The sequence below is a fragment of the Taudactylus pleione genome, unplaced genomic scaffold (assembly GCF_031769625.1).
Source record: "Taudactylus pleione unplaced genomic scaffold, aTauple2 ptg000638l, whole genome shotgun sequence".
NCBI lineage: Eukaryota > Metazoa > Chordata > Amphibia > Anura > Myobatrachidae > Taudactylus > Taudactylus pleione.
The window spans coordinates 3,502,348-3,574,436 of record NW_028285040.1 but is presented as its reverse complement, the minus strand read 5'-3'; the positions used below and the strand labels follow the sequence as shown (position 1 = coordinate 3,574,436).

At 43.2% G+C, this 72,089-nt stretch overlaps 1 protein-coding gene across 1 annotated transcript; it reads right to left on the bottom strand.

The window, feature by feature from the left end:
* Positions 1 to 14,565: 14,565 nt before the first annotated feature.
* Positions 14,566 to 63,414, bottom strand: LETM1 (leucine zipper and EF-hand containing transmembrane protein 1). The gene is made up of 14 exons (XM_088454970.1): positions 63,176 to 63,414; positions 53,337 to 53,394; positions 49,848 to 50,310; positions 43,854 to 43,997; positions 42,725 to 42,862; positions 34,615 to 34,818; positions 33,858 to 33,977; positions 33,410 to 33,541; positions 26,948 to 27,109; positions 25,890 to 26,030; positions 25,455 to 25,589; positions 19,773 to 19,963; positions 18,812 to 18,950; positions 14,566 to 17,799 (listed from the first exon to the last, which is right to left on the bottom strand). Exons 1-14 carry the CDS (start codon positions 63,249 to 63,251, stop codon positions 17,647 to 17,649), a joined length of 2,256 nt encoding a protein of 751 aa, XP_088311096.1. The 5' UTR covers positions 63,252 to 63,414; the 3' UTR covers positions 14,566 to 17,646.
* Positions 63,415 to 72,089: the final 8,675 nt, after the last annotated feature.

Here is a 72,089-nt window from a genome sequence, read left to right as displayed (position 1 = left end):
ATTTTAGTCTGGGTGTGGTATGATATGTGACAGTCATAATGTCTATATGGTCATAATGCATACTTGCCAACATTTCACTCCCTCCTTCTGGGAGGGAGCTGTCGGGCTTTCTCGGCGGTGGGCGGGTTGCTGTAAAAATAAGGGGACGTGGCCCGGTGATGACATATTTGGGGGCAGAGCATGGGTGTGACATCGCGATTGTGGCTCCGCCCCCTATTCACAATGCCGTTATTAATGGCATTGTGCAGCAGGGGGCTGGGCCACGATGACGTGACTCAGCGCGAATCGCGTCACAGGCCCCTCCACTGCCGGGATTTAAGTGTAGTGGGGGACGGACGGGTCGCTGGGGCCCGGGAGGCTTGCCTGCCTTTCCGGGGGGCCGGGAGCAGCACCCGATTTTCGGGAGGCTCCCGGTCGAATCGGGAGGGTAGGCAAGTATGTCATAATGTAGACAGTGATGAAATGCCGACATGTTAGAATGTCGGCATATCGTCTATGGTGGGCCAACGGTGTCTTCTGGGTCCCAATGGTCATGTGAGTGTCACTTCTGATGATGTCATCTGACAGTGCGCCATTATGCTGAGTATACCTGCCATATCCCTAATCCCTCCCCCTAGTGCCTAAACCTGCCCCCCGTGCAACCTAACCTTAATGTTAACCTAGTGACTAAACCCCCCAACTGGTGTAAAAACTCTAAGGGGTAAATTTACTAACAATCGAGATAGGTCGAGATGACCATCTCGGGTGATTTATTGATATTTTCCCTTCTTGCAAACTTACTAAAGGCAAAAGTCGGGGAGTTAGAGAGATTTCAATCATCTCACTCGTAAAACTAGGGTGAGATAGCAATCTCGAATCGTATCACCATCGGGGCAACTCGGAAGTACTTTTCACCTAAAACATACATCTCTCAAATTTACCAAAGATCAGGATGACAAGCTCGGGTGAGATAGGAGCAAACTCTCTGTCAAAATCACTTTTCAAACTCTCAACCCCCTGAGCTGCGAGATGATCAGAAACATACACAAATCATTGTGATTGTGTATGTTTTTTTTGGTACCTATACAAAAAATAGGGATAACCTGGCCAGGTTCTTAAAAATACACTGAAAAAAATGTGTAGGGTTTCACTGTATTTTAAGAACCAGCACCAGGCAGCAGGGACAGAGCTAGTTTCAAATATACGGAGAAAAAAAATGACGTGAGTTTCCCCGTATATTTAAAACCAGCTCTGGACCCTTTCTAACGGGGGACTGATGCCACAGCCAGGGGAGCCCTTTCACCGGGCCCCCCAGCCGCAGCATCAGCACTGGCCATTAGTCAGCCCAGGCCAGGGATCCCTGGGGAGTTGGTGACCCCCCCCAATAAGGGGTCACCCTCTCCAGGGCACCCCTGGCCTAGGCTGATCGCCCGGGGCTATCCCCGCCACCCCTGGGTGGTGGGTGGCGGGTTGATTGTGTTATGTGAAGTGTAAAATTAAGATTTATCACCATTGTCTTTTGGGGGGGACCTCACATCATTTTTTTTTAAACATTTTTAAAATTTTTACAAAAGGTTAACACACAAACAGCAAACACATATCTCACTGATATGTGCTGGCTGCTAGCTCGGGAGAGATTTGCAGAGAGAAAACACTGCAATCTCGGGTGAGTAATCTCCTGCAAAACGAGTTACTCGGGAGAGATATCTCGTTCTGCTTCACCATCGGCAAACTCGTTTAGCTTCAAATCGCCTGTTGGTAAATTTGGTAAAAGAAAAGGGATTAAATCACCCGAATTTGGGCGAATTCCAGAGAGTTAAATCACTTTGAAAATCGGGACCATCTCGAATCTTGGTAAATTTACCCATAGTTCTGTTAAGTGGCACATGAAATATTAGAGCACCCCAAAGCATGCCTCCTGTTCCTCATATACTTCTATGCCTAACACCAGCAGTGCTGTCATGGTTTCAATTGCAAGACACCCAACAGACGATACAAACCTACATGACATCCTTAGACTAAGGGCCGGATTCAATTAGACGCGACAAGCCACGTTTTCACGATTTTTAAAAGTGTTCTTTATAGACACAAAAATGTACTTGAACCCATTTTAATGCACCCCCAATTTACGTACAGCAGTTATTCTAATACAGCTTTTTATAATTGTTCAGCACTTATGCAAATAGGTTTATAACCACCAATTGACACAATTTAAGAATCCAAAATACTTCTATTACTTCTTTTAATGCACTTCTACATTGATTTCCTGATTTGATGTCAGGCTTTTTTGGGGGAACAGACTCACTTACCAAAATGTGCAGAATTTTAGCCAGTTTCGCCATGAAAAATTATCGCAGGTGTGAGTTTTCTCCTATTTTGCAATAGGATTTGTCGAAAAACGGGAGCACGCATTACTGGAATAGGCAAAAATATCGCCACAAAACCGGTGATAAGTGCACCAGCGATAATTTATCGATTTATCGCAGCTAATTGAATCCGGCCCTAAATGTTTTTTTTATTGTGTTTGTGTGGTTGGTGGTTTATTACCATTCTATATAATTGTGTGACTCCACCAGTGATGCATAATTTAAGGTCACAACTTTAAATAGCAGAAAATCTACACTTCCTACCTACCATGCTCCATAGCTGCACAAACTAGTCAGCAGTTATCTTGTAGTACTGGAGCGCCATCTAGTGGTTTCCTGCAGTCATGCAAAGATTAAACTTACCCTCATAAATAATAAATTGTCTCTCAAAATCCACCTTCAAGATGTCAACATATTATTATGGATTTTCCACATTGAACTTAAGACAGTGATGGAAAACTGAAAAACCTATAACAGCTTTCAGAAACATATTAGAAAAAATATATATTTTATTAATTATGTAATTTACAATATCACAAAAAAAAAAGAGTTAAAAGTTGTGATAACAGCTAAATTGACTTCACAACTGCTGGCATTAGACCATGCCTAAAAATTAGACACTAGCAACTTGATAATCAAAAATGTTAGACAGGTTATCCATTGTAAATAATACAATCATAATAAAATTATTATTTAACTAGTTATTCTTAATATCTCAAATGTCCTATTCTCCTTTTATGTACAATCAGTCCAGCACGCATAGATTTTGCTAGCTGTATATTTCCTAGAAGGGGGGTAAAAAAAAAAGTAAAAATCTGTCATTAAGGCAGCTCACCTTTTCATAACCTCAACCCTATGTGATCCTCAGGTCTTTGTAAAGGTGCCTACACACTTGGCGATGTGCTCACGACCCGACGTTGTGTCCGATTTCCCCTTGGACTCTCCCCGGCAGTCGTGGTGTTAAAAACTGTCCAATGTGACAAATGATCTATTGTGCCTCCTATTCCAGTTGTCGAAACCGGATAATTGGGTAAGACAGAATCTGTTTGCAATCAGGAAAACCTACACGACGCCATCTTGTGAATGGCAGCAAGACTCCATTTTAGAAAAGAAAGCTTACACAAGCGCCATTTTGTCAAAAATACATAGTACATAAACCACAGTGCAAAGTTGCTAAAAGTAGCACGAACAGCTTTTTAACAATCTTCCCCAAACACATACCGACAGTGTTCAGAATACATAAAATAACTTTCCAACACATTAAAATCACCACAGACTTATATTTGAGCAACAGCAAAGCAGTGGTGTTTTCCCCGCATACATACATTTAAAAGCAATGGTCCCGTAACGCAAAAAGGATAATTATTACTTGGTTTAAACGCAATGTCAGTATATAAAGAAATGAATGTTTTCTGTAACTATGGCTTAGTAAATGACAATTGGACTGTGTTTGGAAAAGTACTGATCTACTCTGTTTCCACAGCGTTCCGGTGACATCAATATGAAGATCAGAACATGCGGCTATGAAATATGAATGTTAGAGAGAATAACTATTTGAAATGTTGTAAGCCATAGCAGCTTAGATTTGCATGTGGGGGATGTAAAGGGAGGTTGGAGAACTTTTGTATCCATTTGAAATTGTCCAAAAAATGCCCTGTAACAGATTTCTAACCCTTACCAAAAGACAATGACATTGTGTAGGCTTGTTTACATTTTTGTCCAAAGGACTGATTATTCCAGTCTAATCAATAGAGATAGCTAACTGGGACTAGAACCTAATTAGCAGTAGTTTCTGGAAACCAAAAGAATACTCCCTTTCTGATGACCTCACAGGTGAAAGGGGGCGGGAACATAGCATGCACATTCTGAGAACACACAAGCCAGCAGACACACTTGCAGATTTTGGAAGAGAGAGGTTCCCTCCCTCACAAGACAACGGAAAATGGGTCTCAGTTCCCCTGGGTTATAGCTAAGTATAAATTGTGCAATATTTAGCCTATTTGGGTGTCTGTAGCTATTTTTGGTGTTAATCTGTTATTAGCTTAGCATGGTTTGTGGTTTGTAGTTTTTTAAGGATATTCATGAGTCTGTGTTAGCATACAGTGGATGATATGTTATCTAATCTGTACTTTTCATCTACACTGTAGGGTACAATAGTCTATCAGCATGCAGGAAAGGGATTGATTATGGAGTTTTTGTAATATTTGTGCTGGTTGATTGAGATCCTCTGGTGAGCTGTGTTAGGGCCTTCCCATGTGCTTGAACAATATCTCTGCTTGGGAGAGATAGGCTTGGTATGTGTTGTATACTCATGAATGTAATCATAGGGTGGTATCAGTGTTATATTATGGAAGTTGAATTAATAACAGCTTTGAATGGTCATAAGTAATTGCCGTGTGGGTCAGATAGGTATATTGTCTGCAGTTTATTAGAGATGGCTACTTCCATGTGGGGTGAACAAAGGAAATTATAATTCTACCCAGTTATGGTGTTGTATGGGTCAGATAGGTAATTGTCTTTATTATAATTATGATCATTAATGGATATATGATTTACAGAAGTTACAACATTATGCAAGTTTTCTTACTTTCAAAATGGAGTGTATTATGGGAGTTTTCAATGTGAGTTTTCAAATTGGAGTTTGCCTAGGGATCATGAGGCTTGCAAACAAAGGAAGAGCATGTGCTTCAGCCCTTCCCCCTCCCCACGGTCTAGTGGGTACTGGATGAGGTCTGTTGTAGGATGGTATTGTTGTATATTGGAATCAGCTTGTGTTGTACATGTTGGAATATTAAGTGGTGCAGTGTTTGCCTGATGTGTTGGCATATGATATTCAGCTTGCATATTTAATTAACTATGGCATTATGGGAGATTTCAATGAGGTAGTTTCATAATGGAGTTTGTTTGTAGACCATGCGGTTTGGACAATAGGTCAGGAAGCATTCCCAACCCCCCCCCCACACACACACACACACACAACCAGCCATCTTGAACATGTGCTCTCAGCAGACATTGATATCTCTCATTGTATTTTAATGTGTCTCTCTTTCTCTCTCTCTCTCTGTTCTCTGTCTCCCTGTCTCATATTGCTCATTGTATTTTCTTTAATAACCATTTCATGTATATTAACTGTACCTTATGACCTAATGTTTGTACAATTTATTTGCGCTCATTATTAGATCATAGCGTTGTAACATCTGTACTTTTACCTGAATAATAATCTTTAGTGCTTTGGACCGCTATTCAACTGTCTCAGTATTTCATTAATGGCATAATCAAACACAGCGCTAATTAGCGACATCTTGTGGTTTTAGAAGGTATAGGCAGGTTTTGTCTTAGAGGTTCTAGGCAGGTGAATCTTAGAGGTTTATAGGCAGGAATGTATTAAAAGGTTTATTAAAAGATTCAATATTACAATTCAACACAGTGCATCGTTACTGATATTGTTAGATCTGTCCTGCAGCACGGCAGATCTGAAGATGCGATGTGCGAACTGCGGGGATGCGCATCGGCATCGTAAGTGGACACTCACAATTTGGGCATATTTTACACGATTTGGCGTCACGATGCGTCGGAATCGGGCAAATCGGGTAAAAAATCGTTAAGTGTGTAGGCACCTTAAGGATATTCTTATGCCTATCCCAAGGATATTTAAATTTCTTTACCACGTCTAATGGGAGGCTATGCCACTTATCCACTACCCTTTCCTTGAAGCAGTTTTTCCTCAATTTTCCATTGAACCTCCCTCCAGTGTCAGTGCATGTCCTCATGTTCTAGTACTTCTCTTCTTTTGATTCAGATATTTACGTTAATGCAATCGAGGACGGCAATCTCACACGGATCGCAATTGCAAAAATATGCTAATTACTTAACACATAGATCTCTCGCTGTATGCAAATATACAATCAATGCACAATAAGAAATACATAATAAAAAATAATGAAAACACTGCAAACATTAAAGCATAGTGATAATAATCAACCAGTTTGGATGATGGCTACTCTTTGATAAAGCCCCCATTCTATAGAGGCGAAACGCGTCAGAGGACCCCCTGGTTGCCAGTACCCCCATATGTGACAAGCTTTTTTGAAGGAATACAATTTACCAAGTGGAAATTTAGATGTGAACACTCTTATCAGCCTGTTGGATCTTCACTAGGCTCCGGTATGAACAGCACGGCATGCCCAGCTGGTGAGCACGGGAGACGAAGGAGTTGCTGGTGCAGCGTCAACCCAGCTCCGGCGACTGCCTTGGAAACACGAGAAGCCAGATCCACCACTTACTATATTAGGGTTTAAGGACACTCGCTCTACAGATCAACCGCAGGTACTTTGGAGTTATTTCCTTGTGACATTTCAGCTTGTCAATTCACAAACCAGTCCAATTGGACATCATTGTGGTATTTGTAAACTGGATCAAGTATCGTAACTATAGAAATATTATACTCAATGCAATATTGCAACAAGAGTGATGTGCACACACACAAGATACTTTTTATGATTATTATCACTATGCTTTAATGTTCGCAGTATTTTCATTATTTATTTTTTATTCTGTATTTCTTATTGTGCATTGATTGTATATTTGCAAACAGCGAGAGATCTATATGTTAACTAATTGTGAGCAAAGTAAAACAATTTACCTTATGATTAGCGGAGCTGTGATTGCTATATCTAATTTTCTGCCATTTCACAAATGATTAGCGCAGTCCTTTATATATTTCTCTTTTAGTGTGTTTAATGAGTATTCACAAATCCCAAGATTTAGGACATGCAGCTGTAGTTTAATATATGAAATATACCAATTAATTATACATTGGTACTATAGTATCAGGTGTGCTAGATAAGCGCCGAGATCAATAGATTTTATTTAGATAGTGCTTGTCAAAAATATGCTAATTCCTTCCAAAGCTTACCCGACCTTAGGGACGCCCGCAGCTTCCGTCTCATATCGTCAGGTGATGTGCAACACCGTAAACATCGACACACATCATGCAACCACGCAGCTCCTGAGTGAAGTCTGTCCTGTATCGAACACGGCAGCTATGCTGACTCACGGAGAGCTCTCATGCTGTGAAGATCGCAATGACTAATTTATGCACGCACATGAAACAGTATGCCAACACTCCTGCATTTGCCTAGTCGCCCCCATTACCTCCCCCAAATGCTGACCCCCTGCCACTCACTTTGCAAGTGATTTCTCTGTATAATAGTCGCAAACCAATGACTGTGAGTGCGCAGTACGGCTTTTATGCATACGCACTGGCTACAAATCGCCCAATCTGCATAAATATCAGCATTGAGTAAATCTAGCTCCTAATGTGCACAGCCAGCAGTGGCCTGAGGGCCTGATTCAGCAAAGGATCGCTATTCTGCTTATACGCACGCAACGCAGTTGCTAATATCAGCATTGAGTAAATCTCTGAATCTAGCTCCTAATGTGCACAGCCAGCAGCGCCCTGAGGGCCTGCTTCAGCAAAGGATCGCTATTCTGCTTATACGCACGCAACGCAGTTGCGAATATCAGCGGTGATATGTAAATGTTTGCATTCGCATTGCAATCGCAGCCTGACATAAGGACGCCCACTTCCCCTTACTCACATCCGTATACTTAGGCAACACAGCGAAACAATCGGTAACATCGGAGCCATACCCACAGTTAAGGCAGGTCAGGCCTCACTCAGGAATTGCTAACTTCAGCGCACACTATGAGGCCTCAGGCTGCGTATGGTATCGCTGTGTATAATTTATGCACGCCCCTGCAACGCCGCCCCAACACACTGGCACGTCTGCGTTGACCCGACCCATTTACATTCAATCCAAAGCCGAGATTCCGTTTTTTAAATCCGTGTTCTGAACTTCCAGCAAAACCAGAGCCAGGACTCAGTTCTACTCGGATCCCCAGAAGTGATCCAAGCTGGGACTTGAGTAGACTTGGAACCCCAAAGTTTGGATGTGTTCGTTTTTCAGAAAAACCAAACTGCACATGTCTATTTTAAAGTGTGTCCTACGAAAGATTCATATTAGTCACTGTAGATGGCAATAACTGGCGTATGTATAAAACAAATTGGTCACATTAGCAGGGGACTGAATTAGACAAAGATCGTCACTAATACTGCGTAAACGGATCTGCCCATGTAAAACCAGCTTTGGGACATGTATTAACGGATGGCTGTACGTCAGCTCAAGCTACTGCATCGCCCTGGGAGAGGAACACAGATTAAAGAGAGTTTTCATCTACTAATCAGCACAAGGAACACACGGTCTATATAAAGCGCACTGACAGACCAGGGGAGAGATTTACTAAAGCTTCTGCAAAGGAACACTGGCTGTGTTGCCCATAGCAACCAGATTCTAGTATAATTTATCTATTGCATCCTACAAAATGATAGACAGAATCTGATTGGTGGTGTTGCCCATAGCAACCAATGTAAATATTTAGACACTTTAGTAAATCTACCCCCAGAGAGAAAGGCCAAATGTGTCCTGTTACAACTGTAAGAGGCTTCCATCATACAATCACGTAAGTGGCAGGTAACAGTTGAATCACTTATATATTTAACTAAATATAAACTATACATATACTGTATTTTTTATGTGGAGGGGATTTCCGTCACTTCCAAGGTATTTATATCCAGTATTGTTATTGGTTTCATCACACGGGGTAATCTCTATACTGTCTCTATCAATCTAAAACCTATCCCTGGATCCACAGTCTGATGAGATCAGGAATAAAGTTAGTCCCGAAATATTCTGAGGCCCTGAATTTGGTTAAAAGGGGAGATTTATTCCTTTTTTTTGTCCTGCGACTAAAGCTAGCTACCCACGATCCTACCGAAAATTGGGACGATCTTTCGGCAAAACCACGGTCCCAATATCTGTGCTACACGCTCTACAATTTAAATGAAATACCTGGCAAATTGCACAGAGAGTTTGCATATGTGCGCCCACAAGGATTATGGGGTAATCAGGGAAAATCATAGCAAATAGGGGCAGATAATCGAGAATGCGCCCACGCTGCACGATATCGGGAAATTGTGGCCAAGATCTTCGCTATTGACCGACAGATCGGATAATGGAAGCAATGCATTTGTAGCCGCTTTCTAACAGTTTTATAGGTGAAACGCTGAAACGATCGTTTATACACACTATACAATAAATCAGCAGCCGATAAATGGGCCCAATAATCGTGTATTGTGCAGGTAGCCTAACACACTGGGGAAGATGAGGCTCCAATAGTGAGATGGGACATCGGGGCAGTCACATGGTTATCCTCACCTGTCCAAACTACATTTGAGCACATTGGGCCTGATTCAGAGCCACTCGTAAGCGGCAGCTCGTTCGCTCCGAGCGATGTTTGCCCAACTGCGCATGCGTACGGATCGTTATACGCGTGCGCGAACCAGTCAGTGCGGCCGAAATTCATGTGCTCGCAAAATAGCGAATGCCTGCTAATTTGAGTGACAGGATGAGGCGTATGCGGGTGGTAACAGGGGAAGGTGCTTGAAAACGGGGAGTGGAGATCCGATCGCAGGCGTGCTTAAAAGTCAAAACGGGCGTTTTATGGGTGTGCATATTTAAAACCGCAGAGTCATTGACCACATCACTGGGTTTTTTTTAAGCCAGAACTGCTCGCAAAATTGTGGTAGGAAAAACCAACCCCAAGAATAGCGAGCAGCTCATACCCTGTTCGATGTACTCTAATAAATGATTAATCTAATAAATAGCGGACATGATGTAAGATACGAACGTCCAGGGGGCGTAGTTTCCCAAAAAACGACCGCAAGTTTTGTTCGCTCGTTCAGACCTAGACGCGTGAACAGACCGCAAACAGCGAACGGTTCATTTGAATAGCCACCCCTATTTTCAGGACGAGCGAGCGCTAATTGCGTCTGGCTCTGAATCAGGCCCATTATGTATCACCTACACATTTCCCGTGTTATTACATTACACACTATTATAGAGGATTTTATTTTAGGTTTCCTTATGTCGTATATACATCCATACACTGCTGACCAATTTGAAACAAGTTTGGCAGCTCCTACTGCACCCCCACAGAACCACTTTGTATTGAAGAATAAAAACATACAAGTAGGGTAAAATAGAAGGTCTCTGGTATTCTGGGGACAGAGATAAAATAGTAACTAAGGGCCATTTTGCCCCCAATGATTAACTATGCACCTTGCTGTGGGGGATACTTAACACAGGAACAATTCATCATTGCTCCAATGCGGGGACAACAGCACCGAAAAGCAGCGGTCCCCACGATTACTAGCGCAGCTACAGAAGTATCTGCATTACTTACATCTACCCCATCACTTCTTCTACGCATGTGCAAAGCCGCCAGGGAGTCAGTGAGGAGGCGGCAGAGGGATCCGCTCAGATTCCTCTTCGCATCCCTGGAACTCCTTCCCATAGGAAGGTTCGTGGCTACGAGAACAAGCGCTATGTGAAGATGGCGCTTGTTCTCACAGGCAAACCCACGAAAACTTTCAGTTTTTAAAATTTGTTGAATATCCTATTCGTACCTCTGATGATGAATGGTCTGGTGACAAATATGTGTTTCTGCATGGTTAACGGGCAATTAAACGTATGAATAGACCCCTAAATGTTTCCATCTTCTCTAAACACACAACTGCACAAACATTTATTCTGTTCTAAACACAAATATTTCTTTAAAAAGGAATACAAGAGGTTTTCTAGGCAACGCACAGCCAGAGAACACTGTTTGAGGGCTTCCTAATCAGACACCCCAGGACCATCAAACACTGAATTCTAACATTACAGATTTCAAGGTATTAAAGGTTATAAATTCTAGATGACTGGATCAGAGCATCTCCAAAACGGCAGGTCGTGTGGGGTGTTCCCAGTATACAGTAGTTAGTACCTACCAAATGTGGTCCAAGGAAGGATAACTGGTGATCCGGTGACAGGGTCAAGGGCCTCCAAGGCTCATTGATGCACATAACAAAGGCTACAAATTGGTAAAAAAAAAAGTTAATGCTGGCTCTCAGAAAGTGTGCTGGAGGGAATATTTTTTATTTTATTCTAGTCTAGAGTAAACCCCTCCCTTTATAAGCACCTGTGAAAGACTATTACGTTAATGTGAGCAACCACTATTTTGTATCACTGTTCTGAGAGGCATGGATGGGACTAGCATTGGGAGGGTGTGCTGGTTCCTGTAGTACTATTTGGAGGTCTCTGGGGTACCTCCAGGTGAGTTGGCTCTCAACTTTGATTTATCTATCTATATGCCATTAGCGTGTGCCCCAACAGTATGCAATTATATGACCCAAAGTGGGTGCAATTATCATGTAGCGTTAGGACAGCTGGGTGTGTGTGCATTATTTCCCTGGGGAAGAGATGGCAGCAGGATGCAGTATGGGAAGGAGGCAAGCCAGCGGAGGCAGTGTGATTCTCTGGGCAATGTTCTGCTGGTTAACATTGGGTCCTGCCATTAATTTGGATGTTACTGTGACACGTACTCACCAGGAGATTGTTAGAGTTGCTGTAGTGTGTGGTTGAGATTGATTTAGAGCAGGGGGATAAGGAGAGTGTGGGAATGTGGTGGGCTTCTGAGTGAGGGTGACAGCAGGTGGTGGGCAAGGTGAAGGTTTAGCGTGGTGTGGGTTGAGAGGAGGTAACTTGGTGAAAAAGGAGGGTGCAGGGGTTAGGAGTTATGGGAGATGTGGTGGAGAGTACTAGATGGGATGAAGGTAGATGAGAGGAAGGAGGGAGGAGAAAGTGGAGGAGACTATAGAGGGAGAAAAGGAATGGGAACTGGTGGCAGAGGAAAGTATTATGTAGCTTCTGAGTGAGGAGGGGGAGTAGAAGAAAAGAGATTGCATAGATGGGGGGGAAGAAAACAGTAGTAGTGATAAGAGTGAGATACAGGAATAGTACAGTTAAAATGTCTAAAAATCAGATAAAAGGAAGAACAGTATTAGTAGATGTAAAGGCACAACTACAAGAGTATATAATAAACACAATGAGTTTAGAGCGGTTAAAGTTGCAGGACTTTAAATTAAGGATGAAGCATTCTTATAGATGAGGTAGTGTTAAAAAATGGTAGATACTACAGTGGTGTGGAGATAAATTGACAGTGGTATAGGAATAATAATTGTTGCAGACCAAGTACACCCCTTCATGGCAACGGTATTCCCTGATGGCAGCGGCCTCTTTCAGCAGGATAATGAGCCCTGCCACACTGCAAAACTTGTTCAGAGAAGATTTGAGGAACATGACAGAGTTCAAGGTGTTGATGTGACCTCCAAATTCTCCAGTTCTAAATCCGATTGAGCATCTGTGGGATGTTTTGCAAACACATGTCCGAGCCATGGAGACCCCACCTCACAACTTATTAAAGGATCTGCTGCAAACGTCTTGGTGCCAGATAGGTGAAAAGACGCCTTCAAGAAGGTCTTGTGGAGTCCATGCCTCGACAGGTCAGAGCAGTCTTAGCAGCACGAGGGAGACTAACACAATATTAGGCAGGTGGTTTTAAGGTCATGTCTGATTAGTTTAATCCATGTGGACAATAATATTGGTTATTACAAAAAAAAAACAAAAAAAAACACACCTTATGTATTCTACTTGCTGTCCCGATGCATGGTGTGCAATAAAACGTAAACCATATAAAAGTATGTAACAAATACAGCAACAGAAGAAAGCAATCCACGGCACAATAAATTTTAAATACCAGTCTTTATTATTTTTTCTTTTTTAATAAACTAATTATATATATTGTTACAGATAATTGTGTAATTGCCAGCAATAGGATTGACACAACCTGTGCCACTCTCCATGTGGTGTCCAACAGGCAGGGTACAACAAAACATTATAAACAGCAGAGTCCACGTCATAATATACTGCTAAAATGAGATGCAGGAGGCTAAACTTGACCTCTAAATACTGACACTGTCATAGTGCTACAATTCCCCGCCCATCACAATCATCTGATATTTTTCTTACACTTGAGACCAAGGCAGCTATGTCCTAAGCTTTGGAGAGAGATAAAGTACCAACCAATCAGTTCCTGTCATTTTTTTTTCAAACAGTCTGTAAAGTGACAGAAGCTGATTGATTGGTACTTTCTCTCTTTCCAAGGCTTAGTACATAGACCCCCTAAGCCAGTATTTCACCTGTAAGCTGCGCATACACTGCACTTTATTAACAAAACATCTGTCTTTCGGTCTTAACAAATATTTAGGTTAACGAAGTTCACAAAGAACTTGAAATATCACATGTGCATTTTTATAGATATAAAAAATACCCTCCGGATTTACATTTTAAATAAGTAGTAAATGGACATTAAAAAGTAATGTGTAAATGCCATGTACAAATGGATCAAACCTCATTGTATTATTATGGATCAGCAGTGAAATATTATCATTTACCAATATAGTGGTGACATGTAGAATACCCACATTCAGCGGTGCACTAACATCTGTATAAATATAACATTTTCCTGTGTTATTAGATCTCTGCCAGAAGACCCTGCTCCTGTTGCCCATCCCTACAGCTTCTGTTTATATAGCCCTGCCCAACTACTGGCAGCTTGCACTGGAGAAGTCCACTGAGCATGCTCAGGATTACACAGCGACTACATACAGGAAGTAATATCAGTCACTCTTTAGAAGGAAAACGTAGAGTTACACAGGCAATAAGGTCAGTGCCAGATTGCTGGTTAATGCGATATATTCTTGTTGGGGACACTGGGAAACTAGTTTGTAACATAATTCAGGTGATTAAACTCTCTGAATGTGATGTCAGACAATACTCAGCATACATGGCATCCCCTACTCCAGTGGTTCTCAAACTCTGTCCTCAGGACCCCACACAGTTCAAGTTTTCCAGGTCACCCAGCAGGTGCACAGTTGCACTCATTGCTCAGTCACATTATAAAAGATCCACTGGTGGAACTAATTATTTCAACTTGTGATTCTGTGGGGAGACCTGGAAAACATGCACTGTTTGGGGTCCTGAGGACAGAGTTTGAGAATCTGTGCCGTACTCCATCCAGGATAAGTGGCACTTTTACAATTTCTAAAAGTTTTATGATTCTATTCATGTTCCATTAATCTATCTTAAGCCTTACACCATATAAAAACACACAAGCTTCAATTACACCAAAAATAATATTAAAGTCATATTATTAATAAAAACAAAAAAAATAAAAACATTACACAAAGAAAAGTAGAAAATAAAGCCACACAAAAAACTGGATGAAAAAAGGCAAACAAATTTATTTAAATTAAAACCACAACATTTCTGGAATTCATAATTCAAATCAGATTTATAAAAAGGGAAAAAAAAAAAAAAAAAAGTTGCGTCAAGTTATCGAGTGTGTTATTTCTGGAGTGCGGAGGTTCCATTCTGTGGTTTACGGACCATCAAAGATCAGGGGGGTGCTTCACATCCAGCCCCCAGGGACCCGCAGATCTGCTAAAACTATTGTGAGCTATGGCCACAAAAAAGTAGCGATAAAAGCAAAGACAAAACTCAGACTAGAGGAACCATCATTAGGACTGTTATTTTAGAACTGAGTTATCTTGTTTGTTGTGTTTATATTTTATTTTGTACTTGGGGGAAGTCAATAAGTAGTGACCATCTCTTATATCAGCACGTGAGGGAGGGGGGGGGGGGCGAAATGCCGTTGCGATGAATCAGCCCACTCACAGTTTGGACAGGCACATTTTTGCCCGCAGCCCTACAGAGCTGCAAACAAAAAGCTGCAAGTCCGTAGTTACCGCTAAGTGCGGCGTATAACTGCACTAACTTGCGGGTGCAAAATAATCATACCCATTTGAATTCCCCCCATTAGGTCAAGATTTATCCAGCTATGACCATCAGTCACAGTTCTAGCTTACCTAAGTAGTATATAGGATTTAGGTATATATCTTCCAGTTACGTGCTCATGGCATTAGTCTAGAATACACAAAGCAGCACAGCACAAGGCAATAATATAGATAATCCCTGCTGGATAATCTACCTCTAACATTTCCAGTCAATTGATTTAATGTGGGTTTCATTCAAATTTCATTAAGTTGAATAGAATAATATGGGGTGAAAGTCTCATATGAACATACAAAAATAGCTATGAAACTGGTCATAAAAAAAAAAAAAAAAAAATGGAAGTCAGGCTTCTACTGAAATTAGCATGTCAGTAAAATTACTTACTAACACCCAACATTGATAGCTGGGATTTAGGTGCAACGGACAAGTAAAGTTACTTAGGAGATCTGCTTTAGGTACCTGAGGACATGGCGTGAAAGGCACCGCAAGTATGAACACAATAAATAATCAGATAAACCAGAATGTAAAACCAAGTACAGACTAACATCCTCTATAGAGACACACAAACACGAGTTTATTTACTTTGATCAGAGCATTTAGCTCCATGATAAGTGCACTGGTCAACAGATCAAGAACAAAAATCATAATTAATTGCACAAAAACATGTAACAAATTAAAAAAAAAAAAAAAAAAAACCTGCTACTTTTAAAGTTGAAACAAAACAAAAAAAAAATCATAAAGTTATTTTATAGAACTTCCATTGTTAATTATGTACTTTTATTGTTTAATGCGCTATCATGTGCAGAGGTTACATTCAGGTCTGTCTTCCAATACAGGAGCTGTAGGCAAGGCCTAGGCCAAGATACATTTCAGAAGATGCCAGGTGAGGGACAATAAATAAAAAGCAAGGCAGCATCCATTTCCAATTGTGAGGTGTAACCCCCCTGCCCACAGCCAGAGGTCACTGCAGAGATTTGTTTTTCTTAGTAATAGCCCCTTCTAATGGAATTTAAGTGTAAAGTTGAGGAATATAGCCAAAGCTAAACAGGTCTCCAGCCTAAAACTGCTCTTTGGACCATATGGCGATAGATTTTGTTTGCATCATACAACAAAAGATTTTAAGAAAGGTATTTGTAATGAGACATGCTTTGAAATTAAGGCAAATTTACATTTCATCTTCTGATTCTCGCCTATGGCAATTTACATTCAAATAGCTTTAGGAAAAAAAAAAGGCCTCAAGACCTCAGCACGGCACACTTGGGACATTGTGCTACACACATTGAGGTAAACCGCTAATTCAAGTTTAAGTCTAAAAACATAAACCACAACAGTAATGTGTAAAAAAAAATAAAGTTAATATAAGTTGCGTTTTTATGAAAAAAAATTTATTTTCCGATTATTGTAACATGACCTTGTTCAAATACAGCCGAATATTGTCCATGAACAGCATTGTGTTAGGGAAGTTCTTTAAAATAAAATAAGGGTATACACTGCAATTCCCATGAAAGGAACTGTACATTCAGATGCATATGTTTACAGACATTGTTCCTATTTCTTATTAAAGCAGCAGTAATAGTAAACACTTAAAGCATGAGAGAAACTGTTCTAGTTTAATTATCTACCTACATACCAGTCCGATACAATTCTGTTACTTTGCATTTAGAGAGGTCTGAAGGTAAAGGGAACTTTAGTTGCACCAAGGCTCACACCAGATTTACTAATAGTATAAAATGACTGGTCACGATATACTAGCCAGTGAATGATTATGAAGTACTGCTGCAATAAAATGTGTAGAAATAAAAACACATTCCTGGTGTTGAACGCAAAAAGCACCGCAGGCTTGTTCCCGGAATAAATAGCAGGATATTTATATTCTATGAAGGAAGGCAATTTTTTTTTTTTTTTTTAAAAAGTAAAAGAAAAAAGAAAAAGAAAATATACAAAGAGTAATAGACTCTCTGCTGACAAGGCAGCAAATATATAGAGATATAGATTTGTATATGTAAAAAAAAAGGCCAATATACAACACAATAATAGTGTGAAAAAAAGCAATACTTGAAAGGTTTTAAATCTTAAATGCTCGCAGAACTAGCAGTGACATGATGCAAAGGCTCTGCTATACACCCAGACACTAAACCAAAATGGAGGGATACGTTAATAACTAAATTAAAAAAAAAAAAAAAGTTGTGCTTTGTGATTTTAATTTATCTTGACGTTCTATTTATGAATTCAATTTTTTTTTTTTTATAAATATATTTTTTTAGAATGGCAAAAAAAATAATTGCACTAGCCTTGTTTGGAAAAATAATAAAAAGCCTGATAATTCATGGAATGATAGTAAATGACTAGAGGAAGCCTTTATTTCACTCCATATAACAGTGCATATTAATAGATCGCTTGGCAATGAAATCACCTGAAAAGCACTGGAAAACGTGTAGCAGCGTCATGAATACTTGACAAGATGTACAAGAAAACATGAATCTGATGTTGTCATTTGGCTTTTGGGTTTAATTCTGCACTTCAGCCGCTTGCTCCTTCTCTGCTTTTTCCTTTGCTTTCTCCTTCTCTACCAGTTTGTCTTCTTTCTGCAGAAGCTCCATAATCTCCGCCACTTGGCTGGTGGAGATGTCGATGTCCTCCTTGTCGATCAGCTCAACTACCTGAGGATACAAGATGATGTGCTTAATGGAATGTTTACTGGTCCCCATTGATCACAGTGAGCCTTTAGTTACTGTGTATCCAACACATCCGCACGGTCTGTTATTTTGCCGAGTAAACGAATATTCAGCCGATGCCTTTCATAGGACCCGGTGACAGCAAAGAGGCTCAAGTGCCTCAACACCTCAGTGCGTTCTATAGTTCCTTAGTAAAATGAAAGACTGCATCACCTGTATTAGTTAACAGGTTTATTTTATTACGAGCATCTGGTAAGTATGTGAATTATTGTGCAAAGAGAGCAGAACTGCAGGCTGATTAAACATATACCTTAATATTCCTATGTATAACATATATGCACTAACAGGGAGTTGTATCAAGCCTTGGAGACAGTATCAAGTGGAGAATCCAGCAACCAATGAGCGGCTGCCTTTTTAAAGACTGTGCTAGATAAACGACAGAAGCAGATTGGTTGCATTGCGCAAATTCTCCACTTTATCTCCCTCCAAAGCTTGATACATCTCCTCCTAAGGCTTTTAAATGTGCGGATAGAATAAACCTTTTAAGAAGTAATTAATTTAATATTGCATATTAAACTTTAAATGTAGTGATAAAGTCTCTTGTTACTATTTTACAACTGTACCTACTTCATCACCCTGCATGGTATTTCATTCCCTTAGTCATGTTCTCGCTCTGAAAGGAAGCCCCAAACTCCGGCATTACAGTCCAGGTATCCATGCTTGAGTCCAGATGATGAAATCAAATTGACTTAAATTAATTAAGCCACCTGTGCTAAAGCATGGATATCCTTAAAACCTGTACTGTAATGACTGAGTTTGGGAAACACTGCTTTACAGCACTACACAGATGCAGTTCAATTAGAACTTCCTATGTGGAGTAGAAAAGCCTTACCCAGCATTAATGAGCCTCAAAAAGGGTGAACTTGTTATATATATATATATATATCTTCATGATTTTGAATTGCCCGGTGTGGTTACAGTCTGCTTGAGCACATACCTTTGCCACATCATCAAGGTCTATCTTCCCATCCCGGTTTTCATCCAAGGCCTCAGCGAGTCTTAGCAGCTTTTGCTCTGGGATGTTCTGAATGTGTCTCATGATGTTTATGAGTTCGTTAATGCTGACCAGATTTTCCCTAAAGGCGAAATACAATCTGTGTACAGCAAACAGTTATAGCCATTAAAATGAGCAGAAAGTAGCAGGAACATAAAAAGGTTGAAAGGAAGAAGGGGGGAGTGGCAATTACGCCAGGGGACCTCTGATGATTGCGGATCACAACTGACCTGAAAGTGATTGTATGATCACGACACAACAACGCGCACACAAAATCACATAAAATCACTGCAGACTGAGCACAATGCAAGAAACTAGGCAACACACTGAATTGGGAGATGCCTACTGTCTCCACCTCATGAGGCATCAGTTGCACCAATATTCAAAGCTCTTTAAATATACTGCATAGGTGGATTTCTCTTTTAACCCCACTGGAGGCCAAAAGAAATATTCCAAGTAAAGGAAGCTTTGCTCCGCTCTCTCCGAAGCCTTCAAAGATGTTCACAGTTCACATAACCACTATGTAACTGGAATGACTGTAGCTTCTAAGAGAGGACAGCTGGTATTCCTTCACAGACCGAGAGGAAATCAGCCAGGGGTCAGCAAGTATTTGTGAAAGTTAGGTGCCATTTTTTAGAAGCCATTTTGTATTTTAGACTTTAGGATGTAACAAAATGCAACATCCTTCCGTGCAGAGCCGACGCACTTATGTGTGGTCAGGAGCCAACATTTCCCATAGACAGCTATTCTATGATATGAGCACACAACACATTCATTCACATTGCCATTCAGCCTTAGCACAGGAAAGCGTGAAGAGATGAGTCATCTAAATGGAAGGATTTGGATGCCTATCAGCATTAATTCTAGATACATTCCCAAAGAGTGACCAACACCCTGTACTTACCCAACAGGTGGAGCAACGCCACCTCCCGCATGCGCATCCAACACCTGGTCTTCGTTCTCCAGCTCAGTTATGATTTTGTCGATCTGACCAATCATGCGATTCACCCGCTTGGTTAGCCTCTTGCTCGCCTTGGATTCCTCCACAACAGTCTCCTCTCCGGACTTTGAAAGCTCCTTTATTTCCTCCAGATCCTGCAACAGGGACACACAGGAACTGAGACTTTGTAAGGCTGCAGGGCCTTGGCTGCTGGTGCATAATATTTCTAAGTGCATAATTTTAAAAGTGCACTTCACATTTCTAACCAAATTCGGCATTATACCGGCATTAAACCGAAGTTAAACAGAAGGAGATCACTAACTTCAAACAATTCTAAAATAATAACATTTGGACAAAAGTATACTCAAAGAAATGCAAGTTCACAATCTCTTCACTACAAGCAACTGCTGTCTGCATAACCTGGACATCACTGGCCTCTGTTTGCTCACTATAAGAACTTACACTTTACGTGCTAATATTTGTGCTGGCTCTCTGGTTTCACAAACACCTCATAGCATACTGTACTTTGTGCCAAATTCAGTTTATTTTTTAGAAATAATGTTTTCCTATTTTAGTTCATTGCCTAGCCGGTCATCTGTCTTCTAATACAGTTTACTTTAATATTCCATTTCTTCCCCATTAAATCTTCACTTTTCCTCTGCTCAATAATAAAGTTTGGTACAATAATTGTGCCGGCACCTTTTCCTCCACTTTACTTTTACTTGCTTCTCTGCTAGTCTCTTGTACTTTCTCTCACATTCATACTTTATTCCTACATCTAGTTTTCCTCCCTCTATTAAACTCATCCACACCATTATGTGTTCTACCACTTCTCCCTCCCCTCAGTGTCACCTAATCCTCTGCTCTGCCCACTTCTTCCACCTTTATCATTTCCCCATGGTCTCCTCCACCTCCTCCTTCCTTTATCTTTCCTCTTCTGTCCACCTTCCTCCCTCTCCTCTCCCATTACTCCACTTTCTTTCTCTTCTACCCCTCCTGGGTCCTACTACCCCAATGCTAATCCCTCCTCCACACCTCCTCTCCATGTCACTCCACCCCACCTTCATCCACATTGTATTAAACCCTCCCGGCCAACCACCTACAGGTTCCCTTCCCAGCACAATCTCTCCACTACATTCATCTCAGACAACCAATATAAACTAACCTTCTCGTTACAGCAACCCTGATAATCTTATTCACATCTCTCCCACAAACACTGTCCCCTCTATCCTGTGCCCTCTGGAATGCCAGATCAGTATGTAATAAACTCATTCCCACCCATGACCTATTCATCTCCAAAAACTTGCATCTCCTAGCCATTACTGAAACCTGGATATCACCCTGACACCACTTTCCCTGCAGCTCTCTCCTCTGGGAGCCTCACCTTTTCACACCCCTCGGTCTGGGGGTCGCCATGGTGGTGGTGTAGGGGTACTTCTATCTCCTGGTTACTCCCACCAACTCCTACCCTCTGAACCAGCTCTAAACTTTCACTACATTTGAGGTTCATGCCATAAGCCTCTTCCAACCAGTACACCTGAGAGTAGCTGTCCCTCCAAATTCCTTGACAACTTTGCTTCCTGGCTCCCTTACTTTCTCTCCGCTGACCTTCCCTCTTTTATCCTAGGTAACTTCAATATTCCAATTGATATCCCTACAGAAGCCTCTGCTTCCAAACGCCTTACCCTCACGTCTTCATTTGGTCTCTCCCAATGGACATCCTCACTCTCTCGTGTGAGTGGGCATTCGCTTGACCTGGTCTTCACTCACAGTTGTGATATTTCTGATTACTCCAATTTCCCATTCACCCTCTCTGACCATCACCTTTTCTCTTAAACTATCCCGCTGTCCTTCCTCCACCTCCTAAGGCCACCATCACGAAGCATAACATTGAAAATATTGACAGTTTCTTTTTCTTCCCAACTTGACTGATTTCTCTCCCCCCTTTCCTGTCTCTCTCCTGCCTCTCTAGCGACAGTGAAGATCACGCTCCAAGGCAGATTTTCTCGATTTCAAATTTATGCTCTCATCCTACAGTGCTGCCCTTTCCCTCTCTAAACAGTCATATTTCGAGAACCTCATCTCCTCAGTCCTCAAATCCAGAACGTCTCTTCACCACCTTCTAGCTCCCTCCTCTGCCCACCCCCTCTTCGCTCTCCGCCGTGGACTTTGCTACCTACTTTACATGTAAAATTGACTACATTTGCTGCCAAATCCAAGGGCCACTACTCTACTCCTTCTCCTTGACCTCTCTGCTGCTTTTGGCACTGTGGACCACCCTCTACTTCTGCAAATCCTTCACTCCCTTGGTCTACGTGACACTGCCCTCTCCTGGCTATCCTCCTACCTCTCTGACCAATCTTTCTCTGTCGCCTGTATATTATCCATGTTCCGTTTCTTGTATTGTGCTGTAAAAGTACAAATCCACTAGAAGACAGGCAAAAGGCTGCACGATTACGACATTGTAATCATGCAGTCGTTTGTCAGTCTGTGATGTGCCTACACTGAACGGGCAGTCGTTCAGTGTTGACACATCTATCATCTGCAAACATGTTGAACCTTACGTTAGTCAGGTTGTACAACATATTTGACCGATGATAGATGTCTAAACGACCAGAGGGAGCGCGCATCGCTGGTCGTTTGCAGATCGTTAAGAAAAAATGTCAAACGATTTTCAAACTATTATTGAACGATAACGATATCGGTCAATTTAATAGTCTAGTGGATGTGTGCCTTAAGTCACTGGTCAACTTATTTGTTTATGTACCTTGTAAGGTGCTGCGGAACACTTGTTGCGCCATATAAATAAATAATAACTACCCACCTCATTCAGGACAAGGGACAGGGAGAAGATCAGCACAAGCAATGCACACCCATAAGCTATTACATTTCCTTATTATAGCACCCAGTCTTATTTGAAGAAGTCTCAGACAACTACCCAACTCTACAATGCAAAAAGGTTCAAAAACCTTCAAATTATGGGGGAGGACCTCATGCGCCAATACTACATGGGCTATCTGGGCAGGATAGCCTTTACTTGTTCTGATCAAGTCAAACAGAGGTTTGGAGGAAAAATAAGAAAGGGGACAGAGAGGTGGTCATCCTGTAATAGGTGTGGAGGCCACATCAAGCACTGTTCCGGTAGGACCTTCCATCCAACTCTGCCAAATTAATTTGATCGTCCTATTCTGTAGCCATTCCGTGGTAGGCTTATAAGCATGGGGTCATTAACAGTTTCATCTTCAGGTCATTAACATGGTTTTTCTTCAGCTTTCTGACAGATGGCAGTAGATTTTGTGCCAAAATCTTACAGTTTGGAGATATTCATCATGCCCTCTCTGTGCCGAACAGAGCCGATGTCCCAGTCACTACATGATGGGTATGGTGCTCTTTGGGTGACGAGGTGCGTTAGCTTTACGTCAAACATATCTTTTAGAGTGAAGTCCACCAAAAAAGTTCATCCTTGGTCTCATATGTCCAGAAGATATTTTCCCATATAATTCGGAGTAAAAAGGAAAGAAGTTTTGCAACATTTACATGGGCCTGGATGTCTATCTTGTGAGATATGGCTTCTGTCATGCCAACCTCCCCCATAGCTTAGACATGTGCAGAGAACAGGAGATGTGTGTCAGGGAGTGACTCAGTTCCTGTAGTTCGTTTAATGTTGCTATTAGAGTTTTCTCCTTGTGTGGTCTTCAACTGTGGTGGGATCTCACATTTTCTCCATCTATAGCAGACAGAACCACACAGTGTTCCGTGGTATATGTAATGCCTTTGACATTCTTATTCCCTGCTGCTGACACCTTTCAACAATTAGATCAGTTAGATGTTTTTTGAAAACTCGTTAAGGATCATGGTTGTACCAGAAGGATGCAACAAAGAAAAAAAAAGGAACAACTGATCGGGATTTGGGGTAAATAACAGTCACATTCAATACTGGACGGTGACTGAAATGGGATTGGTTACCTCTGAACACTGCAACAGTATTGTAGGATTTGGATTATACTTTTTCCTAAGAATTGTTGCTCACTTGCATTTTGGTGGTCCCAAGGTGCATAAAACGTCAAACCGGTATTTATCTTCATTTTAGGCTTTATATCATAGCAACAGCAAATTCAATAAGGGTGTGTAGACTTTTTTTTTTTTTTTTTTTTTAGATCCAACACAGTGTTATTGCTTTGCATCAGGTTGCCCTTTTAGGAGGGAGGTGTTCCTATAATTAAAGCAGAGACTGACAGTCTTACAGGCCTGCACGGTGTGGGTTTGGGGTTTCCTACACACAGGGTGAGTGATGTCACAACAGCTCAAATGACTGCACTCTCACCCCTGTATCACATACAGTGAGGATCTTAGAATTGTCATTTTGCAAATAGGCAACAAATTGTAACATTAATTAACATTAAATTATGAAAAAAATTACCATCAGAAAAAATAAATGGATACATACGGAGTTCAATGAAAGAATGTCTTAGTTAAATTTAAGGTGGGGACCAGAAGGCTTATGTAGCCATACTGTACATGCCAGATTTCAGGTAGATCTCAATACCGGTCTTCAGACATCACTCAATATTTCTGGGAAACACATCTCATGTATGTGGGGAGTTGCCATGTTCCATGTAAAGAGGGTTCGTTACAACTTAACATAAGTTATAATGCTGACATGAAAACATGGGAACACATCCCCCTGTACCCCTAACCATCATAACATAAGAACATCCCCTCCCCGTATCTATGACATCAAATGCATCCCTACCTATAACATGGGAACATGCCTCCTTACCTCACTGTACTCCTGACTATTATAACAGGAGAATGTCCCCCTACCTCACACTGCTCCCGACTATTATAACATGGGAACATGTCTCCCTACCTCACTGCACTTCCAACTATTATAACATGGGAACATGTCTCACTGCACTCCTGATTATTATAACATGGGAACATGCCTTACTGAACTCCCGACTATTATAACATAAGAACACGCCTCCCTACCTCACTGTACTACCAACTATTATAACATGGGAACATGTCTCACTTCTTTTCTGCACTCCAATTACCTGGGAACATGACTCCCTATCTCACTGTACGCCCGACTAATATTATAACAGGAGAACGTCTCCCTACCTCACTGTGCTCCCGAATATTATAACATGGGAACATGCCTTCCTACCTCTCTGCACTCCCCGCCTCACTGCATTCTCGATTATTATAACATGGGAACATGCTTACTTACCTCACTGTACTCCCATGGGATCATGCCTCCCTACCTCACTGTACTCCCATGGGATCATGCCTCCCTACCTCACTGTACTAGAACATGGGATCATGCCTCTCTACCTCACTGTACTATAATAACATGGGATCATGCCTCCCTAGCTCACTGTACAATAACATGGGATCATGTCTCCTTACCTCACTGTACTATAATAAAATGGGAACATGCTTCCCTACCTCACTGTACTATAATAACATGGGAACATGCTTCCCTACCTCACTGTACTATAATAACATGGGAACATGCCTCCCTACCTCACTGTACTATAATAAAATGGGAACATGCCTCCCTACCTCACTGTACTATAATAACATGGGAACATGCCTCCCTACCTCACTGTACTATAATAACATGGGAACATGCCTCCGTACCTCACTGTACTCCTGAACATCATCTTTCAGCTCGGATAGTTCCTCCTTTTCCTTGGTCAGTAATTTCTTCTTCTCTTTCAGCTTCATGCAGGCATCACCCAGAATGTCAATTTCCTCCTTCGTGATTTCTTCACCCTGAAAACAAAAAACCGTATTATGACCAGAGCTCGGACGCTGGACTGTGCAACATTCAGGTGTGTGTAGATTCACTTTCTGCGCACACACATCCATTAGGACCAGACCGGGGATGGGATGGTTTAAGATTTACTAAACCTATTATCAAAAATGAGAAGTGTTAAGGATGCAGAGGGCATAATATAGGAAATACCAGGCGGATATATAGAGAAATTATTAACCTCAACCTTTATGTTCTTTTATAACACCTAGTTAATATATTAGTTCTACGGAAGTGGGTAATACAATCTGTGTACATACCTTAATACCCTCCAAGACCGGTGCCGTGTCTCTCAGTATCTCCGCTTGGTCAGACACGCTCACCGAAGCCACTTCGGGCCCAGCTGTAGTACTCACATCCACAGACAATGGCTCCAGGTCTGGAGCTGGCTGTGCCTCCACCTGAGGGGGTAGAACAAACAGGAGAGGCTGCTGTTACATGCAGAGACTATAAATTACTGAAAAGTGAGAAACTTGCCAAAGAGTCTGGATCAAATTTCCCTTCAGAGATGAATTGTGATTGGTGTGGAGTGTATACGAGGGCCGTATGGTGATTGGTGTGGGGTGTATACGAGGGCCGTATTGCGATTGGTGTGGAGTGTATACGAGGGCCGTATGGTGATTGGTGTGGAGTGTATACGAGGGCCGTATGGTGATTGGTGTGGAGTGTATACGAGGGCCGTATGGTGATTGGTGTGGAGTGTATACGAGGGCCGTATGGTGATTGGCGTGGAGTGTATACGAGGGCCGTATTGCGATTGGCGTGGGGTGAGAACGAGGGCCGTATTGCGATTGGTGTGGGGTGAGAACGAGGGCCGTATTGTGATTGGTGTATGGTGAGAACGAGGGCCGTATTGCGATTGGTGTGGGGTGAGAACGAGGGCCGTATGGTGATTGGCGGAGTGTATACGAGGGCCGTATTGCGATTGGCGTGGAGTGTATACGAGGGCCATATTGCGATTGGCGTGGGGTGAGAACGAGGGCCGTATTGTGATTGGTGTGTGGTGAGAACGAGGGCCGTATGGTGATTGGCGTGGAGTGTATACGAGGGCCGTATTGCGATTGGCGTGGGGTGTATACAAGGGCTGTATTGCGATGGGTGGGAGGGAAGGAGTGCCATATTGTGATGACGGGGTGGGTGTAAACCTATATTAGAACGGTCAAAGTTAGTAAATATGGGTTTACTATTCCTTTAATAAGAACACAACATAAGCACAGTCTGCATTTGTACTAGTTACAATGAAGCATGTATATTCTTGTGTATGTTCTTGTGAAGGTCAAAGAGATTTCCGCAATCCAATAAGAGACCCGGCCATTACCTTAGCTGCAGTCTGTAAGCTCTCCTTGGCCACCTCAGCCAGCCTGTCCATCTCCTTTTCCTTTTTAATCGCTTCCTCCTCCTGGAGTGTGGCTTCCAGCTTGGTTTTATTGTCCACCTTGCCGCCCTCTACTGCAGCCACTTTCACCTGGGCCTCTTTAGCCTGCAAAAAGACATTACATGGTGATGTGCGGGATACAGGACAGCCCATACTGAGTTAGGGAGTAAATAGACGTTATATGGTGATGTGCGGGATACAGGACAGCTCATACTGAGTTAGGGAGTAAATAGACGTTACATAGTGATGTGCGGGATACAGGACAGCTCATACTGAGTTAGGGAGTAAATAGACATTACATGGTGATGTGCGGGATACAGGACAGCTCATACTGAGTTAGGGAGTAAATAGACATTACATGGTGATGTGCGGGATACAGGACAGCTCATACTGAGTTAGGGAGTAAATAGACGTTACATGATGATGTGCGGGATACAGGACAGCTCATACTGAGTTAGGGAGTAAATAGACGTTACATGATGATGTGCGGGATACAGGACAGCTCATACTGAGTTAGGGAGTAAATAGACGTTACATGGTGATGTGCGGGATACAGGACCGCTCATACTGAGTTAGGGAGTAAATAGACATTACATGATGATGTGCGGGATACAGGACAGCCCATACTGAGTTAGGGAGTAAATAGACATTACATGGTGATGTGCGGGATACAGGACAGCCCATACTGAGTTAGGGAGTAAATAGACATTACATGGTGATGTGCGGGATACAGGACAGCTCATACTGAGTTAGGGAGTAAATAGACGTTACATGGTGATGTGCGGGATACAGGACAGCTCATACTGAGTTAGGGAGTAAATAGAAGTTACATAGTGATGTACGGGATACAGGACAGCCCATACTGAGTTAGGGAGTAAATAGACGTTACATGGTGATGTGCGGGATACAGGACAGCTCATACTGAGTTAGGGAGTAAATAGACGTTACATGGTGATGTGCAGGATACAGGACAGCTCATTCTGAGTTAGGGAGTAAATAGACATTACATGGTGATGTGCGGGATACAGGACAGCTCATACTGAGTTAGGGAGTAAATAGACGTTACATGATGATGTGCGGGATACAGGACAGCTCATACTGAGTTAGGGAGTAAATAGACGTTACATGATGATGTGCGGGATACAGGACAGCTCATACTGAGTTAGGGAGTAAATAGACGTTACATGATGATGTGCGGGATACAGGACAGCTCATACTGAGTTAGGGAGTAAATAGACGTTACATGATGATGTGCGGGATACAGGACAGCTCATACTGAGTTAGGGAGTAAATAGACGTTACATGGTGATGTGCGGGATACAGGACAGCTCATACTGAGTTAGGGAGTAAATAGACGTTACATGATGATGTGCGGGATACAGGACAGCTCATACTGAGTTAGGGAGTAAATAGACGTTACATGATGATGTGCGGGATACAGGACAGCTCATACTGAGTTAGGGAGTAAATAGACGTTACATGATGATGTGCGGGATACAGGACAGCTCATACTGAGTTAGGGAGTAAATAGACGTTACATGATGATGTGCGGGATACAGGACAGCTCATACTGAGTTAGGGAGTAAATAGACGTTACATGATGATGTGCGGGATACAGGACAGCTCATACTGAGTTAGGGAGTAAATAGACGTTACATGGTGATGTGCGGGATACATGGTGATGTGCGGGATACTGCGCAGGACAGCTCATACTGAGTTAGAACCATGACTTGGATCTGTCCAGATTCATGAAATTCGTGTGGATTCAGATTTCTGGAGAACCGAACCGCACATCTCTTACATAGTGTATATTTGTGTATGTTTAGATGTGGTAGGGAATATAAATTGTAAATAACCAAATATTCTCTGTAAAACTGCAGAGTGTGTCTGCTATATAAATAATTGGTAACAAATAATCTTCCTTCTAAAATCCTTTAACTTTGTCTGCTATTTAAAACAAGAAAACTTTTATGTACTGTAGGCGTTTGTCATTGTTCTTCAGGCCTCATCCAATTGCCTGTTGTGATGCTGGAGATAGCAAATATAATGAAATGCAAAAACTGTATAGATTGTCCTTGTAGTGTATTCTGTGTTCTGTTGTTGGTGGCAGAAGTAGCTCTTTATTGTTTATAGCTCTTTTGGATGTAAAAGCCTTTGTATTTATTTATACAGTAACTTTGTTTTGGAGTAAAAATAGCTCTTTTAGGATTTATAGCACTTGTTCATGTTTAAACCCTTATTTGAAAGTCCACTCTAGGGTGATCATCTTTCTTTTGTAAATTTATTAACAATGTTCTTTGATTATAGCCCTTTTCTATTTAATCTAAAGCCCTTGAGTGGGTAAATGGCGCTTGTATTTCTAGATGTACTGTACAAACGGGTGTGTATCTTTTCAAATCCACTGTTATTATAGCTCTAAAAGACACTATCATAAAAAAAGAGCCAAAACAAAGCAAAGTCTATACTACAAGGACAACTAATACACATTTACAAATGTAACATCTCCATAATCATGGCCATGGTTATGGGAACCCACCATATCCAGGTAACCTCTGTAGGGTAGGTCCCTAACATACTAGGATTCAAATCCAGAGCACAGGACACCCCTAAATCGGCACAGCCGAGTCACCCCAGGGCATCGCTATAATGAGAAAAGTGAAGTGTGAAATAAAAAGTAAGAAAGTTGAGAGCAGCTGTGGCTGCATAGAAAGGTGAAAGGAAGAATGTGTTATAATGCGATGCCCTGAAGCAGATCAACCAAAGCAATCCAGGGGACCCACGCCCCAAAAATCAATCCAAAGTTGCACTACAGTATATAACTTGTAGGATTTACCTAAAATTGTGCCTAATACTACTAGTGTGCATATACAATACCAGACTCCATGCCTTTAAACCAATGAGGGAGGGGTGCTAGTCCAGGCTGAAGGAGTCTTTCCTTCAGGTGTGCAATGAAGCACATTAAATGGAGTGTATAGGAAAGATTCTTAGACTGCACACCCTGAATTATACAGTCAGGAGCATAAATATTGGGACATTGACAGAACTTTCAGATTTTGGCCTCTATTCACCACCACAATGGCTTTGAAATGAAACAAACAAGATGTGCTTTAACTGCAGACTTTCAGATATAATTTGAGGGTAATTACATCCAAATCAGGTGAACGGTGTAGGAATTACAACTTTTAAGGGGGCAAAAGTAATGAGACTATCAACTCAAAAGCTATTTCATGGACAGGTGTGGGCTATTCCCTCGTTATTTAATCATCAATTAAGCAGGTAAAAGGTCTGGAGTTGATTCTAGGTGTGACATTTGCATTTGGAACTAGTTGCTGTCGACTCTCAATATGAGATCCAAAGAGCTGCCACTATCAGTGAAGCAAGCCATCATTAGGCTGAAAAATCAAAACAAACCCATCAGAGAGATCGCAAAAACATTAGGTGTGGCCAAATCAACTGTTTGGAACATTCTTAAAAAGAAAGAACGCACCAGAGAGCTCAGCAACACCAAAAGACCCAGGAAAACAACTGTGGTGGATGACAGAAGAATTATTTCCCTGGTGAAGAAAAACCCCTTCACAACAGTTGGCCAAATCAAGAACACTCTCCAGGAGGTAGGTGTATATGTGTCAAAGTCAACAATCAAGAGAAGACTTCACAAGAGTGAATATAGAGGGTTCACCACAAGATGTAAACCATTGGTGAGCCACAAAAATAGGAAGACCAGATTAGAGTTTGCCAAACAACATCTAAAAAAGCCATTACAGTTCTGGAACAACATCCTATGGACAGATGAGACAAAGATCAACTTGTACTAGAGTGATGGGAAGAGAAGAGTATGGAGAAGGAAAGGAACTGCTCATGATCCAAAACATACCACCTCATCAGTGAAGCATGGTGGTGGTAGTGTCATGGCGTGGGCATGTATGGCTGCCAATGGAACTGGTTCTCTTGTATTTATTGATGTGACTGCTGACAAAAGCAGCAGAATGAATTCTGAAGTGTTTCGGGCAATATTATATGCTCATATTCAGCCAAATGCTTCAGAACTCATTGGACGGCGCTTCACAGTGCAGATGGACAATGACCCGAAGTATACTGCAAAAGCAACCAGAGTTTTTTAAGGCTAAAAAGTGGAATGTTATGCAATGGCCAAGTCACTCCCCTGACCTGAATCCGATTGAGCATGCATTTCACTTGATGAAGACAAAACTGAAGGGAAAATGCCCCAAGAACAAGCAGGAACTGAAGACATTTGCAGTAGAGGCCTGGCAGAGCATCACCAGGGATGAAACCCAGCATCTGGTGATGTCTATGCGTTCCAGACTTCAGGCTGTAATTGCCTGCAAAGTATTTGCAACAAAGTATTAAAAAGTGAAAGTTAGATTTAGGATTGTTTAGTTTGTCCCATTACTTTTGGCCCCTTAAAAAGTGGGAGGCACATATAGAAACCGTTGTAATTCCTACACCGTTCACCTGATTTAGATGTAATTACCCTCAAATTAAATCTGAAAGTCTGCAGTTAAAGCACATCTTGTTTGTTTCATTTCAAAGCCATTGTGGTGGTGAATAGAGGGCAAAATATGAAAATTCTGTCAATGTCCCAATATTTATGTACCTGACTGTATATGTATTCAGGGTGTGTGTATATGGGGTATATACTGGCTGCTTTTGCATGTAGCCCACAAATACTGCACAGCTTTATTATTACTCCACAATTTAGATGTCAGTTTGGAAACACTCCTCCCAAATCTAAATCTCTCTGCACATTTTACATCTGCCCCCCCTGCAGTGCAGCATGGTTTCACCAAGATGATCAGTTGAAAGAGATATCTCTCTCTATTCTCAACTCTTAATCAGGCCCTGTGTGCAATGTAGCTGCAATGAGTCATTCTCTCAATTATTACTCATACAGGGCCCGATTCAAGCCAAAAACAGGAGCAGTTCCTTTACCGGCTGCTTTTCACACTGACATTTAGAATGAAGCTAAGACCCGGCCCCTCCCAGCTATAAAATCTCTGCACATTATAAATCTGCCCCACCTGCCGCTGTACAACGTGAATTCTGATTTGCTCCTATTTCAGATCAGGCCCATAGTTACCAGCCTCTTATAGAGTTGCCATCTTGAAAACCAGACTACCAGCAATGCAAGATAAGTCGGAAGTCTTCCTCCACAGCAGACCGCCGGACTCTGAATACACCGCTGGAGACTAGTAAGTTACCACTACACCACCAGAAACGTTTTGTCATTTTAATAATGTCGATATTACATCAGAGCTGACATGCCAAGCACGGCGACATTGGAAATTTCAACAAAATAAACCACACACATATATATATATATATATATATATATATATATATATATATATATATATATATATATATATATATATATATATATATATATACACACACACACACACATATACATACATATATATATATATACACACACACATATACATACATATATATATATATATATACACACACACATATACATACATATATATATATATACACACACACATATACATACATACATACATACACCGTGAGGAAGCTGCTTACCATGGCACCAAAACAATGGTCGGGTTAGATAACATCCCTCAGCTAAACATAAGAGTACTACTGTTGCCGTAATACTTTGCTGCCAAGACTTATTTCTATGATGCCCTAGCTATTATAATTTCTATTAAGCTCCTGCTAATTACTTTAACACGTATTGTGCGTTTCATTTTGAAGTGGAAGTGTGTGTAAGTGTGTGTGTGAGTGAATGTATGCATGTGTTATAAATAAGTGGCTTTTCGCAGCATCTACGATTCATTAAGACAGAAAACGCTACTCATATCGGGGGGTCTCCGCCGTGTCGGCCTTCTCGTGCCATGTGGCACAAAGACGCTCAGTGTAGTAGGTATAATCTGTACTTGAAACTATTAAAACCATTTAAGAGGCAGCAACACTGCATATTAGTATTTATTTTGGTTGTGTAAATGTTTATATGAAGCGGATTATATATAAAAGACAGATTGTTTCTTTCATTTTGAAGAACAGACACTCAGCGCAATTGTGGATCAACACATTCCAGTAACATGTACCTAGCATGTACTAAGTACATAAGTACATGCATATTCAGGTGGAGAGCGAAGTTTCGCGACCTAATCACTGACGCGCCGTCATCCAACATCACCAGATATGTATTATAAAGTACGACCTGCACTACCAAGTGCATCTAACCAACGCCATTAGGAAAACAGTTAATAGTAGATCTTAGGCGTGGTCTACTTGTAATATTAAACACTACAACATTTGCCCAGACAGGGGGATCGTTCCCTTATAGGACATTCTGCATTGCCCGTACACTGACCATACAACCGCTGACACGGGAAGCAGAGTAATACATACCACGCTATCAGGTAACGTCTGCAGGGTGGTTTTCAGCTGATCGGCAGGAGAGAGTGTGTCCGGCAGATACAAAGCTCTGGATAAGAGCAGCAATGAAGTGGGGATCTCCTGATTTAAATGTAGTTCCAGCCACTGGAATAGTAAAGGAACAGATAAGAATCCTATCTTGCACTGCACACTTTATTAGCCCTTCATGTGCGGGGGTATTACCAGGGTGTCGCTCTCCGTTACTTCACACCAAGGTAATACAATACATTAACACTCTTTAATAAAACTATACTGACTACCTCTTTAAAGTGCAATAGACGGATTACAGAGATTCAACTGAAAACACAAAAAGGTAGAAGGCGGTATTTCTTCATTTAGGAGACAAGTATAGAAGTTCCCCGACCTGGGGGGAGAAGTTACAATGCAGGGATCTAGGGGACGGTTACCAGCTGTCTCTGACCTGTTTCAGTTGCTCTCTCAGCCGCTCCTCAGTGACACCGAGCGCCCTCATGCCCCTGGCACGACATGCCGCCTGCAGCTCTTTTACGTTCAACGTGTCCACTCCTTCATCAGATATCAGCTGCCATAGGAGAGAAAGCACAGCAGAGTCACACGCAGCACCTCAGACCGGGAGGGATGTCATATGCAAACACAGGCTATATAAGCAGCACAGTTCACCTGTTATCTTTTATTAGAGAACATCTTCTAACCTGTCCATGATTTTTTGTTTTCCTGTTAAGCACCTTCTGCGTTTTATTCTTCCTGGGAAAGTGACTGTTATGCCCCCTCCATATAGTAATACAGCTGTGATGTGCATAGGTAACGCCCATGGAACTTGGAAGGCAAATCAGCCTAGAGCGGGATCACCCTGTACGTCATAGCGCTACAACTGTGTGGCCCGGGAAAAGCTTACCTGTGAGTAACTATAGCATGTACTGTGCCAGGGGACCCCAAATGCTCGTTTCCCCACTACACCCTGTACAAGCCTCTGTGCAGCCTAAATAATCAGACCTGGTGACCAGTCCATTTTCATGGTGTATAAAGAGCATATCAACGCCCTGCGGGCCTCCGTTTCCCTGGCGCACACATCAAATGATCTTTTTAATAAATGTCAGCTTCCGATGTTTGAGTAATGTCTCAATGCATCGCAGCATTACAGGTCTTATGACGGCTTTCTAGACACGTAGAACGTAAAAACACATGAAAAGACTATTTACTTTGTCGTCTGCCTTAATGGACCTCAGCTTCATGGTGAGCTGGAACCGAAGGAAGTTATTTGTCCCGATGGATTGAAGTTCCAGGAGCTTACACAGAGCCACCAGCTGCGGCCTGGTCAGGTTGTCCAGGGTCAGCTCATCTTCAAACAGCTTGGAGAAGCGCACAATCTCCTCGTTACTGGGCCTCTCCCCAGAGTTACGGATCTGTAGGGAACAAACATATATTACTACACTGCCTTGTGCACTCTCCGGGTATTCAGGTTTGCTGGACGATGCCCAGAAATAACTAGGAAGCACTTGAAAGGAGAACATACGGCAGCACTGGCTGTTTAGCGGCTTCACTACAAAGTGTAAAACTGAGAAAACTTTTTCCATGACTGTCAAATTAACACTAATATCAATCGCTAAGTCACACTATAATTATACATTAAATATAAAAAGGTTTCACAAATCTTCCCGTCTTCTCCTTATGCCAAACACTTACCACAAGTTAACAAGCAATATCTAATAGAGCACAGTGATATATAAAGAAGGGTGGAAGTGGGCAGGTGCTACCACCATAGGGGAACTTTAACAGCTAGTTTTGTAAATGCTACAGGATGCTCTTTTATATGGGTTCAATTAGTATTCAGAATGCAGTGCCCCTTGAACGCTCTTGAATGTACAACCATAGAGGGCTGGGTGCGCTGGAGGCAGTACGAGTGCCATCTGTATAGTGGGCACGTTGTGTTACACTACTCAGGTGTCTGGTAAAACTCTTCAGCGTGTTTATACATTTACTATTAACAGCACAATAACAATGTCTGATATCAGCAGCGGCTTCAGGGGAGGAAAGGGCTGCAGATCACAGGGTGTGCTATAGAGTTATGTACATGTGGGCTATGGTACGGTGGCTGCAGATCACAGGGTGTGCTATAGAGTGATGTACATGTGGGCTATGGTATGGTGGCTGTAGATCACTGAGGGTGTACTATAGAGTGATGTACATGTGGGCTATGGTATGGTGGCTGTAGATCACTGAGGGTGTACTATAGAGTGATGTACATGTGGGCTATGGTACGGTGGCTGTAGATCACTGAGGGGGTACTATAGAGAGATGTACATGTGGGCTATGGTACGGTGGCTGTAGATCACTGAGGGTGTACTATGGAGTGATGTACATGTGGGCTATGGTACGGTGGCTGTAGATCACTGAGGGTGTACTATAGAGAGATGTACATGTGGGCTATGGTACGGTGGCTGTAGATCACTGAGGGGGTACTATGGAGTGATGTACATGTGGGCTATGGTACGGTGGCTGTAGATCACTGAGGGTGTACTATAGAGTTATGTACATGTGGGCTATGGTACGGTGGCTGCAGATCACAGGGTGTGCTATAGAGTGATGTACATGTGGGCTATGGTATGGTGGCTGTAGATCACTGAGGGTGTACTATAGAGTGATGTACATGTGGGCTATGGTATGGTGGCTGTAGATCACTGAGGGTGTACTATAGAGTGATGTACATGTGGGCTATGGTACGGTGGCTGTAGATCACTGAGGGGGTACTATAGAGAGATGTACATGTGGGCTATGGTACGGTGGCTGTAGATCACTGAGGGTGTACTATGGAGTGATGTACATGTGGGCTATGGTACGGTGGCTGTAGATCACTGAGGGTGTACTATAGAGAGATGTACATGTGGGCTATGGTACGGTGGCTGTAGATCACTGAGGGGGTACTATGGAGTGATGTACATGTGGGCTATGGTACGGTGGCTGTAGATCACTGAGGGTGTACTATAGAGTTATGTACATGTGGGCTATGGTACGGTGGCTGCAGATCACAGGGTGTGCTATAGAGTGATGTACATGTGGGCTATGGTATGGTGGCTGTAGATCACTGAGGGTGTACTATAGAGTGATGTACATGTGGGCTATGGTATGGTGGCTGTAGATCACTGAGGGTGTACTATAGAGTGATGTACATGTGGGCTATGGTACGGTGGCTGTAGATCACTGAGGGGGTACTATAGAGAGATGTACATGTGGGCTATGGTACGGTGGCTGTAGATCACTGAGGGTGTACTATGGAGTGATGTACATGTGGGCTATGGTACGGTGGCTGTAGATCACTGAGGGTGTACTATAGAGAGATGTACATGTGGGCTATGGTACGGTGGCTGTAGATCACTGAGGGGGTACTATGGAGTGATGTACATGTGGGCTATGGTACGGTGGCTGTAGATCACTGAGGGTGTACTATAGAGTTATGTACATGTGGGCTATGGTACGGTGGCTGCAGATCACAGGGTGTGCTATAGAGTGATGTACATGTGGGCTATGGTATGGTGGCTGTAGATCACTGAGGGTGTACTATAGAGTGATGTACATGTGGGCTATGGTATGGTGGCTGTAGATCACTGAGGGTGTACTATAGAGTGATGTACATGTGGGCTATGGTACGGTGGCTGTAGATCACTGAGGGGGTACTATAGAGAGATGTACATGTGGGCTATGGTACGGTGGCTGTAGATCACTGAGGGTGTACTATGGAGTGATGTACATGTGGGCTATGGTACGGTGGCTGTAGATCACTGAGGGTGTACTATAGAGAGATGTACATGTGGGCTATGGTACGGTGGCTGTAGATCACTGAGGGGGTACTATGGAGTGATGTACATGTGGGCTATGGTACGGTGGCTGTAGATCACTGAGGGTGTACTATAGAGTTATGTACATGTGGGCTATGGTACGGTGGCTGCAGATCACAGGGTGTGCTATAGAGTGATGTACATGTGGGCTATGGTATGGTGGCTGTAGATCACTGAGGGTGTACTATAGAGTGATGTACATGTGGGCTATGGTATGGTGGCTGTAGATCACTGAGGGTGTACTATAGAGTGATGTACATGTGGGCTATGGTACGGTGGCTGTAGATCACTGAGGGGGTACTATAGAGAGATGTACATGTGGGCTATGGTACGGTGGCTGTAGATCACTGAGGGTGTACTATGGAGTGATGTACATGTGGGCTATGGTACGGTGGCTGTAGATCACTGAGGGTGTACTATAGAGAGATGTACATGTGGGCTATGGTACGGTGGCTGTAGATCACTGAGGGGGTACTATGGAGTGATGTACATGTGGGCTATGGTACGGTGGCTGTAGATCACTGAGGGTGTACTATAGAGTTATGTACATGTGGGCTATGGTACGGTGGCTGCAGATCACAGGGTGTGCTATAGAGTGATGTACATGTGGGCTATGGTATGGTGGCTGTAGATCACTGAGGGTGTACTATAGAGTGATGTACATGTGGGCTATGGTATGGTGGCTGTAGATCACTGAGGGTGTACTATAGAGTGATGTACATGTGGGCTATGGTACGGTGGCTGTAGATCACTGAGGGGGTACTATAGAGAGATGTACATGTGGGCTATGGTACGGTGGCTGTAGATCACTGAGGGTGTACTATGGAGTGATGTACATGTGGGCTATGGTACGGTGGCTGTAGATCACTGAGGGTGTACTATAGAGAGATGTACATGTGGGCTATGGTACGGTGGCTGTAGATCACTGAGGGGGTACTATGGAGTGATGTACATGTGGGCTATGGTACGGTGGCTGTAGATCACTGAGGGTGTACTATAGAGTTATGTACATGTGGGCTATGGTACGGTGGCTGCAGATCACAGGGTGTGCTATAGAGTGATGTACATGTGGGCTATGGTACGGTGGCTGCAGATCACAGGGTGTGCTATAGAGTTATGTACATGTGGGCTATGGTACGGTGGCTGCAGATCACAGGGTGTGCTATAGAGTTATGTACATGTGGGCTATGGTACGGTGGCTGCAGATCACAGGGTGTGCTATAGAGTGATGTACATGTGGGCTATGGTATGGTGGCTGTAGATCACTGAGGGTGTACTATAGAGTGATGTACATGTGGGCTATGGTATGGTGGCTGTAGATCACTGAGGGTGTACTATAGAGTGATGTACATGTGGGCTATGGTACGGTGGCTGTAGATCACTGAGGGGGTACTATAGAGAGATGTACATGTGGGCTATGGTACGGTGGCTGTAGATCACTGAGGGTGTACTATGGAGTGATGTACATGTGGGCTATGGTACGGTGGCTGTAGATCACTGAGGGTGTACTATAGAGAGATGTACATGTGGGCTATGGTACGGTGGCTGTAGATCACTGAGGGGGTACTATGGAGTGATGTACATGTGGGCTATGGTACGGTGGCTGTAGATCACTGAGGGTGTACTATAGAGTTATGTACATGTGGGCTATGGTACGGTGGCTGCAGATCACAGGGTGTGCTATAGAGTGATGTACATGTGGGCTATGGTACGGTGGCTGCAGATCACAGGGTGTGCTATAGAGTTATGTACATGTGGGCTATGGTACGGTGGCTGCAGATCACAGGGTGTGCTATAGAGTTATGTACATGTGGGCTATGGTATGGTGGCTGTAGATCACAGGGTGTGCTATAGAGTTATGTACATGTGGGCTATGGTACGGTGGCTGTAGATCACTGAGGGGGTACTATAGAGTTATGTACATGTGGGCTATGGTACGGTGGCTATAGATCACTGAGGGTGTACTATGGAGTGATGTACATGTGGGCTATGGTATGGTGGCTGTAGATCATTGAGGGTGTGCTATAGAGTTATGTACATGTGGGCTATGGTACGGTGGCTATAGATCACTGAGGGTGTACTATGGAGTGATGTACATGTGGGCTATGGTATGGTGGCTGTAGATCATTGAGGGTGTGCTATAGAGTTATGTACATGTGGGCTATGGTATGGTGGCTGTAGATCACTGAGGGGGTACTATAGAGAGATGTACATGTGGGCTATGGTATGGTGGCTGTAGATCATTGAGGGTGTACTATGGAGTGATGTACATGTGGGCTATGGTATGGTGGCTGTAGATCATTGAGGGTGTACTATGGAGTGATGTACACATGTGGGTTATGGTATAGTGGCTGCATATCACTGAGGGTGTACTATGGAGTGATCTACATTCACCGTACCATAGCCCACATGTACATCACTCTATAATACCCCCTCAGTGATCTCAACTTTAAATCATTATATGGTCAAGATATAAAACATAATTGCGAAGGCCCCTACCCGGCTACTTCTTGATGCCACCTGGCTAGAAAACCTTTCTGGGGAGAACACTGAGGTGGTGTGCATCACAGTACCATCCACATGAATGGCAGGACCCAAGGCTTCCCAGCAGAACATTGCCCAGAGCATAACACTGGCTCCGCTGGCTTGCCTTCTTCCCATAGTGCAGAGGTTCCCAAACTCAGTCCTCAAGGCACCCTAACAGTCCAGGTTTTTAGGATATCCATGCTTGACCACAGGTGACTTAATACCTTTGTCAATCTGATTTAGCCACCTGTGCTCAACCATGGATCTCTCTAAATCCTGAACTGTTGGGGTGCTTTGAGGGCCGCGTTTGTGAACCTCTGCCATAGTGCTTCTTGGTGCCATCTCTTTCCCAGGTAAATGACGCACACACCCGGCTGTCCACATGACTTAAAAGAAAATGTAATTTATCAGACCAGGTCGCCTTCTTCCATTGCTCCAGGGACCACTTATGGCGCTCACGTGCCCATTGTAAGCGCTTTTGGCGGTAGCCAGAGGTCAGCTTGGACACACTGACCGGTCTGCGGCAACAGAGCAAGCTGTGTGTTCTGACACCTTTCTATCATAGGGCCGAATAGCCGTGGGAGGGAGCTCCGGCAGCTATTGAATACACTGCGCTGTTTTGGCGGCTAAAGGTTTACTTCTCGCACCCCCCCCTGGGAAATGCGAGGAGAAAACCGACAAAAGTGCCGGGCGCACAGCTGTTTGCTGGCTTAGCGCAGCGCTAACAGCCGCGCCCGGCAAATTAGTCAGAGTATGCTGGTTACCGCGCCGTAACACCCAGGTTAAGTCGCGAGAACAGACATTCTCTGGCTTAACCAATTCCCAACAAGGCACACAGCGCTGTGTATTGAATAGCTGGGGGAGCTCCCTCCTGCGGCTATTCATCATGAATTGAATTCGGTCCATAGTCAGCATTACCTTTTCAGCAGTCTGTGCTACAGTAACTCTTCTGTGGGATGGAACCAGAAGGACTACCCATCGCTACCCACTCGCATTAATGAGCACTATTGTCATTCCCTGGACCACTTATGATAGGAGCTAACCACTGGAGTACCGGTAACACCTCACGAGACCTGCTGTTTTGGAGATGCTCTGACAGTGGCCTACCCATCATAATTTGGCCCTTGTCAAAGCTGCTCTGATCCCTACACTTGGCAAAGTTTCCTGCTTCCAACACATCAAATTCAAGAACTGAGTGTTCACTTGTTGCCTATAATATATCCCACCCCCATTACAGGGGCCACTGTAATACGATAATGATATTCACTTCACCTGTCAGTGGCTTTAATGTTATTAGGCAGGATGCAGCAATGTGCAAAATGCAAACAAACCCCAGAAAATGCAGTTTTTGGGGGTGAGACCTTATTTCTCATATGCATTAAGCAACGGAATGCATGGTTGCTGTGGGTAACGCCATCTTCAGATGGCGTTACCATATAGAATCCTACTGATTTCAAATCGGAAACTGATGTGAGTGGGATCCAATCGGACCCCACTTACAAAGAAAGTGGTCCTTTGCATGCGTGCCAGTGGTAATTATGCCAGTATGCATGAAGGAGAACGCAAAGAGTGGTGGGATGCATCGCGCCCCAAATGCAATGTGTCATGCATCCCGCCCACTGTTCTGTGGAATGATTCGTATGTGGGCTATGGTGTGGTGGCTGCAGCTCAGGGTTATCATATGAACACAACCAGTTTGCTGTATGGCAGATAATCTACATCAAACATATTCCAGCAAGAACATGGGAACTTTCACATATACACAGAGACTATGGAGCAGTTAGAATTCAGGGCTCAGTGGCCCTTACACAGAATGTGCAATGGGAATGGTTTATGCTCAGTGTTCTTTAGAGATTACTTGAAGCTTCTGTCCCCACTCCGTTACCTGAAAATCATTTACAACCTTAAGGCCAAAGTACTTTGAAGAGAGAGTTAAGTAACTCAGCAGTTACTGGCTCTTATCTCCCTGTTCTTGCCATAAGACATCTAGTGTGTGACCTATGGTATACAGACCATGTGAATACAAAGCAGGAGACAACGGTCTATTGATCTATTCATTAGGGCAGTAAAGGGGCCTATCCACTAATAGACATTGTAATCGTGCTGTCGTTTCTATGTCTAGTGATGTGCCTACACTGAACGTTCACTTGTTCAGTCTAAGCATGAGATCACACGTTCACTCGTTCAGTCTAAGCATGAGATCACATGTGAGTGTCCAGCGTCATCAGGCTGTGACTGTGTTGTTTCCCTTCGGCAGTGGCTGAGCCGTGTGCTGTGTCTTGCAGAGAACGCAAGGAAGGCGGAGGTGACTGTACCCAGCTCACAGCATATGCTAGGTGCTCTCTTCATTGCAGTCTTTCCCTGATGGGATCGTCAGGTTGACCAGCATGTATGGGCGATGATAGATGGCAAAAACGACCAGCGGGCACGCACATCGCTGGTCGTTTTTGACATAAACATGACCGATTTGCGGGCGACTAACAAACTATTGCACGATAACGACGTCGTTATCGTGCAATCGCCTGTCAAAATTGCCTAGTGGATAGGCTCCTTAAAGGATTTCCATGTGCCTTGATAAAATTATCAGCCTTAATTGTCTATTTATACAGAGATAGAAGCCTTTTGAAATCCTATAAATCTCATCAGCAGCAACAAAACTGCAATTAGCCTGTCTGTAAGTTAAAGTGTCCTAGTCACTAACTCCTAGTTAACTGAACAGCTGAATCCGGGAACAACCTACAGTGATGTCACTAATTCCGAGTGAATGGATAGGCTGAATCCAAGTACAGCCCCCATCATTGCAGTGTGCTCTGCATGCCACAGGATAGGACCTGTATACACTTTGCATGATGGACAGTTTGCAATTATTCCTATGGGTTTGTGAAGTGCCACAGAGTCTCTAACCATTATGTACCCACCACCAGATAGTTGACCCCCTATAAAATGTTACCTTTTGGAAAAACGTGGAGAACTCTGTAGTCACATCTCCTTTGGCAGCCTTGTTCCTTAGTGCCAACTCCTCAATGGTGTCCTGCAAGAACTTGGCCAATTCCAGTTTCACTCTCAGCTCTTTCTTCAACCTCTCCTCCTGGAGGATACAGAATAGCAGGGTTATTACAGAATGTCAGACGGGTAACATTACGGTTGGAGGTGCTGCAACAGTACAAAGCGGGATTTAAATAGTGTCAGTATACTGTGCTGCAACACTGCCCCTAGTGGCTTAGTTTTCATATCTTGAAGGCCGCTTGCTTGACATGACCTAACTGTGGGGGGAATTCAATTCAACGCACTAGTGAATAGCGACGGGAGGGATTCCCGAAGCTATTCAATACACCGCGCTGTTTGGGCGCGCTAAGGTTTTCTTCTCGCACCCCCCAGGGGATGCGAAGAGAACTCCGACCGAAGTGCCAGGTGTGCGGCTGTTTTTCTACATAGCGTGGCGTAACAGCCGCGCGCCCGGCAATTTGGTCAGAGAATGCCGGTTACCGCGCCTTAACATGCTTGTTAAGGTGCGATAACCGACATTCTCTGACCACACGGTGCACTGAATTTAATAGCTCCGGGAGCTCGCTCCCGGCGCTATTCAATTCGCGTTGAATTGAATCGCCCCCTTTAATCTTTAACTGAGCTTCTCTGAGAAAAGTGAAGTCTTACGATTCAATTTAATTAAAATAGTACATATAGAGCGGAATTCAATTGATTTCGCGGCCCGCATCTCCCGTCTAAAGTGACAGGAGATCGCGGGCCGCTATTCAATTGTGCCATAATTTCACGCTGATCGCGCCCATAGAGGTCAGGTTTAGCCGCGTAAAGCAGCTAAACCCGACCAAAGTGCTGGGCGCGATCGCGAAAAGTGATGTTTGGGCGCCCAAACATGTCACTTTTCGCACATTTCAGCTCTCATCCCCCAGGGTCTGCGAGCTGAAATGTAGCGCTTGGCAGCTGATCGCGCCCGACAGGAGCAAGAATAGAATAGCTCCATCGGGCGCGATAGGGGATGAAAAGAATTGAATTCCGCCCATAGATAGTACATGAAGACAAAGCCATGCGGAAGGAACAGTCACTCAGATCTCAGTCACCTTCTTGGAAGTGGTCTCAAACGTGGAGGGCAGCATATTTGGAAACAGCTTCAATGCAACTGGGAGGAGGAACTCCATGAACGGTACAATAATGAAGACAAGGAAGGGGACCAGCCGAAAGACGTCCGCACATATCCTCAGGAACTGCAAGAGACAGGCATGGTCAAACAAGGAGTACGGGTTACTACTATTGTTCTGGGGGAGAGTGAATATTTCAGTTGTAACCTGCCTAAAAGACATTATTATTAGTGGTTGGGTACGGGATGCCGACGCCATACATCCCGACAGGGTTAGTATACAGACACCTGTCTATAGGTATCCTAACTCTACCACTTCCCACAGCTCAAACCTAATCCTCCCCACCCAGTGCCTAAACCTAACCACCCCACCCCCTAATGTCTATCCCTAACCCTCCCCCTGTCCCCACTACTTCCAGGCGGGATGCCGGAGCTGGGATTCTGACCACTGGCATTCCACCCGAAGGGAATTAAACTACATCCCCTTATTAGTTAGAACCTGAGAGATCAGTGGCCTTGTGCATTCAGCAGACGTTCCTGGGCTAACAAAGCCAAAATTTTCTACCAGTGTTTATAAGATAACTGTGATTTTACTATTACACTAATTAAATTGCATAATGTGATTTTCTGCTAAATGGACGATGGCATCCCATAATTATTTTCCCCAGGTTTACCTTAAAGAAGCCAGTGCTGCTTTATCACTGCGCGTGATAACGGCCTATAAGAGATTACATACTGTGCAGTACCCCACAATATAAACACCTACATCCTTCTACTTAGGTCTACATTTATGCCATAACCAAGCAGGAGGTGCTGAGAGCAAACATCTCTTGTTCTCACTTACAGAAGCTGCAAGATCCTATAGCAGTGCCTAATAGAAGGCGGCAAAGCCACCCGGGAGGGCATTAGGTCTGTACAGACCGGCGTAATGATTACCTGTAATCTAATCTAGTCAACAGAAGTCTTGTGCTCTGTATTGCTGACAGCAGGTACAGAGCATTGATTGGCATACTACCATCCTTACGCCAGAGTAATGTGTGTGGCTGGAAAATACATGAGAGAGTTATAGAAAGTGTGACACTTATTCAGGGTTACTTTATACAAGGGGGGTGGGAGCCCTTAGCTCAGGGAAACCTGTGTCACTTGTACAACATAATGCAGGTTTATCCTTTCTATAAGGACGTGCACTAACCCAGGCAGGGACACCTACAGAGCAGCTGATACTGTACACTGATTACACAATGCTGCCCCAGAGAGAAACACATTTATACCAACATGACTGATGGTCATTGTGACGGGGCGCTCTGGAGAGGTCTCTCTATGCAGTATATGGAAATAAAAGAACAGGAACAAAGCCTGACGTGATGGGCTGTAGGGGCCGGTAGAAGGAGAGAGAACGCTGGTGTTCACAGTATGTTTAACTTAACTAGGGGGACAGTGACAATGTACAAAACAACAAAAGAATGGTGACAGTGCGGTAGATAAGGTGACGCAGTAAAGTTATTGCAATAAACTAAGGGATAAAACACAAAGCAGTTTCCGGTACGATAAAACAAAAGAAAAAACGATGCTAAGCCCCGCCTCCTGCGGCACCACAAATCCTCCCCCTTCTCTATATTCCCTACAACATGTACACACACATACACACTAGGGTTAATTAACCTAGCAGTATATTTTTGGAGTGTGGGAAACTGGAGTACCCGGAGGAAACCAACGCAAGCACAGGGAGAATATACAAACTCCACACAGTTAGGGCCGAAGTGGGAATCAAACCCATGACCTCAGCGCTGTGCGATGGTAACGCTAACCATTACACCATCTGTGCTGCCCAAGATATGCCAGCTTACTTTAGCTAAGCTTTGCAAACACAAACCTGGCCCTTGCTGCACAATGTGATAGATAAGGCCTTGAAAACGCAGGTAAATGCTCGTTACCCCATGCCGGAGAGGAGAGACACTGCTTGGCGCACATTAACAGCTCCTTATTACACACAGGTTACAGATGTGAAATGAAGTGATGCAGAGCCCTAGACCAGGAATGTCAAACTGAAAGGAAACAGGGCCAGCACCGAGTTATTACATTGGAGGCCATCAATTTACAGCGCCATGGAAGATAGCAGTGACCACTGGCTGATACACCAATGTAGACCGGGGGCTGATTCAGAGCCACACACAAAGCACCGACCTCCACAGCGCATGGCGTTCTCGAAAAATAGCCGAGTACTTACGTCTGTATTCGGAGTCGGTCACAGCTAGCCGACAGCACTGCGCCTATACAGCCATCATCACTAACTGCACGGATGTACCCCAGCACTGTCCTGGATGCAAAGCTCCACCTGACACTGCGGGATGTTTGCGTACGCTTACCTCTGAATTGTGCATACAGCTACACTGGTAACCATACGTGCAAAGACTAATACAGGGCCAGTAACTAGCTGGCTGATTTCAGTCTTTGAATGTGAACTCCAAATCTTTCCAAGGGATGGCGGCGCCTGCTCCAGCCGTCATGTGGTGGGGCTCGCAACCTCGTGTCCTTTACGTTACACCACCGCAAGCAGCAGAGTTCCCAGGGATAAATGTGCGGCTAGGATTGTAGATGAAGCAACAATTCTAATTCTTGGGGTTTGTCATACAGCTTTGGTCACACTGGAGATGGGGGGGATGCAGTTTTAGGCGATGTGCCTCATGCCCGACTGCGGGTAGTTAATCTGCGAATCCTGATGCTGGCAAGCGCAATGTGCCGTTCCGTAACAGAACATCTCATACAGTTAAATTCCCCCCAACTAATAGGACAGCATTCACTTTGCACACAAAGCACAGCTGGAAGATAGAGAGTATTACTATATCGGTGCTAGACATTTTTGTCTCAGCACAATGGGGACATCAGGGCTCTTAGAATGACCAAATTGATAGAACTGGTGCAATGAACAATATTTTAACATACATACAAGAGTAAATAATGCCCCCTAACTATTATGCTAATTATGTGCTGTCCTGTGCCAAGAGTTCTATGCCCACCATACATAATCTTTTACCCAGGGATTAGAATTTATCTGTTCAAAACAGCCCCAAATATATACTATACGCCCTGTACCCATGCACACAGACATAACAGTCCCTGCTCCTGACCGTCTCCTGTGACAGTATATGTGTTCTCTAGACTGTCAGGGATCAGATCAATTCTGTCCATTGGAAATCCACCATTTAAAAAAAAATGGGAATCGGTATGATTTACCACCTGGACCCCTGGCCGGCGGTTCAAATCCCGACAGTGGCTGCCTGAACAGGCTGAAAATCCCCATCGTCCCAGGTAAGTACTTACTAACCTAATTCTACCCCATAACCCTCCCTTAGGGGTGCCTAACCCTAACCATCCCCCCCCCAGTGCCCAACCCTAATCCCCCCCTCTAAGTGCCTAACCCCTTCCCCATCGCCTAAACCTAAATCCCCCGGGGGGTGCCTATCCCTAAGTCCCCCCGGGGGTGCCTAACCCTAAAACCCCCTTCCCCTAGCCTAACCCTAACCTCCCGGTGGGGTGCACAACCCTAAATCCCCCCCGGGAGCCCTAAACCTAGCCCTCCACCCCCACCCCGCAGCTGTCCACAGCGGACCCCGGCATTACTTCGATCGGGATGCCGGGCGCCAGTCTCCCGGCGTCGGTAAGATGACAGGCGTCTAGACCCTCGCCAGGATTAAGCAGTCGGGAAGCCGGCCGTCGGGATTAGGTCCACCTGCCTCCCGATTGCATAGCAAAAAATGACAGCAGAGCATTTTCAATTTCTAACGTTCAGCTTCTACAGATGTGTTCTCATACATCTAGCTTCCTTGATCGCGCTAAGCAGCCCTTCTAGTCGCGCCATGACGTGGCTCGGTAGTGCCGAGGGTCTGCGGGTGTATCTGCATGCGAAATGCTACGTTACAGTGTTAGTCGCTGACACTAACTTAGCGTTTCACATGCAGACACACCCACAGTCACACACAGAACATAGGCATGCTGCATATCATTTTAATCAGCAGAAGCTGCTTGTGCTAACCATTTGCATCACTGTGCGGTTAATACGCATTTAGAGGTAAAAAGACGCACCAAAACACACTCAATCGCTACCAAGTCTCACGGAGTTCCCACGATGTGTAGTGTGACTTATAGCGCACAGAGGATAGATGTGGACACATCTGTATTTATCAACCAGTAACATTGATTTCAGGATAGGAGACTGAATGCTAGCACTGTGCCAATGGTGATGGTGGGGCAGGTCGGATACAGTCTGCGGGGGCTTCACTTGGACAGCATTGAGCTGTACGTTACATGGAGGGCATTTTGTTAAATCCACTACAATACCAACAATAATTTTAGATAAAAAAAAATTATAGAAAAAAAAAAAAAAAAAAAAGGCACAAGGAACACTGCTAGAAGATCTATCTACAAACACTGCAAAATATAGCATAAGTGATATAAAGATGAAGACAGGGTGAATGACCACATTACCAGTCTGTGACATGCCTGTCCTACAGTAACATGTACATTATGTCCCACATCAGTGTCTAGCAGTCAGTCCTGCTAATTGCTAAAAATATTTGAGCAGCACAGGCAAGAGTTCCACTTCCGTCTGTTTGGGGACATGTCAGCTGGGTTGCTGATAACCCAATGCTACGTAACTGCAGGTACCCACAGTATACAAGCAACATCTGACTTCAGAAATCGCACAAACTATCCTTTCATATAAAGATTCGTAAGCACCAGGGCAGATTCAATCATTGCCGAGCTCTGCACTGTGTGATCACGGGTTACATTACGCGCACTTCTCGGGATACCGTAATGAAGGGCGCGTGTTCCCGATACCGTGCAATGCAGTTAGAAATGTTAAGTTGCAGGCATTGTAACCAGGTCGCACAATTGCATTTCAAGAAAAAGTTTTAAAGAATAATTGGTTTTAAAACACTGGGAAAAAAAAACTTCCATCTACACGTTCAAAAACCCATTCCTCATCAATACAACAGCTTAGCATACTGTACATGTCTTCACACCAATGTATCTGCTTTTTAGAAAATATTCAATGTCCATATTTTTCCATGTTAATGTAATGTAGATTTCTTATTGAATAGCAAAAAAAGTCACTTATTCAGGAATTCTCACAGCAAAAACTACTCTGATAACCAAATCACTTTTTCGGGAAAGGGGCACGGGAAAACTTGTGCTGTCTGCACCAACGTAACTTGCTGATATTTGAGCAGTGGGGCATCGTGGGGAATCCCAGCAGCACATCACGTAGAACTCAATTCCCCACTAAAGAGTTTTGTTTTATTATTATATTATAATGGATTCTCCTCAATGGACATGCCAGGATACACTAAAAAAACAAGAGCTTCATCGTGAAGATCAAAGACCGCTCAAAACAAATCCTATAATAAGGTTATTGAAAAGCTGCAACCAGGTGACGGAAATTAGTAACTATGTAATAAGCCAATGCTAGGACCACAGTGGCTATTAGACAGCCTTTCTTCTAATATCAATGAAAGTCTGGATGAGACAGGTGCAATGACAAGGAGAAAGGAGACGGGGAGAACAATTAGGGGACACTGGCCAGTATGGGCAACATGTCAGAAGCCTAAACATTTATGAAATGCTTAGAGACCGTTACTAAACTGCTGGCTCCTAAAACACGGATCTGGCTCCTTCTACCTTAATATGATCAGTTCTACTGTAAAGGGGAAATCCTGAAAAGGGGAAATCCTGCTGTGAACCCTTAATAGAGCGGTTCTAGTAGTCTTTCCGCTAATGCCTTGATAAGACACCACCGTGGAGTCTTACGGCGTTGTGCCCTTAACCAAGTTCACTGCTACAATATAAAGTTCATCACTTGGGACTTTCTAAATGGTCTTTGCATCAGTCCATAGATTTTTGTTCCATTCCAATCCGATTTACAAATACAGGGGAACTGTCCAATGCTTTAGCTACTGTGTATACGGTTTTCCCTTACCTGTCTCCTTTCCCTTCGTGATAAGGCGGCCCCATTGAGAATTCGCCACAACATCCTGGCTCCTATTACGGTATCAGTCCAGAGAAGACGGAAGCCATGGTAGTAGTGCTTTAACTCGTCCATGACCCGCTGCCTTATAGACTTCTTTACAGTCTCCACTTCTGTATTAGGGCTATAAACAGGGCCGCCCTCTTCAAGCTTCTTATTTTTGTCCTTCAAAGATTTCAGTGACTTTTCTACCACAGAGTCATCGTAACGGGGGCTGGTAGAGTGCAATCCCCTGACTGACAGGTACTGGGCTCCCAGGTCGCCACAGCCGGCCAAGCTCCTCCATGTTGGCGATGAATTGTGGACTTTAAAATAGGCTCTTTCAGGTCTGTTAGTCCATGAAAACCTGTTACTCCCGTCTCTTAGTGAAATGTAAACAGGATGGGCAGCAGTGCAACTCCGAAAATGCGAACTTCTATTTAGAAAACAAACAAGAAATAATTTAGGAAAATAAAAAGAATGAACAAAAGAACAATATGTGGCATAGCTTATACACACACACATATATATATATATATATATATATATATATATATATATATATACATATACACACACACACACAGTCAGGTCCATAAATATTGGGACATTGACAGAATTTTCATATTTTGTCCTCTATTCACCACCACAATGGCTTTGAAATAAAACAAGCAAGATGTGATTTAACTGCAGACTTTCAGATTTAATTTGAGGGTAATTACATCCAAATCAGGTGAACGGTGTAGGAATTACAACGGTTTCTATATGTGCCTCCCACTTTTTAAGGGGCCAAAAGTAATGGGACAAACTAAACAATCCTAAATCTAACTTTCACTTTTTAATACTTTGTTGCAAATCCTTTGCAGGCAATTACAGCCTGAAGTCTGGAACGCATAGACATCACCAGACGCTGGGTTTCATCCCTGGTGATGCTCTGCCAGGCCTCTACTGCAAATGTCTTCAGTTCCTGCTTGTTCTTGGGGTATTTTCCCTTCATCAAGTGAAATGCATGCTCAATCGGATTCAGGTCGGGATTGACTTGGCCATTGCATAACATTCCACATTTTAGCCTTAAAAAACTCTTTGGTTGCTTTTGCAGTATACTTCGGGTCATTGTCCATCTGCACTGTGAAGCGCCGTCCAATGAGTTCTGAAGCATTTGACTGAATATGAGCATATAATATTGCCCGAAACACTTCAGAATTCATTCTGCTGCTTTTGTCAGCAGTCACATCATCAATAAATACAAGGGAACCAGTTCCATTGGCAGCCATACATGCCCACGCCATGACACTACCAGCACAATGCTTCAATGATGAGGTGGTATGTTTTGGATCATGAGCAGTTCCTTTCCTTCTCCATACTCTTCTCTTCCCATCACTCTGGTACAAGTTGATCTTTGTCTCATCTGTCCATAGGATGTTGTTCCAGAACTGTAATGGCTTTCGTAGATGTTGTTTGGCAAACTCTAATCTGATCTTCCTGTTTTTGTGGCTCACCAATGGTTTACATCTTGTGGTGAACCCTCTATATTCACTCTTGTGAAGTCTTCTCTTGATTGTTGACTTTGACACATATACATCTACCTCCTGGAGAGTGTTCTTGATTTGGCCAACTGTGGTGAAGGGGTTTTTCTTCACCAGGGAAATAATTTTTCTGTCATCCACCACAGTTGTTTTCCGTGGTCTTCCGGGTCTTTTGGTGTTGCTGAGCTCTCCGGTGTGTTCTTTCTTTGTAAGAATGTTCCAAACAGTTGATTTGGCCACACCTAATGTTTTTTGCAATCTCTCTGATGGGTTTGTTTTGATTTTTCAGCCTAATGATGGCTTGCTTCACTGATAGTGACAGCTCTTTGGATCTCATATTGATTCCAAATGCAAATGCCACACCTAGAATCAACTCCAGACCTTTTACCTGCTTAATTGATAATGAAATAACGAGGGAATAGCCCACACCTGTCCATGAAATTGCTTTTGAGTTAATAGTCCCATTACTTTTGGCCCCTTAAAAAGTGGGAGGCACATATTGAAACCATTGTAATTCATACACCGTTCACCCAATTTGGATGCAATTACCCTCAAATTAAATCTGAAAGTCTGCAGTTAAAGCACATCTTGTTTGTTTCATTTCAAAACCATTGTGGTGGTGAATAGAGGCCAAAATCTGAAAATTCTGTCAATGTCCCAATATTTATGGACCTGACTGTATATAATAACTATATATATATATATATATATATATATATATATATATATATAACTATATATATATATATATATATATATATATATATATATATACATACTTTTTTGATGTATGCCTTGAGAAAAAAGCCTGAGGGCTTTGAAACGTTGGCTATTCATTGTTGGATGATTTAATACAAGACTTTTCTACGTATATCAGACTTGGAGTGCCGCAGTTTTTTGTCCATGTAATCATTTTCTTACGGAAGGCAACCAAGCATACTACTTGCAGCTTGTTTCCAGTTAAATAGCGGTGTGTCAGACATTGCTTACGCATTTCAAAACCCTGTTACTGTAAAATAAAAGACACAGCAGGGGCCACTTGAATAGGTACAGGGAATCCTCCATCATGTTTTATTCCAGTATTCTCCACCTGCGTTACCCTGTACAAATCTAACTACATCCTTATCTCCAAAATACAGGTTACTGCACTGGTGATGGGGAAAAAAAATAGAACATTGAAAACAAAATCAGATCACTTTTTAAGCACTTTGGAGGACAATACCACTCTGGTGCACAGCCGTACGTCACAGCGGCATAGTGCCATTACGGTAATCAGTCTAACCTCACTTTCCTGCGCATCACTATGGGAATATACATGGCTGTGGAATGCCTTCATGACCACTCTGGAGGCAGTGCGGAGATTGAATTGCCCTCTTGGGAGTGTATTTAGGTGATTTAGGGGGTATATGGTAAACATGATTTATCCCCCCCTCCCTAACCCTCCCTCCCTGGTGCCTGAATGTAACCTCCCCCCTAGTGCATAACCCTAACCATCCCCCCCCCCCACTACTTACCCCTCAGCATTCCAGGGTAAGCGTGGGCACCCAGACCCCCGGGATGCCGAGCGCATACCAATTAATCATACGGAGGAACGTTATATACAAATGGAGAATTAAATTCTTTTCACCCCCGGGGGCACACATTTCTTCTCGCAGCCCCCTCCCGAGCAGGCAAACAGAAATGTGTGATAAGTCGGCAGTATGGGCGCCCAAAACAGGACTTCAGACGGACATAGTAGTTTTATGCAGCTAAAACCTGCCTATTTGTGCAGGACAGGCATGGGCGCCCAAAAACAATTCAATGTCGCAGACCAATCTCCCATCTCTAGACAGGAGTTAGGGTGCAATAAAGCAAATTGAATTCCCCCCAGAGTGTCACATGTTCACACAAATTAAAACATTTTTTTTATGAGCAACTGATCACTAAATATTAATACCTGTGATTCACCAACCGTAGAGAAGAGCAGCCAAGACAGACACGTTCCTTAAAAAGACCTGTATAGAGAATCAAGAAGGGAATGATCTGTTAAAACTTTTGATTACTACATTTTATTTATAGGGCGCCACAAGTGGTCCGCAGTGCCGTACATATGGTAACAGTGGAACAGTACAGGGTACACATTACAATACAGTAACCGAAACAAAAAAACAGAGCACAAGTAACAATTAGCACCACAATTCTCAGTACACAATACAGCTGGGAAGGTGAAGAGAAGAGGGCTGTGAGACCAGGAGGGAGGAGGAGGGGGGAATGTATCAAATATTCTAAAGAGTGGAGAATGTGCAGATGATTGGTTGCTATGGACAACTTCTCCACTCTTTAAAAGTGTTGATACATTTTCCCCCCAGCCTCCGATATCACAGATGCAGACACTAATGGAGAACTGATCATCATACTATCCCCACCGGGATCAGTGCACGGACATGCACCCAGGCCAATAACTAATGCCTTGTATATTTGGCTGCAGAAGCCTTGGCTCAGGCCGCAACAAAGTCCCGAGTGATCTTCTATTTTTCCACTGTCATGTAATTATAAATAGCAGCATCAACAATATAGTAACTTTGTGAGAGGTTAGAAGCAGATTTCTCATATTGCTTTGGAGAAGCCCTTTCAGAATATGCATGAAAATAATGGTGTCTGACTATATTGATGGGATTGTGGGGGGGGGGGGGGGGGGGGGGGCTGATGTAGGGCTTCCAATGTAGCAGTGTATAGAATAATAGGGGTTTATTTATTAGTATAGTCCCTGCAGAAAATCATACGGGACCCACACACTTTATTTATCAGGTCATTTTAAGAAAAGCCTAATGCAGGAGATATCAGATCATGTCTGTGTTGGCTAGACTATCGCTGTGTGGACTGTGGTCTGGGCTAAATTATCAAGCTCGAAAAGCTCAGCTCCAATAGCCAGTGCCAGATTCAGGTGAATTTAGCCGCTGAAGCCCATAGGCTACAGTTTCTCCAAAAGCTGCCATGGCTGCCTGGATAGTAGTTACAGGAGGAATCACATCCTTAATAAATGTCTGGATTAAAGAGAACATCTATAAGTTACTATTTCAATAGCACTACATAAGGCAAGATCAATTGTTTCGTCGCGGCCCCGTCTAAAGTTACGAGACCCCCCCCCCCCCCCCCCCCAATAGCCCTAATTTGGTCGGATTTCTGCTTGCACCTCAGGAGGCAAGGAGCTGGATTCCGTGATGGGTACCGCTGGCACAAACAATTGAATAGCTCCTGCCACTTTAGACGGGAGCTACAGGTGCCCAAACGCAATTGAATTCTCCACATGGAAGCAAATTTATGCAGCATGTGTAACAATATGTCAGTTATGTGCTGAAAAGAAAATTAAAAAGGTTATTTGCTGCGTATTTGCTAGAAACGTCCCAAAACACAACCTTAAAGAGATCACAAACTTGATATCTAAGAGAATATTTACTAAAGAGTTATTAGAAGTAGAGATGTTGCCCATAGCAACCAGATTCTACTCAACATTTAAGTAGCACCTTCTAGAAGATAATAGCTAGAATGTGATCGGTTGCTATGGGCAACAGCTCCAATTCTTATAACTCTCACTTTAGTAAATATACCCTTTAGGATTAAGGAGATTATTCCAGTAACTTAAAAAATTGTCCTACTGCCAGCACTTATTCAAGCATCAAAAGATACATATTAAGTGTTAATTACTGGAAAGACCCGCACCACCCAGTCGTTTCCATGGATGCCCAACGCATTTGGACAATTTACAAAATGGAATTGATGATCAGAATACTTCTGGCCTGCTTCATAAAACCCGGGCACCCCGGGGCTACGTTCCACAATCAGGCTTTGTCCAGTTAGTGTCATCTTAGAATGTAAGCTCCTATGAGCAGGGCCCTCTACCCTCTTGTGCTTCTCCTTACTCTACCTTCATCTACGTCTTACTCTCTACCAGGGCACCTAACACTTGGTTGCTTTGCATTGTTGCTTATCTGGGTATTATGGTCGCGAACGTAGCAATGCATATTATCCATGTCCTGTATTGTATTGTACTGTAAGTCAATCTGTTTATGTACTTTGTAAGGCGCTGCAGAACACTTGTGGCGCCATATAAACGCTACTAATAATAATAATCTCATGCCTAAAGGCTCATACACACAATGATATAGCTCATGGAGAATATAGTTACGCGTTTCCCCTGCACGGCCGGACTAAATGTTCTTAACGACATTGAGCATACACACTGAACGATATTGGTAAAGATATTGCTCAGTGACGGCACCCTCCCTCATCCCCGAACCTAACGATATTGTCAGGTTATCCTGCAAGTACGGGCGATGAAAGACATTATTAAAGATCCGAGGGAGCGCGCATCATTACAGATATCTTGCAAACACACTGGACGATATTGAACGCGATGAACGATAACGATATCGTTCAATTGATCGTCTAGTGTGTACGCGGCTTTAGGAACACATTTCAATCCATCTCTAACCTTAAATGCCTTTATTTTCTCCCCCACCTAAATGGATTCCCTTTCCTTCCATCTCCGCCCCCTCCCCCCACCTCCCTTTACACATTATAGGGGTCATTCAGACCCGGTCGTTAGCGCCGATGCGCTGGGACCGGGTCGATGGCACCCCACAGCGCCAGCGCCGTTGTGCGCATGCGTGAGACCCGCTACGACAGACACCGCCGGTCGTAGCAGGTCTCGATCCAAAGGGGGCGAGCTGTCGATGTTGATTGAGCCAGAAGCTCTCCGGGGCTTACGACAAGGGAGACCCTACCCTAGGGTCTCGTCGTAAGCCCCGATGGTCGCGATGGTCTCTGACCATCGCGACCATCACCGGAGCAGTCGTTAGAGCTGTGGGTGTTAACCCACAGCCTAATGACTGCAACAGAGGCGGCCGGTCAGGATGCAAGTGGCCGACCAGTTTCTGAGCAACCGCTTGCATCCTCCGACCGCCTCTGAATGAGGCCCCATATGTGGTCTGTGCACATGAAAAGAGCCCCTGACAGAAAGGACACCACAAAGACTTACTGTAGACTAACCATGATGATGCCATTAGTGGAAACATGGCTGCTGCATGCATAGAGCAACAATCCCATCTTTTCTTTTCCTTCAAATGGCAATTGAGGTATCCTTTAACATGCATCTGATAGCTATAGTCCTCAGCTATACCCCTGGAGATCATTATCTCATTTCCAGTGCTATAGTAATGCAAACAAAGGCTGACAAAGGCTCTCAGGAGGTTATGTGATGGCAGATGGGTGGAGGAGGTGATGACTGAGCACAGAGCAGATAACACACTGGCCCAAGTGCAATAGTCTGCGAGTTGCATGCCTTGGCGTGACTTCAGCCATTTAGCGGAAACAATGGTAATTGTAGATTATTGCTGCTTAAATGACCAAAATCGTGGCGGTACCTGTAACTGGCAGGCTATAACATTTGGACTATTGTCTGGCTGTCAGACAGAGATGGCTACACAGTATGTTATAATGATAAGAGAACTCAGAAGGGTGTGCCAAAGCCTCTCTGCTCACATCATCATGTCCCATGTGACAGCGTTACATTGGTAGCACATGGCACTGAAAAAAAAAAAAAAAACTGACGATTTCTCATTCATCGGATTCTGAAGACAGGAACCAAAAGAAAACAATTGCTAAACTGTTTATTATAGCATCCCACAGTAACTTATGTCCCAGGACTGACGCTGTCCTGAGCTCCTCCGTATATGTAGTGCGGCGCCTGTAAAAGTGGCTTGTTTTCAGTTAATAAATGGGCGGTCACCTCCCTGTAGCGCCCTGTTAAAGTGTACAAAGCTTCACTAAAGAGATAATGCTCGTTTTATCAGCACAGAACCGACCAATAACCAGTTTCCACTGGAAGGGAAATTCCACAAGCAGGCTAGGTAGAACGGGAACAAGTGCTAAGGCTTCTACCAAGGCTTCTCTGCGTCTTGCAAAACTGAACACGTGCACGAACCGGCCTCTGACATCACATGCACTGTAGTAATCCTGGTTATTCATCATGCTGCCGTTTCACATAAAACAGCCAAAAACAAGCAGATAATTAAAAACCTCAGCAAACCATTCCCGTGCAAAATGCCCAGCAGCTCAGAGTTTAGGATTTAAAGATCACTGCTGTTTTCATTCCCCTTCAAGTTTAAAATATATATATATATATATATATATATATATATATCTGGACAGCACATACAGTTATTCTTCAGGGATTGCTAGCTGAAATTAATAGAAATGATCTTCCCTGATGCTATTGATATCTGCACAAGAACTGTAACATGTAGCAAAAACAAATCGGTCTTTATTTTTGATTAAAGATGTTTAGAAATAAATCATTTGGTGTTAATTTTACTTTTAAGATTCATACATATATTTTAGCATTTGCTCTACTTCAGTGGTTCTCAAACTTGGTCCTCAGGACCCCACACAGTTCACATTTTGCAGGTCACCCAGCAGGTGCACAGGTGTAGTCATTAATGGAAAACATGCACTGTTTGGGGTCCTGAGGACTGAGTTTGAGAACCTGTGCTCTACTTAACTAAAAAGGAGGAGAGCTCAATATTCTGGAAATTATCTAAGCTAGATCAAGCATTATTAAATCTGGATCGTGGACCTATGCATAAGATAATATATATTAATACTTTAAAGTGTGGCTTTCGTCTGCACAGAGAGGAGGCTGACATTTTTTTGTAGACTGATAGGTTTCATCACCGTGCAGCCACTAAGAATAGCAAGTACGCTTTATATACACTACTAGTAAATAAAGATTCAGTGTTAACATTTTATTTTTTTTAAAGTAATCAGACTGTTTTATTCCAAGTACGAAACAATATGTTCACACCGTGCGGTGAGTCATTTACTGAAGGTCACATGGAACCCTGTCCGTGCCAGCTCTGTTCTGGCTGTGATATAACCCAGACACAGAGAGATTGCGTGTGTAGTGTCCTACCAGGGCATCACCCTACCCAGAGGTAGTGTTATGTAATTATAATGTATTACCTGTCCAGGTAGCTCCGCCATGACATCATCACATTGGGTCATAAGGGAATTCAAACACAAAAGAGTAGGCTGTCCGCTTTAAAGTTTGGATCTGATTTGCTGCCACTAGATAGTGATGTCTGCCAATGTCACCGTTTATGGTTATTAGGCTGTTTTTAAATACAGTTCTGCAAACAGACGGGATTACAATACTTCTATATAACAAAAAAAAAAAAAAAATGTGAGTTACTGGTTAAAAGGACTACTAGCAACTCACCAGTGTTCAACCAGACTCTCTCCTAGGGGGAAATCTATTGAAGTGAGAGTTTTTAGAAGTGGAGATGTTGCCCATAGCAACCAGATTCTAGCTATTATCTAATAGACGCTGCTAGATAAATGTTAAGTAGAATCTGATTGGTCGCTATGGGCAACATCACCACTTCTAAATACTCTCACTTTAGTAAATATATCCCTTATAAACTCCCCTCATTAGCAAACAAGTGAAGGGATCCAAGTAAATGCTACACTCCTTCACCTGCCATCTCCTTGCAGCCCTGCGTGACATTACCAGTACTGAGCAATACAGTTTCTTAAACCAGTACAACTCTGGGCAAAAACATCCCCTAGCTAAGCCAACCTTCACTTCACCTCACCCCCCCCCCCAAAAAAAAATTATGATTACTATATGTGTCCCCAAATTACTGTATGTGTCCCCATGTGATTAAACCATTCAGCAATAACGCAGACAGGCAGAATGTGCAAGGACTAATTCATACACAAATCCTCCAATATAGCTATATGCAAGATAAGCAAATGAAACACATGTATGTATGTATGTATGTATTTGCGATTATTATTAGTAGCTCCTTATAGAAGTCAACTTGTATTTTAGTTCTATAATAGGTAGTTTAATCCAGAACAAGGTGCATAATAGAAGATTAGAAGAATCTTGGTCGATGGCCGGTAATACAATGTAGGCTCTTCTCCATGTGTCAAAGCTGGATGAGTTAAACTGTATTTAAAAATGTATTAGCAAAAACTAGTACATAGCCACAAGCCCAAGGAACACGTAAGGCGATCAGGCCGATTCCCTCAGGCCCCCTTTCCCACCACTTAAATTTGAGAAGACTCCGGAATTCTACCATGTTTTCCACGTATAAGATTAACTAACTACGATAGAGAAGAGATTTATATTCTAGAAAGATATGTTTGGCAAATAGCTCCCTCCTTGTCCATTGGGTAAATCAGTCATACTGCTGAGAAACACCAGGAGATCTTGGATATTACACATATTAGATTAAGTAAAAAAACAGTTAAATAGACTATCCTCTTATTCCTTGTATAGTTGTCTGATGTATACAATTAGACTATTGACGACAGTGTTGAAGTGCTGAAGGACTGTCGGCACCCCTAATACTGAAACCCATAGAGGAGCGCAAGATTATGGGTGATGACGGGGTACATACCCTACCCATGATGAGCGCAACTGATTTTCGCGGAGATTTAAATACGGCCCATAATTTGGAATAGAACTAAGAAAATTCCAATGTTTTCTTTTTATTTTCCTACCATTATCAGTTTAGGAGTGAGTGCCAAGCTCACACTATATGGGGTTGGTAACAAAGGACAGTGACTCTGCTACAGGATTTAGGCAACATGGTAAACAGAGCTGCAACATGATAACTGAACGATGGCGCAGCTAAATGTAGCGTTATGTACTAAGCCGTAGCAAGGAATGTGCTAATTTCAAGTGAAAGAAGTGAGAAAACTATAGACTGAAAGGGACTAAGGAATACTAGGTGGCATAATGCCCAGCAGCAGTGGCTGGAATACATAACCAGAGTAAGTGGGATTCTCTGGAATATATAATCATTGTAGTATATTATTATGGAAATCAGTAAGCATATACCGTCCAACGAAATAACGTAGAAAGTAAATACGGTTAAACAAATAACGCAGTTGTCATATTGTTAGTGCTGTGTGTGTCTGGACGTTCCTATATGAATAGCTGCGTGTGATGTACTATAGTTCCATCCCGGGCTATTATGCTTGGATGTGATGAGTTGATAGTCTCAGGTGTGTAGTAGTCGTCTCTGGATGTTACCAGGTCTGTGGGTGTGAGGTGTAGTATGTGATGTGCTGATTATTCCAGGACAGGGAAGGGGGGTAGAAACGACTCATTACACCATTCACCAGTGAAGCTCCGTCGAAATGCTGTGCTACAATACCCACTGTCCTAGCGGGCGCTGTGCGGATGTGCGCGCGAATGGATAATCCTGGAATCCTGGGTCAGTGTGTGCAATATTGATGTATATGTGATGTCCAGAGTGTTCTAGATCTAGTGTGATGTACACATAGTTCTGTGAGAGAGGAAGGTATCATGTACGGATAGCCCCAGTACTGTGTGTGTGTGAGAGAGGAAGGTATCATGTACGGATAGCCCCAGTACTGTGTGTGTGTGAGAGAGGAAGGTATCATGTACGGATAGCCCCAGTACTGTGTGTGAGAGAGGAAGGTATCATGTACGGATAGCCCCAGTACTGTGTGTGTGAGAGAGGAAGGTATCATGTACGGATAGCCCCAGTACTGTGTGTGTGTGTGAGAGAGGAAGGTATCATGTACGGATAGCCCCAGTACTGTGTGTGAGAGAGGAAGGTATCATGTACGGATAGCCCCAGTACTGTGTGTGTGAGAGAGGAAGGTATCATGTACGGATAGCCCCAGTACTGTGTGTGTGAGAGAGGAAGGTATCATGTACGGATAGCCCCAGTACTGTGTGTGTGAGAGAGGAAGGTATCATGTACGGATAGCCCCAGTACTGTGTGTGTGAGAGAGGAAGGTATCATGTACGGATAGCCCCAGTACTGTGTGTGTGAGAGAGGAAGGTATCATGTACGGATAGCCCCAGTACTGTGTGAGAGAGAGGAAGGTTTCATGTACGGATAGCCCCGGTACTGTGTGTGTGCGTGTGCGTGTGTGTGAGAGGGGAAGGTATCATGTACGGATAGCCCCAGTACTGTGTGTGTGTGAGAGAGGGGGGGTGTGGACGGTATCATGGATGTACGGACAGCCTCAGGTCACTGTATGTATGCGATATGTGGATAGACTTTGCTCAATGTGTGCGATACATGAATGTGCCCACAAGTGAATGGACAGTTCCGGGTCACCACCCGCGGTGGTGCATGATTATTTATTACCAGTTATTTATTTATATAGCGCACACATATTCCTCTGTGCTTTACAGAGACTATTTGGCCCATCACATCAGTCCCTGCCCCAGAGGAGCTTACACTCTATATTCCCTACCACATGCACACACACATTTGTTGGGAACCAATTAACCTACCAGTATATTTTTGGAGTGTGGGAGGAATCCAGAGCACCCGGAGGAAACCCACGCAAGCACAGGGAGAATATACAAACTCCACACAGTTAGGGCCGGAGTGGGAATGAAATCCACAACCTCAGTGCTGTGAGGCAGTAATGCTAACCATTACACCATCTGTGCTGCTCTAGATGTATGGACTGTTCATGTATGTGCTGTATGGCTATATATGTGATGTATGGGATATATATGTGTCATATGGATAAATATGTGTTGTATGGGCAAGTCCTAGGTCACTGTATGGGATATATATGTGACGTATGTACAGTCCCAGGTCACTGTGGGGTCTATTTATCAAGCAGTGAAAAGTGTGGAGAATTGAACCAGTGGAGAAGTTGCCCATAGCAATCAATCAGCTCCTACCTATTATTTTATAACTGTACATGATGATATTTGAAAGCCGATTGGTTGCTATGGGCAACTTCTCCACTGGTTCAATTCTCCACACTTTTCACTGCTTGATAAATAGACCCCTGTGTGTGAAGTATGGATATATACGTGTTGTATGGTCAGTCCCAGGTCACTGTGTGATGTATGGATATATATGTGTTGTATGGGATATACATGATGTATGGACAGTCCCGGGTCACTGTGTGTGATGTATGGACAGTCCCAGGTCACTGTGTGTGATGTATGGGTATATATGTGACATATGGGTATATGTGTGATGTATGGGTATATATGTGAGGTATGGACAGTCCCAGGTCACTGTGTGTGATGTATGGGTATATATGTGATGTATGGACAGTCCCAGGTCAGTGTGTGTGATGTATGGACAGTCCCAGGTCACTGTATGGGTATATATGTGTTGTATGGACAGTCCCAGGTCACTGTATGTGATGTATGGGTATACATGTGATGTATGGACAGTCCCAGGTCACTGTATGTGATGTATGGACAGTCCCAGGTCACTGTATGGGTATTTATGGGATGTATGGACAGTCCCAGGTCACTGTATGGGTATTTATGGGATGTATGGACAGTCCCAGGTCACTGTATGGGTATATATGTGATGTATGGGCAGTCCCAGGTCACTGTATGGGTATATATGTGATGTATGGGCAGTCCCAGGTCACTGTATGTGATGTATGGGTATACATGTGATGTATGGACAGTCCCAGGTCACTGTATGTGATGTATGGACAGTCCCAGGTCACTGTATGGGTATTTATGGGATGTATGGACAGTCCCAGGTCACTGTATGGGTATTTATGGGATGTATGGACAGTCCCAGGTCACTGTATGGGTATATATGTGATGTATGGGCAGTCCCAGGTCAGTGTGTGTGACGTACGCGCCCCCCTAGGCCAGTGCCTGTGTGATGCCGGGCCAGCTGCAGGCCTGTACATGCACATCACTGCCCAGGTGTACAGATCTATACAGTAGAAGGAGCGGATAATGGGAGCTGTTACCTCCGTGTGTTGCGAGCGGGGTCCGCGCCGCCCAGGTGGGGCGCGTCAGGCAGCCTCTCACCAGTAGGGAAGCCATGTTGTGTGGACGGCAGAGGAGAGATCAGTCCCCGCGGTGGATGTTGGCTGGATGATGCTGCTGCTGTTCCATGTCCCCGGCTGCCAGTACTCTCCCCTCCTCCCCCACACTGCTACGCACACCCTACTGCCGGCGAGGGGGCGGGGACACGTGACGTAGGCGCAGATCACACACTACCTCTGCGTCCTTCCTGCTGATTAGCTGTAAGGAGTGTGATGTTCCATACGTCACAGCACCGGCTGCCATCTTGTTTGATGGCATATAGGCGGGTGACGCAAGGGCTTGCATTGTCGGTGTCCATCTTAGAGATGGGCAAAGAGCCGTGTGATGCAAGGCTTAGTAATGAGGTCAGCGGCCATCTTGGTTATGGGCAGAGGCAAGGTTGTGACTTTGCAGATCGTTTGCTACATCAGGGGGGCCATGGGTGGCCCAAGGATTTCCCCTTCGGACAGGATTTATAAAGCCAAATATTAAATGAAATAGCAGCCAACTACTATCTGTAATGGTTGCTATAGATATTCAGTGCAGCATTTGCAGATACTATACACACAGTGTATGGGTAGACTCGCAGTTTTCAACATGTGGCCCTCCAGCAGCTGTGGAACTGCACATCCCAGTATGTCCTGCCACAGTTTTGCTAAAACTGTGCACTGTGGCAGGGCATGCTGGGATGTGTAGTTCCACAGCAGCTGAAGGGCCACCATGTTGAATACCCCTGCTCTAAAGGGTCAATTCAATTAGGTGCGAGTTTGCTAAAGCAACTTTCATGAAATTCGCATACAACGTGTGAATGCAGATTCTCCAACATGACCCCTTCCACTCGGTACAAAAAGCTCTCTTCCTGGATGTCTCTGTTCCTGGATGTCTCTCTTAATTGATGATTGCAGCCACCTGTGGTGAAACACCTGCCTCATCTTTCAGCTAGCTCAGCACAGGTGTCTGCAATCATTAATCAGGTGGGAAGTCCAGGAGCAGAGCATTTTGTACCTGGTGGAAGGGGTCATGTTGGAAGGTAGGTGAATGTGTGCACCCGGGAAATGCGAGATTCAATTAGAATTACAGATTCGCATTGAGGATGCGTTCCTTTTATACAAAAAGTGACCTGGCAGAAGAGCATGAAAAAGTGGGGAAACCATCCTGGACCCCCCAAAATTGGCAACTGAGATAACAGGACCATATAGAAGACTATGACCGGTATTCAATATGGGAGCGAAAACATCGTTTTTGCGTTAATATCGCACCTATGACGTCATTATCGCAGGTTTTACTTTTACACCGTATTCAATTTCAAAGACTTCGCAGGTTTGAAAAGTCTTTGATAAAAAACGGGGATAACTTTTCACCACTGAATAGGTGTTGAAAAAAAGTGCAGAATTGGGGTTTAGGGGTGCAGGCTTAATAAAAATAGCCTGCACCCCTGGGAATGACATTTAAAAAAGAACTGTGTAAAAAAAAAAGGTAAAAAAAAAAATAATGTCACCCCAAAAAATGAATGTAAAAATTGGGGTGAAAAAAAAAAATGGCGAAAAATTGATTAACAATAGGGAAATAGGTTCAGGGCTATTCTGCAAGTATGCGGCAGGTGTTTTCTAGAATAGATTTATAGCGGCAGGTGCACAATTGCAGAATTTTTAAAAACTTACTTTAGGGACTTAAAAATATGCTAGTACCCATTTTCATGTACCCCAAATTTGATGGGACCACTTAAAAAAATGAAAAAAATAACCTAAGTGCTCTTCTGCAACACTTCTTCAATGTCGGGAAAAAAACACCTGTTGCGGCTATTTAAATCCCCGACTTTCATTTAAAGGCTAAAACGGGGGTACCCATAGTGATCCCCCATGTTTTTACAACTTTAGGGGGGTCCTACAATTTTTTTAAGGAAAAATTCGTAACTTTACGCAAATCCAACTTCGGAGGCTCCCGTTTTCGTTAATTTCATATTGAATATGGGGATAAGCGGGCGCGCGCCCGATACTTTAACACAGGTAAAAACTCTGATATGAAACGTAAACTTCGACATTGAAGTTTACGTTTCATATTGAATACCCCTATATTAGTGATAACTGAGATAACAGGACCATATAGAAGACTATTAGGGGAATTCAATATGGGAGCGAAAACCATCGTTTTTGCATGTTTTCGCACCTATGACGTCATTATCGCAGGTTTTGCTTTTACACTGTATTCAATTTCAAAGACTTTTCGCAGGTTCGAAAAGTCTGAAAAAAAACGGGGATAACTTTTCACCACTGAATAGGTGGCGAAAAAAGTGCAGAATTGGGGTTTCGGGGTGCAGGCTTAAAAAAAATAGCCTGCACCCCTGGGAATGACATTTAAAAGATAACTGTGTCAAAAAAAGTAAAAAAAAAAAATAGGGACACCCCAAAAAATTATTTAAAAAATTGGGGTGAAAAAAAAAATGGGAAAAAATTGTTTAACAATAGGGAAATAGGTTCAGGGCTATTCTGCAAGTATGCGGCAGGTGTTTTCTAGAATAGATTATTAGCGGCAGGTGCATAGTTGCAGAATTTTTAAAAACTTACTTTAGGGACATCAAAATATGCTAGTACCCATTTTCATGTACCCCAAATTTGATGGGACCACTTAAAAAAATGAAAAAAACAACCTAAGTGCTCTTCTGCAACACTTCTTCAATGTCGGGAAAAAAACACCTGCTGCGGCTATTTAAATCCCCGACTTTCATTTAAAGGCTAAAACGGGGGTACCCATAGTGATCCCCCATGTTTTTACAACTTTAGGGGGGTCCTACAATTTTTTTAAGGAAAAATTCGTAACTTTACGCAAATCCAACTTCGGAGGCTCCCGTTTTCGTTAATTTCATATTGAATATGGGGATAAGCGGGCGCGCGCCCGATACTTTAACACAGGTAAAAAATCTGATATGAAACGTAAACTTCGACATTGAAGTTTACGTTTCATATTGAATACCCCTATATTAGTGATAACTGAGATAACAGGACCATATAGAAGACTATTAGGGGAATTCAATATGGGAGCGAAAACATCGTTTTTGCATGTTTTCGCACCTATGACGTCATTATCGCAGGTTTTGCTTTTACACTGTATTCAATTTCAAAGACTTTTTGCAGGTTCGAAAAGTCTGAAAAAAAACGGGGATAACTTTTCACCACTGAATAGGTGGCGAAAAAAGTGCAGAATTGGGGTTTCGGGGTGCAGGCTTAAAAAAAATAGCCTGCACCCCTGGGAATGACATTTAAAAGATAACTGTGTCAAAAAAAGTAAAAACAAAAATAGGGACACCCCAAAAAATTATTTAAAAAATTGGGGTGAAAAAAAAAATGGGAAAAAATTGTTTAACAATAGGGAAATAGGTTCAGGGCTATTCTGCAAGTATGTGGCAGGTATTTTCTAGAATAGATTATTAGCGGCAGGTGCATAGTTGCAGAATTTTTAAAAACTTACTTTAGGGACATCAAAATATGCTAGTACCCATTTTCATGTACCCCAAATTTGATGGGACCACTTAAAAATATGAAAAAAACAACCTAAGTGCTCTTCTGCAACACTTCTTCAATGTCGGGAAAAAAACACCTGCTGCGGCTATTTAAATCCCCGACTTTCATTTAAAGGCTAAAACGGGGGTACCCATAGTGATCCCCCATGTTTTTACAACTTTAGGGGGGTCCTACAATTTTTTAAGGAAAATTTAGTAACTTTACGCAAATCCCACTTCACCAGGTCCCGTTTTCGTTAGTTTCATATTGAATACGGGGATAAGCGGGCGCGCGCCCGATACTTTATCCCAGTTTCATATTGAACTCCCCTCTTTTAGTGATAATTGAGATAACAGGACCAGGGGGGTATTCAATTTGAGGCAAAAGTCGTTATCAGCGATAATTTCGCCTATCAGCGTCATTTTCGCCTATTTCAATTATCCCCGTATTCAATTACATTGACTTTTTCGCCGGTGCGAAAAGTCAATGTAAATAAACGGGGATAATTTTTTGCCAGCCTTTAACTGGCGTAAAAAAGTGCAGAATTGGGGTTTAGGGGTGCAGGATTAAAAAAAATAGCCTGCACCCCTGCGAATACCCCCTAAAAATGATCTGTGTGAAAAAAAGTAAAAAAAAATCTTGACACCCCAAAAATATTTTTCAAATTTTGGGGTGAAAAAAACAAAACACTTCTAAAATAGATAAATTTAATCCAGACGGGGTCGTAAGTATGCAGCAGGTGTTTTCTTCAATGCGGGTGATAGCGGCAGGTGCATTTTTGCAGAATTTTAAAAAATAATTTTAGGGACTTAAAATATGCTTACCCCCATTTTCATGTACTCCAAATTTGATAGGAAGTTATTTTCCCCCCCCCCAAAAAAAGCTAAGTGCTATTCTTCACCCCTTCTTCATAGCCGCAAATATGCACCTGCCTCGGCTATTACAAACACCGACTTCCTTCAGCAGGCCAAAATGGGGGTACTCATAGTGATCCCCCATGTCTGGACATCTTTAGGGGGGTCCCAGGAACATTTCCCGAAAATTCCCGTTTTTTGGTGAAACTTACCTTTCCGCCAGCTCCCGTTTTTGCTGAATCCTAATTGAATACGGGAATAAAGCGGGCACGTGCCCGATACTTTATCCCCGGAAAACCTGCGACTTTTCGCTCCCATATTGAATAACCCCCTATGGGCCATATTCAAATGTCGGAATCGCCTATGACGTCATCTTCGCCTATTTCAATTATCCCCGTATTCAATTTCAAAGATTTTTCGCAGGTTCGGGGATAACTTTTCACCACTGAAATAGGTGGCGAAAAAAAGTGCAGAATTGGGGTTTAGGGGTGCAGGCTTAAAAAAAATAGTCTGCACCCCTGGGAATGTCATTTAAAAAAAAACTGTCCAAAAAAAAATCGGGACACCTCAAAAAAAGAACTTTTGGAGATAACAAAAAAATAATTAGGGAACACACTTCTAAAATAGCCAAATTAAATTCCAAGGGCTTCCCAAGTATGTGGCAGCTGTTTTTTTCATCGCGGGAGTAGCGGCAGGTTCATTTTTGCAGAATTTTAAAATATAATTTTAGGGACTTAAAAATATGCTTACCCCCATTTTCATGTACTCCAAATTTGATAGGAACAGGTTTTTTTTCCCCAAAAAAAATGTAAGTGCTATTCTTCACCCCTTCTTCATAGCCGCAAATATGCACCTGCCGCGGCTATTAGAAATCTTCCTTCAGCAGGTAAAATTGGGGTACCCATAGTAATCCCCCATGTCTAGACACCTTAAGGGGGTTCCCTGGAACATTTCCCGAAAATTCTCTTTCTTTTGGCGATACTTACCTTTCCACCGGCTCCTGTTTCCGTTGACTTCTAATTGAATACGGGGATAAAGCGGGCACGCGCCCGATACTTTATCCCCGGAAAACCTGCGATGTGGAGCGAAAAGTCCAGCATGGACTTTTCACTCCCATATTGAATACCCCCCTATTAGTGATAACTGAGATAGCAGGACCATATAGAAGGCTGTTAGTGGCCAAAAGGAAAGTACTGCACTTTTTTAATGCTTGAGTAATGATAACAAGCGTTTTTCAGCAAATTAAAAGTCTTTCCAGCATTTCGGAGTACAGAATTTTTCAGTGTTTTTATATGAGTTTGCAGAAAGTCGGAATAAACACTTTTACCTCACATCTGCAAGGTCAAAATTCCATCTCCCATCATTTACACCTCAACACACCTGTCCCACATAATTTACAACTCCACATTCATGTCCCACATCATTTACACCTCAACATACCTGTCCCACATAATTTACACCTCCACATACATGTCCCACATCATTTACACCTCCACATACCTGTCCCGCATAATTTACACCTCCACATACCTGTCCCACATAATTTACACCTCCACATACCTGTCCTACATCATTTACACCTCCACATACCTGTCCCACATCATTTACACCTCCACATACCTGTCCCACATCATTTAAACGTCCACATACCTGTCCCACATCATTTACACCTCCGCATACCTGTCCCACATCATTTACAACTCCATATACCTGTCCCACATCATTTATACCTCCACATACCTGTCCTACATCATTTACACCTCCACATACCTGTCCCACATCATTTACACCTCCATATACCTGTCCCACATAATTTACACCTCCACATACCTGTCCCACATCATTTACACCTCCACATACCTGTCCCACATCATTTACACCTCCATATACCTGTCCCACATAATTTACACCTCCACATACCCGTTCCACATCATTAAAACCTCCACGTTCCAGCCTCACATCATTAACACCTCCACGTACCTGTACCACATCACTTACACCTCCACATGCCTGTCCCGGAATAGAAATCAAAATGAACAATTAATACGATGGACAACTGCGCACCAGGAGCAGCAAAGTGGGAAATAACCAGGAGGTGATCACCAACCTACAATAGATATAAACCAAATACAAGAAATGGAAATAACCCAACCTCTGCGCATCCAAACAATGAAAATATACTAAACGGGATATGCAATAAATACCAAACTTGAAGTCGTTATCTTCCTGCAGATAGTGTTAGTTCAACGTGGTACATGGTATAAAAGTTCTTCTTGTGCGGAATCTTACAAACAACAAGAAAAGAAAAGGAAAAAAACAATGGTGTAGTAGTTCATAATAAAGTCTTTCGTATCAAATAAGAGAACATAATTTCTTCCTCTAAGTGTGGAAAGTGGGCGTACCGCACTCACGTTAGGATATCACAGATTCCTCACATCAAGGTATCTTTAACTGACTGGAAAGTTTTTCTCACCACTGTGCAATATTTCAATGATAGTGCTCACCCATACATATAATATATAGGGATGGGCGTACCCCAACTCACACTTGAAATAGGCGTGTATGCTCGTAATGGTTTCTTTGAAAACGGTTGGTTCTGTTCCTTTGCAGTCTATATAATATCTCCTCCTCGTGTCCTCAGCATGAAAAAGGTTGGTACCGATATGGAGTAAGATAAGAGCTAGCCGTCACAAACCATATAATAATTTTATTCCTTGTTTAAAAACATAAATAAACTGGGTGCCCAATGGATAAATAAGACATAGATGGATAAATAATGACCTGGTTTGGATGGTAAGTCCGGACTCCTCCTCAACAAGTCACTAATGTCCAAGTCCAAAAAGATGCCCCTATATCCTGATGCCACCAACGCGTTTCAACAATAAGTCTTTCTCAAGGTGTATGTGGCAGGGTAACACAAACAGCTATATATACCCCTACTGTGTTCCTCCTCCAAAGGTAAAATACAATATATAAGTAATGTAAATAATATACATAATATATGGGGTATTGATTCAAATAAACACCCCAAAGTAAATAGTATAAAATGGAGAAACTAATTAACCTCTAAAATCATAAAAACCATTTGGTTTCGAAATCGAGATTAAGATCCTTGGGAATGAGTGTACCCAAAGTAAAGATGGTTTTCATTTCTGCTTTCGCCAGTTTTTTATACCATGTACCAAGTTGAACTAACACTATCTGCAGGAAGATAACGACTTCAAGTTTGGTATTTATTGCATATCCCGTTTAGTATATTTTCGTTGTTTGGATGCGCAGAGGTTGGATTATTTCCATTTCTTGTATTTGGCTGTCCCGGAATAGGTATGAAGTCCCGATGCCGGCAGCCCGAAGGGAAAGATCCCGACAGGGCAGGTAAGTACCCTATCCCTACCCCTCTCCCCTCTAACCCTCCCTTAGTGGTGCCTAACCCTACGTCCCCACCTAGTGCCTAACCTCCCCTTGCCACACCCTAAACCTAACCCTCCCGGGGGGGGTGCCTAACTCCAACCTCCCTCGGGGGTACCTAACCCTAGCCTAACCCTCCCCAGGGGTGCCTAATCCTAAGCCCCCCGGGAGTCCCTAACCCCCCCCACACACACACACAGCTAAGTGCTAAGATGCCCGGACTTACCTCGATCGTTCCGGCATCCTTATGTATTCCGGCGTCGGGATTAAGATAGGCGTCGGTATTTTAAAATACCGACGCCTGTCTGAAGTCCCCCGTCGGGCTTTGGTTGTCAGGATATAGACCGGCGGCATGTAGTCCGCCGGTCTATTAACTTCAACCGGCCTGTCCCACATCATTTACATCTCACCATACTCGTCCCACATCATTTAACACATTATTGAGCTTTTAAAAAAAATTAATCTGCAAACTGACGTTTTATTGACCAAATTATGCTATTTAAACCCTTCCAGGTGCATGATTATTCATTGGGAGCAGTGTCCCACTTTTACCTTATAATAAAGATTTCCCTACCTTTTCACCTGCTCAGCAGAAGCACACAAAAAAAATGCAAATTTCCTCTGAAAATTCTATGCAAGATTGGAGTTGAATTGCAAATGTAGTTCTTGATGCGAGTTTGCCTTGAGAACATCTCGCAGGACCCAACTCACACCTAGTTGTATTGACCCTAAAAAGTTTGACAGCTCCAGGGTGACTAGCAGGGGATGTAGTTATGGGACCGGCTGGTCACAATCCTGATGCCGGAATGCCGGCCAGGTATTTATGACAGGCTTCAAGATACCGACGCCTGTCATAATCCTGACGCCGGAATGCAGAACGACACGTGCCCGAACGAGGTAAGTAAGGGCGCCTGTCCTCTTAGCTGTGGGGGGGGTAGGTTTAGGGCACACCGGGGGGGGCACCCGGGGAGGGCTGGCTAGGGGGGGGTTAGGGTTAGACACCCCCGGGGGGAGGATAGGGCTAGGCACCCCCCCGGGTGGGTTAGGTTTAGGGTGTGGGGAGGGGGGTTAGGTTTAGATACTAACGGGGGGAGGTT

What these genes read in the sequence shown, in the direction of transcription:
- LETM1 (XM_088454970.1), bottom strand. Translation starts at nt 63,251, where the DNA reads ATGGCTTCCCTACTGGTGAGAGGCTGCCTGACGCGCCCCACCTGGGCG. An exon ending in TCTCCACGTTTTTCCAAAAG is followed by an intron (nt 34,819 to 42,724) that starts GTAACATTTTAT and finishes TGTTCCCTACAG; the next exon opens with ATCCGTAACTCTGGGGAGAG. An exon ending in CCATTAAGGCAGACGACAAA is followed by an intron (nt 33,978 to 34,614) that starts GTAAATAGTCTT and finishes CTCCTATGGCAG; the next exon opens with CTGATATCTGATGAAGGAGT.